General features: G+C 35.9%; 1 protein-coding gene across 1 annotated transcript; it reads right to left on the bottom strand.

Moving 5' to 3' along the window:
* Positions 1-21097: 21097 nt before the first annotated feature.
* LOC114690584 (grpE protein homolog 2, mitochondrial-like) lies at positions 21098-33326 on the bottom strand. The gene is made up of 2 exons (XM_037199567.1): positions 33153-33326; positions 21098-21777 (listed from the first exon to the last, which is right to left on the bottom strand). Exons 1-2 carry the CDS (start codon positions 33324-33326, stop codon positions 21118-21120), a joined length of 834 nt encoding a protein of 277 aa, XP_037055462.1. The 3' UTR covers positions 21098-21117.
* Between the last annotated feature and the right edge of the window lie 38763 nt (positions 33327-72089).

Here is a 72089-nt window from a genome sequence, read left to right as displayed (position 1 = left end):
CACACACATTTTTAAAACTCTGCATTGATAGTATGCTTTTCTGATTCAAATAGTAAGATTTCATTGAAACTATTCTTGTCCTCAATTTGTCTATGTTGGACAAACAGACTGTAACTTGGGCATACTTATAGGCATGAAATGTTTTATTGACTTATTCTTCTCATAATTCTTTTAGGAACAAATATTCATTGTTCTATTTGGTGTCCCAGGGGATGCTATGGATCTATGATTCCTCTTTATGCCTCTCAGTAGTATAGTCCTAAATCATTCCTTATGATGATATTACATTTGTCAGGTTATTCTCTAGAACACCTTTAATTTTTTTCTCTTGTAGCAAGTATTTTTTTAGTCAATTCAGTGAACAATACATGTGAGAGAAGAACTGGGTGGCCTTTCAAATGGATACTCACATGGTACAAAGATGCCACAGTAACCTTTTGACACACAGTACTCAGTGGTTAAAGATCTTTAATACTTTTGATAAAATTTCTGAGAACCATCACTTTTGAAAAATGCTGAATTCAAACCTATAGTGGCAGGTCAAAAGTAGGAAGTCATTACTACAAAGGCTAAAAAAGAAAATTCCCCAAGAATAAATAAAATAATGGCCTCTCTAGGAAACCTCCTGGATTTTCAAAAAAATAGTATCTGCTATCTGCACCAATGATTTCATTTTTCCTCTCATAAAGAATTCCACATATGAAATCTCATCCATGCTGAGGTTTATAGTACACCAATCATTAATTCCAGGTCTCTCTCTGTAAATGGTAAAGAGGAGAAAGAAATGAGATGTACATCTGTTGAGTGATAAAACTTTTCCTGTAGAAATGCAACATATATTCACTCACCACACAACAATCCAATGTACAGATATCATCAAAGCCAAACTTAGCAAACCACTGAGTTTGATTAGTGACAATGTGGGTGAGGGCTTACTTACAGGAGCAAAAATGATTCAAGGATAGCTGCATCAAAAAAGCACACCCCAGCATAAATGACAACCATAGAGCTGGCAACCTCATCCCAGAGCACACTGTATATAGTCTGTAGGCAGCACAAGTTAAAGAATGTTCTTTCCACATGACTTAAGTGGTCTAATCCTCTTCCAGGCAACTCAACCAGTTGTTTTTTTTTTTTTTTTTCTTTTTTTAATCTTCCAGGCAGTTGTCTGGTCAGAGCATCTTCTTTGAAGTTTTGCTTGTCTGAAAATCTTTTTTGTAGCTTTTTCTTCTGAGGGAGGAACCTTGGCTTTCTTTGCCTATGCTCACAAGAAGGAGGCTAGTGAATCTGTCCAGTTTCAGGGACTTCCTGAAGATAGTTTGATTTGTTTACCGTTATGCTTAAATAGCTTCATGTTGGATGGAATGTTTTAATATCCAAGGTAACGGTTACACAACAATGCCACTATTTCATAGGCTATTTCTCACTAAAGTAGTTTCATGCTGCCTTGTACACAGAGAGTAAGTAATTTTAAGAAAAAACACTTAATTCTCAAAATGAGTAATCTAGAGAAAAAAATTAAATGGTTTCTTTCTAATTATGAATTAAATGTGTGCCCCAAATAATTTTAATGACATTGATATTCTGAGGGCCTTGCAAATAACTATATGTTGTCCTCCCATTCTGAGTGAGACAGGGATTTAAAACTTATTTTCCTGGACTGTTCTGCCCTCTCTCTCTAAGTGGGTTTGGGAGAGAGAAGGCATAAACAGGAGATAGAAAGTGATAGAGAAACCAGCTGTCTCTTGTCCGTGACCCTTCTTTCTGCACAATGAGCAGTATGCAGCATCTTTCTGGGTTTCCTGTGTGGTTTCTTTTTTTCTTTTTTTTCTTTTTCATACCTGTTTGTAGGACAATAGTTTCTGTCCATTGATGCCAGTCCTAGCTTGGGTTAATCTTTCATTTGTTTCTTCCCTCCTATTTAATATTGATGTTGAGTATCTTTGTCATTATCTATTTAATCAAATCTGCATTAAAACCCTTGGGTGTTTGGTTGAAAATACTTGAAGTGATTTCTCATTTGTTTGCTAGTAGATAATCAGTAAAGTATATTTATCATAAATCCATGCTCATGATTCACCTAACTAGGTTAATATTAATATATAGGACTGCAATTACATTCAAATGATTTCTACCAAGAAAAAGATAGATAACAACTAGGTGGCTTCTTTTCTGCACTGGTAGGCAAAATTTCAATATTCTCTTCTGGATGTCTTTCAACTTGTGAGTCCCTCTTTCCAATGACCTGTATTTGAATCTAGATTGTCTATTAAATTATTTATGCTTATTAATTTTCTAAACACTGAGAGTGTGCTTTAGTAGTACTAACTATCTCTAAGCATGAAACTAGTTCTTTTTGTGATTTGCTCACATCTTAGACTAATCAAGAATTGATGTGCACAAACCATCCACTTCTACTTCCTTCATTTTTCCTGGGGATATTTTCATACTCTCATTCCTTCTCTATCTGCAACCCTCTGTCCTCCTTATTAAACATATTTTCTCCAGTTTTCTCAACAGATACATAATTCTTTTCCTTTTTTTTCACAAAAAATTTAATTTTGAAAGTCAACTACAAAATTACTTCTGCACCCACAGCTCAGTCCAAGTGTTCAAAGAGCAAAGAAAATTTCATTTCCTAGGATTTCACACATTACAACTTTTGTTTGCAGAAAGCACATTTCTTTCATTTCACATGAATCAGATTTTTTCATTGCATTCTTATTTTCTTTCCTCCAGCTATTCTAGCATCTCTCTAGTTTAAACCTTTTATAGTTCTTTTACTTTGTAATGCTTTGATTTTTTCCCCCTTCCTTCTCTTCTTTCTTCTCTTTGTTTGGCACCTCTTTTTTCCTTCTTTTCTATTCTCCCCATTTCACTCTCTCTCATAATTAAACAGTATTTAGTTTAAGTAATCTATTATTTTTGTTACACAACAAATTGTTTAAACCCATAATCTCAGAGTTTACCCTATTTTATTGATAGCGTTTTTTAACTCAGAAATCTGGGTCCAGCTGTCTAGCTCTGTCATCAAAGGGTCTTTTATAAAAATTTAATCATTTCAAAGCTGTTGGACAAAGATCTGACTCACATTCACTGGATTCACAGCCTCATAGAAGTCCAGACTGCAGCCTTGCCTGGTATCTCATTGATGGCTGAAGGGGACCTGGTTGGTTTGGGGCTTGAGACATCCCTCACATCCCTCATCTAATTCCTTCACAAATGGGTGTCTGTGGAGGACATTCCACAGCACAGCAGCTTCTTTTTCCAGAGGGGAGGGGGGGACTTGAGGGGAAAGAATATCAACAAAGTGAAACTCAGTTTATTCTATCTTAAAAGGGGCATCCCACTGTTCCTAGCAGACCCTTCAATAGGAGGATGAGCACTACACCCAACACACAGCTGAAAGTGTAAGAGTGACCCTGAGGATGCTGGGATCCATAGGACCCTTCTAGGGGCTGGAGAGATGGCTCAGTGGTTAAGAGCACGTAACTAAGACTACTCTTCCAGAGGTCCTGAGTTCAATTCCCAGCAACCACATGGTGGCTCACAACCACTTGTAATGAGATATGGTGCCCTCTTCTGGCCTGCAGGGACACATGCAGGCAGAACACTGTGTACATAATAAATAAATAAATCTTTAAAAAAAATAAAAAAAAATAGGACCCTTCTAAAAGTTCTCAGGGCTTTGCAATTCTACAGGAAACACCAAGCTGCTGTTAGTTTTCAGTAGAGGAAGTTAAGGTATCAGGTAAGCTAGACACTGACCTGATTGGGGGAAAAGGGTAGGTGGTGTGGCTACAGTAAAAAATTTTAGTTCACATTTTACAAATGTTTTTGAGTTTGCATGCTCACACATGCAAACATTGTTTAATCAATATTTCATGGAAACAAGGAAATACAGATGATGGCATACACTGTGTTTTGTTCTTATGACTCTTATTAAAAAATATTTTGGCTTGGGGAGGTTTTAGTCAATAAAGTACTTACTGAGAAAGAATTATAAATTGTGTTTGGTCCTCGGAGCCCATGTGAAAACACCAGGCCATAGAGGCATATGTTTATGCACAGCACTGGGGAGGCAGAGACCTGTGGATCCCTGGAGCTCACTGGATAGCAAGCCTTGCATCCATGGTGAGCTTCCAATTCAATGATAGATCTTCTGTCAAGCTGCGTCTGAGGATTTACACCCAGTGTTGACCTCTGGCCTCCACACACACACACAGGCACACACATGTAGTCACGTGAAAAACACTCACACAAAAGTAAACATTTATGTACAGAATCACTCATACTAAGTGTTTTATTTCCTCAGTTTAACCCTGTATGTGACTGACAACAGACCTTGAGTAAATGGGAGTGTGGCTCAAGGACGGCAGGAGTCTTGCCTGCAGAAATAATGGTGGTGTGATATTAGCAAACTAGAACTTTGGTAAATTTTACAATAAAGAAGCAAAATGGATTCAAATGTAAACTATAGAATAAGGGCAAGAAATGAAAGGAGAGACAAATGAGAACACAAGATTGTAGTTTGTCTCTTCTAGTGGTTGCTAAACAATTTATTAATTTATAGCTAAAGCAATGATGTCTGTTTAGAAACGAATATGGAAAATACTGCAATATACTTTTGGAAATCTAAGTTTGAAATATCCAAAGTTCACACAGTTGGAGGTATACATGAAAACACTGCATATAGATCTGGGCCTTGGAAGAAATGAGATGGGGAGGAGGACAGGAGGCGATACACATATGTACAGAAATATTGTGGTATGAACACGATCTATAAAGGATATTGTATTGAAATCCAATATTTCTCAGATGCCACATTTTTTTTCAGTAATTAGATAGAATTTAAAAATGTCATTTTAGTCCTCTGCTGTTTGTATGCTTGCTAATTTTTAGGAGATAAAGATCTAAATGTTTCCTTTAGTGAGAAAATTCTAGGCCACTTCCCAGAAGATGATGACAATTTCCAGTTTCCAACTTGCTCAGAGTAAGCCTCTCTAGGATAATTCATAAGTTATAATTGCTCTTTTTATATTATTCCCAAATTCTCAAAAGATGTTTGCTATTATGTGTTTCAACAGACACACAGATATATACTTTTATATTAGTGAGATATTTGTATTTAAATTTGTTAGGATCTCTGTTATCATGCTGTCTAGTCTTTTCATTTTCAAAACATAACTGTACTTAATCTGCTTCCCTTAGAGCCCAATCCAATGAAGCAAATTAAGGTGACAAAACCATCCCTGCTGAAGTGTTAATGAATGGTAATGAAGTCAGTGACACACCCAATTTGCATATTTTATTTGCATTTTAAAAGAATCCTTCTCATGCCATCATTATAAAAAGATAAAATAAAAACAATAACTAAAGCTGGTGGATTGCCAAATGTGAGAACTTATATGGGCTCTACAGAGGCAAAGCTGTTTAGCTCTGTACTTAGATAAATACTTCTGATACTGTCTCTTCAGTAGAGAACAGTCTCTCAAATGCCTTGTAATTGAACTTCAATAAGCATTGACTCAAAACTCAAAAACAGAGAGATAAATGTTGTTTACTCATGTTTGCATTTCAAAGTCAGGGCTCAGAGGATGATTTTTTATCACAGCATACACTGAAACTCAAGCCAAATAAAGTTGTTTTATATAATCCCTGAGATATTCCTAGGACACTCAGGTTCCAGCATACCCTTCCAGTCTAAGATCACAGTGTAATGAAGTAACTATATAGCTAGTGCCATTCAGACTAGACTGCCATGATAATAGGATAGGTCTTTCAAAGTCTATGTTGTAGTTTAGCTTTAGGGCTGAGCATCTTTTAAGAATATCCAACTAAATGCTTAAATAGAAGAGGTATCATTTTTGTGCTAAGTGAGAAGCAGAGCATTTGGGGTTCTCTCCTCCTTAGAAATATGTTACAAAGACTATATTCCTCAATATAAAATACTGTGTGTAATATGCAATGTCAGTTGTTCCTCTATATTTTGCTAATTTGCATGCAGAGAAAGGTATGTAGGCAAAACAACTAGATAGAATTTGTTTTTATTTAACTTCAAAAACTGATACTGGCCAAACAGTATTTAAATAAAGTCATGAGAATACAACCATTTCCAAATATTTAATTATTTTCAGTTAGTTTTACATCCTTCAATATTTTATTCCTTTACTTTCTATTAAGAGTCTTTTAATCAGAATTTATTGAATTTTTATACTGTCCATATTCTATGAAAATTAAAATGTATGGTATGGTAGAAATTGTTGTATTGAAGTGGCTTTTGAGCATTCCTCCTTGTCTTGGACATCCCCTCTTGATGGAAATGATGTAACTTAAATGTAATATTTAGTCTATCAAGTCTTCTTACGACCACACATTAAGAACAGCAAATTCTTCCTCTTTAATTATTAAAATCACACAAGGAAAAGCTCAAACATTGGTTTTAGGAGAAAGACCAAGATACATCAATAGTCTATTCAAAATGAAATCACAAATGGAGATAATTTACAAATACCAACATTTCATGGATAAAACCAGTCTTGTGAAGGAAACAATCCTTAAATCTGATGTGAAATCCATTTTATTTATAATTTAAGTGGGTATCTAATGATAATGATATGTTTGATAAAGAGTAATCAAGAAGATTCTCAGTATTCCAATTCATGAGCATCTTTTTCTGTTAGTCATTTTAAGACATGAAGATTTCTCATTGCATGTGTTTGTGTGTGTATAGATGTAGGGGTATTTGAACGCAGTTTTTAGGCTTCACATGGTTGAAAAAGAAAATTTATTCCCACTAGCTATTCCTCTTACCCCACACATATGCTATAGGAGGAGCATGTTCACACCAAAAAGATAATAAATAAATAGATAAATAAATAAATAAATAAATAAAGTTTTAGATAAAAAGTAATTGATGGATAAACTTGTGGAGTGTTATTCTTTCTGCATCCGAGGTGAACCTATGGTAACAATATCAAAGACAACTTTGGCAACTTTGATTAAGAGTAGTAAAACTTATGAATTGATTAGAATCTGTTTCTTTATTGTGGTTATTACAAACTGAAACCATAGCAATCAGCAGAGATAGTGGCTACTGCTTTCTTTCCATGTTGTATAGATACTTTTGGTGTATGTTCATTAAAACAGGGAAACATACTTGATAGGTGTGGAAAAATGTGTTTCTAGCTAAGCCAAATTTAGGTAGTCAATAATCACCATAAGCAAAAATATTTTACAAACATGATGACAAAAATCTACACACTTGGGGATCCCAAAATGATTTCAACCAAAAGAAACAAAGAGCCACCATTGGACCAAAATTAAATTCATAATAAGGTCATTACCATGAACCTTAAGTATATAAAACACTCAGACAAAATTTCTTAAACTGGTCCATGGGAAAACATTAAATTGAAATGTATTTCAACACATCAATAAAAGATCATATACAATGAAATGGTTTTCTCAAGATGCAAATACAGCACAATAACCCACAAAGAATGACAAGAGGTAAATTCCTCTGACTTCAATTCTCTAGACATTGAAAATATTCCTTTAATTAAAGCAAATAAAAGAAATTTCTGATATAGGCATAACTGATCCTACTTTTATAATGGAGATATCAGTTCTATAAGTATTTAATGATATTATTAAAAATTTGATAATGGGAAAGGGAATCATTATTTAGTTTTAATATAGGTAATAGAATCCAACCCAAGTTGGATTTGCTTTGAAGTGCCTCACTCTGTTAAAGATCTAACATGGAACTACTAGGCTGCTTCAGAACCCTCATTACACATTTTTTTGAAAACATGGCATCAAATTTATATTTTAAATATAAGGAGAAGGAAATTAAGTCTTCTTTAAATAGTAACAGACCCCTTTACTATGCACCTTCATGGTTATTGTCAGTGTTTAATGTTTCATATTAGCTTTTCTTTCGAAATTTTCTTAATTTACAGATGGAAAAGATACAAAAAGATTTTAAAGTTTTCCTGGCCATTATAAAAAAGAGTTTTATTATCAGTTTTTCAGTTATTTATCTCATTTATACCAGAGATAAAAATTGTAAAACTGTAGTTAAAGACATGACTCTGGCTACTTTATTAGAAGGAGTTCTAACATTCTGAAAAATGTAATAACAGAAAGGGGAGAGAAAAGGAAGAAAATTTGAGCAAGATAAACAGTTTGCTACATCTTCTGCTGACCTACTGTTCTTTTCAATTCTTCTCAGTTATGAGGATTGAGTAGTCTTTGAGTTTTCACAACCACAGCTCATACACCCCCTTTCTGTGAAGACTGCTCAGAACCTTTCACAGTTCATTAGCATCCCACTTGAAGCATCCTAGGTTTCATCTGTGCATCTTCTATTGACTATCACCTCTTTACTCATTTTGGATTCCTTAGAAAATTATGTGTTAAAATGCCTCATTCTCTGTTTTAACAACTCTCAGTTTCCACCTTATTTATACAGCTTTGCTGTAACATAGCTAGGATACCCAGGGGAAATAAAATGTATTTAATCAAAACGTATTCTTTAAAATATATTCCACTCTCCTATAATATATCCAGACCACAGTCTCCCCTCCCTCCAGTCCCCCATCCACACCTCCTCTCTATCCCAGATACACTGCTCTTCTGTTTCACTTCAGGAAAGAGCAGAATTCCCAGTGATATCAACTGAACACAGCATAAAAGATGCAATAAGAGTAGGCACAAATCTTCATATTGAAACTCCTTTTTAATGCTCAGGACTTGAACAAGTGTTTTCAATTTTCTTTCCTCTCTCTGTGTGTCTCTGTGTCTCTATGTCTCTCTGTGTCTCTGTGTCTCTCTGTGTCTTTCTGCCTCTCTGTCTCTCTTTGTATCTCTCTGTCTCTGTCTCTGTCTCTCTCTCTCTCTTTCTTGTGTGTGGTTCCATCTATATACATGATATGGCTTACATTAGAAGTCAGAAGACAACTTGTAGGAATTGATTCTCTCCTATCACATGGATACTGGGGTTCAAACTCAGGTTGTCAGGTTTGACAGCAAACACCTTTAAGCACTGATCTAATTTCCAGGTCTTTATTCTTTCCTTCCTTCTTTCCTTCCTTCCTTCTTTCCTTCTTTCCTTCTTTCTTTATTTCATTCTTTCTTATTTTTCTCCAATGAACACATATTTGAAGATGTTATGTGCTCTAGAAATGGTGATATAGTACTTTTTTAAAGAACATCCTGTCTTTCCAAACTAAAATATCTACCTGAAATAACTCATGATAAAGTTACTCTTTCTTTTTCTATTAATTTTTAAATTAATAAGAGATTTCATTTAAATTATGTTATCATATCTCTTTCAAAATTATTCTAGTGATTACCTTGTCTGTTAGAGTGTCATAATGAAGAGAGACTTCTGTGAATTTTCAATTCCTAGTGACCACCGTGGCAATAGTTCTGATTATTTTTGTTTGAGTAACAGCAAATAATTTAAGTTTAATAATCTTAAGCCTATTCTTTTATCATAAGAAACATTGCCTATTTACTTCATTAGTGTGATGATTAAGTGAGAAATACATATTAAATTCTTTACCAGGCTCTTAGTCATAAATTTAAAGGCTATATATTAATTCATCAACCAAAAACCTCTGCTTTCATTTATCTTAATTCCAATTAGGGGAGGTATATAGCAGACATATAATACAAATATTTGAATTATGTAACATTATAATTTATAATGTTAAAAAATAAAACAAGTACTTAGAAGTTGGTTGTTTCATATGTGAAATATATAATTCACCTTCAAAACATGAAAATATAAATGCAGCAAGAAATGGAAATAGACACTATAGTTGAGTATTGATGTGGAGGGGAATGATTAATAGCCTTCAATTTTATTAAGGAATAGTCAAGAAGGACCTCACTCAAAACATTAGATGAACCAAAACCAAAAGGTACATGGATGGGTACCATGTGATTATTTATTTGAATGAAGAACAATGCCAACAAGGAGAGCTAGACATAGGTTCTGATGAGAGAAAATGCATGACAAGTTCTTGAGGATGTGCCAGCAAGGCAATGTGTCCAAAGAGCCCTGAATCAAAAAGGGTATAAAATGATAAGCTCAGACAGGTAGCCAGGTACTTTGGGAGCGGATAGAAGGACATACAGTGAGAAGCTTTGTATATCAATAGTAAAGATCAAGCCTGTGGCTTTTAGTTCTGAAGGAGTACAAGTCCCTGGGTACTTTATACATTGTAATGGTTTCTTTCTATTTTCATATATACATTCTTGCTTGAGCATGGAGAACAGACGAACTGAAAAATTGGTAGAAAGAGAGAAAAGAGGGCAATAATCCAGACCAAAGTCTCAGAGCCTTGGATGATGGATTTTGATGGAGGAGTTGTTGAGATTTTGCATTTCTTCTGAAGAAAATAGAACTATGTTTCATATAGTACAATGGTAAGAAGGATGTGAGGCATCTCCCACATTGTTGTCTCGCTTAACTGGAAACATTAAATCACTATTAATTAGCATATGAAAAGTTTGAACAGGTTCAAATCAAGGATTTCTGCATGTCAGGGGCTGGTTGCTTTGAAACTTCCTTGCAACATCATTGAATAGCAAGTTGTTTGTGTGATTTGCCTTGTGATATATTCAAGATTAATCATCACATAAATGCAACATACATCCATGAGACTATGTAAGCTTGTCAAGAGCATAGATGTAGCTAGAATGGCAAGATGATAAACTACAATGTATTTTGTATTAAATGGTCTTGGCATTAGCTAGCAAATATGTCTTAGTAATTGTTAGTTCACCCATTTGAATTGATTTCTTTAATAGAAAGGAACAACCCTACCAATAACATACTTAAAATCTGTTCTCTGATGTTTCCAGGGGATATGAAGAAATATCTATGTATTCTAGATTAGGCTACCAGGACAAAAAAAGGCACTTTTCTACTTATCTAGCTTGATGAACCAATGAATTCTTGTATCATTACCTACATAATTTATGAGTGGCTCAGTAACCCTAAAATAAAGAAAATTTCTGTATCTTCCAGAAACCATTAGTTGTCATGTATCATCAGAGAATGGCAAGACCTTGTAGAGTCCTCTCTCCCACAAACCTTAGCTATCTATATAACTTCATTCATAGCCATAGCTTTGAGACACCTTCTTCCTTGGTGCCCTTATGTATAAGTTCTCAGGGAGCAATGGGGCAACCCAAGGCACTTACCTCCATTGCAGACATTAATGGGCACAATATTGCACAGTTCTTCTGGGGCAATCACAGCTGTTGAGAGTTGAGGAGGGAAAGAGCCTTGTCACATCCAGAAGATGACATTTTATGTCAAAGACGTTGAAACACTTCAGAGATTCCCCATGGTCTGCACTGGTGAAGGTTTGCGTGTGTGTGTGTGTGTGTGTGTGTGTGTGTGTGTGTGTGTGTGTGTATATATATATATATATATATATATATAGAGAGAGAGAGAGAGAGAGAGAGAGAGAAAGAGAGAGAGGATGTTGTGTACTTTTTTGCCCAATATCATTTGTACTTAGATTTGTTTCGTCATGTACATAAAGTGAACTCTGCATCTCTAGGTGTTGTCCACAACACAGTTAGTAAGAAGAACATGAAGCAAATGAGTAAGAGGTGGGGATTCGAGCCCTCTTAGAGACTTCTTTTAAAATCATTGCCTATAAATGTCATCCAGAGACTTCAGGAGCGCCTTAGAGAATTATTTGCAAGAATCAGGAAAGCTATTTTTTTGCCTTTGCATATTCTGTAGCGGGAATACCAAAAAAGTTTTACTTTAAAGAGCCAGTAAATGAGTACAAATTTAGGACTATGTAGTTTTGTCCCAACTGCATAATTCTGTCACGTATGTTGAAAATCAACATAGACAATATGTAAAGAAACACGTTGGCTCTGCTTCAATACACTTTTTATTTTTTTAAAGTAATAAACCTCATTTTTCTCTTTCAGTGGATTTTGGTTTGCCGATCCATGCTCTATAGGAATGTAAAAAATGGGAATAGGGCCTCTGGGCAGCTTGGAGGGTCGCTATTTTGTGCTGTGTTTTCCAGTCATCTACTATTAAGATTGATGACCTTAGCACGTATTAGTGGGAGAAGTACTGAAAAATAAAAAGGTAGGTTCATGTCAAGCTTCAACACTCAATACAAATCTAACCTTGGGCAAGTCACTTAGGCTCCCAGTGCCAAGCTTTCTCATCTATGAAACAGATAATAAAACCCGCCTTGCCTTTTTCTACAGATTAGAGGGGAAATTCAACAAAATAATGAGAATAGAATGAGCATGCTTTGAGAACTCTCTAGTATTCACAAGCACATGGTATTCACAGGTTTCACACAAAGCTCATTCTGTCAAGTACACTGAGCTTTTTTGCTAAAGCTTTTTTTAAAAATACGTTTTCCAAATGAAGTATAATATAGTGCAGGAAAGTGAATGGATAGCGTGCAAGAGTAATCCTTTTGGCAGAACTGAGTGAAGGAGAATGGACTCAAGTGCCTATCATTGGAAGCCTAATACAAGAAATGAATAGATGTATAAAGACCAAAATTATAACATACAGTATTTATAGATTGGGCAAAAAGTGACCCTAATAATGGTATCATTACATTTCACTTTATGAAACTTAAAATACATTGTACAGTATGTTTAGAGGATATTATTGATTTTTTCCTTCACTATTTAAATTTGCTGCTTGGTGAATATATGAAAAACTACATAATTTTCTACATCACTGTAAGGTTTTCTATTTGATTAATTATACCTTTCTTATGCATTGGCCCTTCCTGCTGCAATTCTTTCTATTTCTACAGTAGGTGCATTTCTTTCTTGCAGTAGCCCTAAAGAAGAACTTGGTTATACTTCTTGCAACTCATAAAAACTTAACCCAAATCTGCCATTTAGCTGAAGATTACTTTTATGAATCTACAAACACTTAGAACAATACTGAGCATCATTTAGAACTGCACTGAGGGTCACATAGTCAGTCTGTCTCTATGGTCAGAATTAACATTATTCATACTGTTATTGTGAATATGACTTGCAGCAGACATGTTTGTGACTTTGTTTATATCTGTAGTTTTCTGTAATAGTCTTTATTTTTGTTTTTTACTAACCTTAACCTTATTACCTCTTTTTTGCTGTCTCTTTTCATCTGTTATGGCTATAGACAAGCAATTGATTTATATGTTCAAAGGAGCTGAAATAAAACAAATCAGGAGTTCTTATAAGCATTGACTCAACTTCAGAGTAGATTATGGTGTGTTTAAGCATTTAGTCTTCCTATGTAGAATGTCACTCTTATCTAAGGAGTATATCTGAATTCCAAAACACATGAATGGTTTAGACTTCAAGTGATGTAAGATTAGGAAGTTCAATTAGGAATAGAAAATGAACAAAAAAGATTATGTTTGGGGCCTCAGAATAGTGCCTTTACATTAGCTTGTGAATTGTAGTCTGAAGTAGAGATCTAAAAACAGTAAGAAAGGTACTTACTATATGACTTAATGAAGGATAGTAGCAGAGTTTAATACAGTAAAAGAGATCTGGGAGTGATTTGATACTAGCAGACCCTCCTCAGCCTTGCATCATTTTATATTTATACTGTGTCTAAAAACTATCTGGTTTCTACTTTTGACAAATCTCTAACAGTGGTGACTGATACGATCATTTTAAATCCTACTCAAGAAGTTCAATGATTGTGAGGTAGTTTACTAAAAAGCATTACATTTGCAAATGATTGATCTAGTATAGAATCCCACTAGCAATTTCATTTTTTTGAAGGAGGGAGAGTTTATTTCATGTCTCAATTTAAGTGTATAGGCTCTACTATGACAGCAAGGCTTGCAAGCTGGGGCACAAGGCAGCTGAACATGTTGGGTGCCTAGTCAGAATACAAAGAGCCATAACTGCTTGGCCTCATCTTCCTTTTATTCAGTACATGGGATGGTACTTCCCATATACAAGATGGGCCTGCCCTGCTCAGTTATACTTTTCTGGAAATATACATACAGACTTACCAAGATATGAATCTAAATCTTCTGAAGTTGACAACGATGAACCATCATAACCTTTAAAAATATGTCAAGCTTAACATTGTTGAGAAATACAGAGCTCCTGTATATCCTTCCATCAGATCCAGCAATGTGTCATATTTTGTTTCATTTTCAGTCTCTCTTTCTTTTACATTTCTCTCTGACCATCTCTGTGTCTATGTATTTGACACTCTACACACACATACATTAATTAGATTTGTTTGGCACGCAGTCCCATAAAAGCTAAGTACACAGACCACATAAACACACTTATCAACTATATAAAATATAATTTATTCCTATATATTACTTAGAAATATATCATATTTACTTAACATTTTAATATAATTTATTTTTTACTTTCTTTTTTATTTATTCTATTTAATTTAAATAACATTTTTTCAGTTATTTTATATACAGACCACAGTTTCCTCTCCTTCCTCTCTTCCACTCCTCCATCTCCATTCAGGGAGGGGCAGGCCTCCCATGGGCTTGAACAAAGCATGGCACATCAAGTTGAGACAGGACTGAGCTCCTCCCCTTTGCATCAAGGCTGGGCAAGGTAATCCAGCATGGGCAACAGGTTTCCAAAAGCCAACTGAGCAGTAGGGACAGGTCCTGATCTCACTTACAAAAAGACCAAGCTACACAACTGTCACACACATGTAGAGGGCCTATGTTGGTCTCATGGAGGCTCCATGGAGGATGTGGAGTAAGCAAAACACTCCTCCACTGCTGATGGGAGTGCAAACTTGTATAGACACTTTGTAAATCAATATGAAGGTTTCTCAGAAAATTGGGAATCAATCTATTTCAAGATTCAGTACTACCACTCTTCGGCATAAACCCAAAGGATGCTCAATCATACCACAAGGACACTTGCTCAGTTATGTTCATACCATCATTATTCATAATAACCAGACTTGGAAACAACCTGGATGCCCCTCAACTAAAGAGTGAATAAAAAAAAATGTGCTCACATTTACACAATGGATTATTACTCAGCTGTAAAAACAATGACCTCATGAATGGATGAAACTGGAAAAAATCATTTTGAGTGAGATAACCCTGACCCAGCAAGACAAACATGGTATCTACTTATTCATAAGTAGATTTCAGAATAATCAACATGCAATAAAGCCTCAGAGAGGCTAGATAATAAGGAAGACCCAAATAGGAGTGCATGGATTTCCCTAGGAAAGGGAAATAGAAGAGACCTCTTGGGTAAACTGGGGGAGTGGGGGCTGGAGGAATGGGAACTTGAGAGAGAGGGTTGAGGGCAGGAAAGAAGGGGAGTATAACGAAAGAGATGTATTGATGGGGGCCTTTTGGGGGCTAGGGAGAAATCTGGTGCCAGGGAAACACCAAGAAATCCACAAGGATGACCCCAGCTAAGAATCATGGCAATAGTGGAGAGGGTACCTGAACTGGCTTTCTCCTATAATCAGATTGGTGATTACTTTAATCACCATCAGAGATACTCTATCCAGTAACTGATGGAAGCAGATACAGAGTACCACAACCAAGCACTGGGCTGAGCTCCTGGAGTCTTGTTGAAGAAAGGGAAGAGAGATTGTAAGAGCAGGGGGTCATGATGGGGAAATCCACAGTGACAGCTGACCTGAGCTCATGGGAGCTCATGGTCTCTAAACCCTTAACAACTTTAAGTAGACTGTTATTATCACATTTTCTTCCGAGGACAACATATATAAGTAAGATAAAATCACTAATTCTTAGAAGTCATGTACAGGAAAGCCAATTCTACTAGGTCTTAGTTTATTCCAGAGGAAAAAAGAATGCCAGATTTATTGCTTGGTCAATGTCTACTATATGTCAGAAATATTCTAGGAGATTCACATGTAGTAAGTTAATTCCAAACATTGTTTAACATTTGGTCTGCCGGGCAGTGGTGATGTATGACTTTAATCCCAGCACTCAGAAGACAGAGTCAGGCAGATCTTTGTGAGTTCAAGGCTAGCCTGGTCTACAGAGCGAGATCCAGGAAAGGTGCAAAGCTACACAGAGAAACCTTGTCTCGAAAAACAAACAAAACAAAACAAAACAAAACAAAACAAAACAAAACAAAACAAAACAAAAAAACCTTGGTCAACAATGAAACAAATGTAGATTTAAAAGGTTGAATTAAACAATATCTCTATTGGCCACCCAACCCATTCTCCTTCATTTTTCTTTCAAAAATATTTATTAAGTGGATGTTTTTGCTAGACTCTTGTAGCATCAACAATACTTTAGTAGATACGCAAAGCTATGAGTTCATAGCTATCATTACTGTCTATCCTAAATCTTTTTTTTAAAAAACCTAAAATATTAACAGATTGTTTTTGAACTGTGGACCAAATCTTCACTTTTAGTTTGAAAAGTTCATCCATGTATATAATACATTCTGATCAAATACATCCTGCCTATCTTTCTCTACCAATCCTCTTCTGTTTCCTCCATTACTTTTCCTACAACCTAATTTGCTGTTTTTTATTTACTTTTAAGTCACAGAGTGTAGATAGTGCTATTGGCACACACCTTTAATCCCAGCACTCAGGAGACAGAGTCGGTCAGATCTCTGTGAGTTCAAGGCCAGCCTGGTCTACAGAGCGAGTTCGGGGACAGGCATGAAAACTGCACAGAGAAACCCTGTCTCAAAAAAAAAAAAAAAAAAAAAAAAAAAAAAAGAAGCTACATTGGAATCATTACTGAGTTTCTCATAGATTCTAACATGACGAATCAGCTGCACTTAAAGGGAATGGAATGTCTAATTGTCCTTTGTAAGGCAGTTTTCTACAGCTATCATTCTAACTGATGTTTTAGAAGCTGGGATCCGCATTGGAACCAGTTGTGGAGCAATGAACTGTCTGGACTACACAGCAACATTCTAGGACCATTAAGTCAGAATTAGTAGACCTAAAAAAAATACGGGTTTTTAAAGCTACTTGTTGTTGTGGAATAATCTTTTTGTACATTGTGAAGATATGACTTTGCATCTTCTGATTGGTGTAATAAAAAGCTAAATGACTGGGTGGTGATGGAAAAGGCCTTTAATCTCAGAACTCAGGAGGCAGAGGCTGGCAGATCTCTGTGAATGCAAGGCCAGCCTGGTCTACAGAGGGAGTTTCAGGACAGTCTCCAAAGCTACACAGAGAAACCATATATTGAAAAACAAAAACAAAATGAAACAACAACAAAAAAGAAAAATAAAAAATCCAACCAAACAAAAGCAAAATGGCCATTAGTATGAGGTATTAGTGAGAGAGACAAAGGGAATTCTGAGAAGAAAGGTGAAGTCACCAGAGGATGAGAGGGAACAGACATGCAAGAAAAAAGGTAAAAGCCATGAGTCACATGGCAACACATAGATGAATAAAAATGGATTAATTTAAGTTATAAAAACTAGCTAGAAACAAGCCCATGCTACCAACCAAGCTGTCATAATTAACATGAAGTCTTTGTGCATTTATTAGGGAGCAGGCTGACAGGAGAGAATTATCCACCTACAAATGGTGCCCAATATATGGCCATATAGAGCCACATAAGGCCTAAGAAAGCTTTAAAAAAAGTTCTAGTCACACCAAAACAGAGTCAAATGCAGCTACCTAGTCTCCTGTCTCTAGTGCCAGTCTTAGTACAGAGACACGTCTCCTGACAGCTGCCTGCATGCTTGAGCCACCAGTGCACCATGAGCTAATTTGCTTTGTGGGTTTAAAGTTTTTCTCATGCAGATAAAAGAGGGTTTAGACTGAAAAAAAAAAATCTAAACAGGTTACAGTGTGTTTAACAATGTCTGTAGGCTTAAGAAAAACAAATGGGTATAGATAGTCATATGAAAAATAGTTCAAAAACAATAAAGTAAGGTCTTTAAAGAGAGAGTAATCAAAAAAGATAAGCCATGCAAGCATGGGAAATACATAGGGAGTCTAGATCTTATATGACATCTTGCTAACTTTGAGTTTTTAAAATGCTAATGTATAAAAAAAAACAATAGATGATGAGAGACATTGGACTATGGTAACTGCTAAATTAAACCAAGCTATATATTTTTAAAATGTCATAACTTCATACAGGAACTCAAAAATCCATTGCATTGGAGGAGAGGTTATACTTTTGTTTCTACTGTTAGCTTACAGGTATCTGTACTAGTCAGCTCAGGGTCCTATGGCCACGAATTTGTTGTCAGTATGAAGGCAGATCCCTAGACAGCCCAGGGTTCTAAGGCAATAGTCACTATGTAATCTATATGCATGCTCTGCATGGCTGTGTAGTCTCTATACACATGTGCTAAATCCCCTTATTAAAAGCAAACTCCCTCTCTATCCCTCCCTACCCCTCTCTCTCATCACTTCTTTGCTTTTGTGCCCCCTTCTCTCTCCTTATCCCATCTCTTCTCTTTCTCTCTTATCTCCAGAGGTGCACTCTGTCTCCCTTCTCTTCCCCCAATAAAATCCACTATATGAGAGCTGTCTGCATGGTGTGTCTCTCTCTCCAACTTGCCAAGATCTCTCTCTCTCACACACAGTTTAACATTCACAGGAAACAAAAGGCTGAAGATTCCTTCCAGATTAATAGAGATCAGATTTGACCATGGGAGACTTCCTGAGTATTTTGGCTAAGTAGTGGAGGAAGCCAAAATAGACTACAAGAGATGTGACGTGCAAGCTGATTCCTTGACATGGGGACAGCTTTAAAATGAGATGAGATATGATAAATCTTGTTGGCTACAGAGTCCTCCTGACTTAATATTAACATGTCATCCTTTCATATTACATGGATAGAGATTTATTTTACAGTTTGATTATATAATGCAAATAGATTTATAAAGTTGACAGATGTCTTTTACCTGCTCAAACATAAAACAAAAAATCATCTTTAACTGACTTGTGCACACTTCAAATTCAATACTTGTGTTAATGCAGATATGTTACCATTGAAAGTTTATGTGTTTTCAGAGAAGGGGACCAGGCACCAATGAAAACAGGTGTCCCAGGTGATCCATCATCTCAGAGTCCCTCTGTGGCAGTTTCCTCAGAGCTCTGCATCCAAAACAGATTCAACACTGCTGGATGATATGGTCCAGCCTCACAGAGTACTCCAGCCAGTACTTCAGATGAGCTGCACACTTTCTGTTGCACAGAGACTATACAACAAATGATACATCTAACTCTCTCAGGACTTGATGATTATTCTAATTTTTCTAGGGTCCTCTAAAGATGCCAGTGCCTGCAGACAACTGGAAGCAGTCTGGAAAATACAGAGTCCATATTTCCAAGAGGTGAAATGGGTGGTTTTTGTCATTCAGTTGGATATAGATGTTTATTGTTATTTACGAGATTGGTCACAAGCTGTTATTGATAATACTCAGAAAAAAAGCTAAACAAAGAGATTAGATTCAGGGATCATTTTGTAAAGGGAAAAGAGAGACTATAGTATAGAAGTGATGGGATAAAAGGGTGGAATATTGAGTCTAATTTTTTAAAGGAATTTTTATTAGAGTAAACCAAGAATACAAATTCTGGATACACTACCAAGAGATTGAATGACCCACCTTAGTAGGAATATACTCAAAGGCCGTGGGTGTTCAAATTGACCTTAGAAAAACCTTGACAAGGTGGAAGATTGACTGGGTCTTCATTCCTGTACATTTGGTGCAAGAATAATCTCGATTTAGTTAACACACTTGATTGGCAGCACTGTAGTCTACCTTTCCTTCTTAGAAAATGCTGTATTTTTAATTTAACTTTTTTCAACATATGAAACTGGCAGAAAATATTACCAGACAGAAAGTATAAGATTGAGCATGATGTACTGAAATGTGTATGTATGATATGGTGATAGAGCAAATTTTAAATAACCATTAGTCTCAAATATTTTATATAGTATGGATTTTTGTATATTGATATAAATTTAATATGATTTTCTTTAGAAAAATACTCTACATATGTTTCTTTTTTTTTTCTTTTTGTCAATTATAAATATATATAATTTGGGGGGGGTGCTTTTGACTCAGGATTTAAAAACTGGAATGGCGAAGGTGACAGCAGCTGATTGGGGTAAGCATCCCCCAAGTTTTACAATGTGACAATGTGGCTGAGGACTTGGAGTGCATTTTTGTTGTTGCTACAGGAAGTCCCTTGTCCTCTGCAGAGCAGCACCACACCCTACGGAAAGGATGGCCCAGTTCACTCTGAGTGCATGCAAGGGAGGAAGCAGCACCGCTTTTGTGTAAATTATGTACTCCAAAAAGTCATCCACCCTAATCCTCTGCTTTTCATTTTGAATGGTCAGCCACTATGCCTGGCCCCCCATGCCTGACTCTCTAACTTGAGATGTAAGGAGGCTTTTGGTCTCCCTGGGAGTGGGTTGTGTTGTCAAGGCAGCCAGAGCTTACCTGTTCATAGACTTGAGACCAGTTTAATAAACGAGTACACCTTACCAACAAGAAAAAAAAAAAAAAAAAAAAAAAAAAAAGGAAGACTGGTCCGACTCTTTAGCCCTTCCAAATGGGACCAGAAAGGGGTGGCTATGGAACAATTTAAGTGTGCCCCTAGCAGGGAATACAAGTACAAAAGATGACTAAATGAAAAATGAAATACAAAAGCAGCCTTGAAAAATCTCTGCAGAAGTCAACCCAACTGATCTAAATTTATACAAGGTAAAGCTTTGTCATCTAAGTACTAAATGTCAAACCAATCCCTACCATCTCCCTTTCCCATAAGATACAAGACCCAAGATGCTGCTACACTAATTCCAGTCATTAGTTGAAAACACAGTTAAGGGATTTTGGATTCAGTCATCAGAGTACCAATTTAAATGATTTTTGTAAACATTTTGATAAAGGCCACAGGACACTCATCACATTGTTCAGATGCCCAGTGGCAGGACTTCCAGATGAGACCAAATAGGTCACATAAAACCAATAAGATACTGTAGAGATAAAGCCAATATGACTAAATCCAAAGCAGAGCACACGAAGGACCTCATGTATAATACAAACCAGCTTAATAAATAAGGGGACAGAGGGGTCAGGACCCTGGGAGAGTTTTAGTTCCCGGTGGCTCGTTCATAGCCTTCTCTGAGACTCCACGGCCACTTCCACTTGGGCAAGTCTAATGGTGCGGCCATGAAGTTTGTAGCCATCTTGTCGTACTAATGCCACAGTGCCAGGCTGTACCTCAACACCTGCTGGCATGTGACAGATGAGTTCATGCTCATGAGGGTCGTATTTGTCACCAATGGGCGTCATTTTCTCTAGGCCATGCTTGGCAAACACACTTTTCAGCTTTGCTTCTAAAAGAGACAGTCCTTGAAAGACTTTTTCCAGAGTAAGCTTGTGGTCCTCAGGTTTGGCTCCTTCTGAAAAGCACTCAGCAGTCTTCTCCAAAATGTCTGCCACCTCCAAGTCCTTACAGAAGCTTTGGATTCCAAATATCTTGGCGTCTTCCACACATCTTTGGGTTCGTCTCCTTATGTTTTCAGAATCAGCAACAGCTCTCTGGTATCTTAGTGTTAAATCTTGGACTTCTTTTTCCAGTTTAACAGCTTTTAGCCTTAAGGCTTGTTCAGCAAGGGAGGGACCAAGTACATCAGGAGGGTCCTCAGAACTGCAGTCTTCCCCAGCCGTTCTTGGGGTGGCAGTGCTGAATGGGTGGAGCCATCCCCGGCTCTGCGACACGGTCCCGGAGGCCAGGAGGCGCTGCAGCCGCTGCACCGCCCACAACCTCTACATATGTTTCTATTCTCATTTAATGTATTGTACCTATGTAGCTCCTTTAAAAATATAATGTAAAGTTCTAATCCTTAAAAGCTATTATTACAAACTCTTTAGGATAATTAACAAAAGCAAGTTAGTAGTTAGTCATATGTAAAAATCAAACCAGTGGTCATTTTAGGTATGTTTTGAAGGTTAAGCATATATATTTTAAACAGATAGATAGTCTTCAAATACTTCAAAGACCTATAGAATATGCCATTTTAAATGTTTTAATAATATAAAAACTGTTCATGACAGTGAGACATGTCTGCTCCTGCAGCACCAATCTACTTTAGAGAAGATGATGGGCATTAAAGAACCTTCATATGGAGTTTTCTTTCTCTGTGGCACAGGTTAGCCACTGAGCAAGAAACTGCCCTTTCTTCGATTGCTGACATTATGCTATCCAAATTGGACAAGCAGGACACAAAAGAAGGCAACGTTCAAACTTTACCAAGACAGGGTAGGACTGTCTTTCAAAAATTCCTGCATCACATACACACACACACACACACACACACAAAAAAAAAAAAAAAAAAAAAAAAAAAACCTCTCAGATTTTCCAGGCCTATGGGCCAAAGATGGATGCCCCAATGTTGCAGAGGAACAATGAGTGACTATCCAAGCAGCCAGCTGTCTCTATTATTCTTTATAGTTTTGGAAGTTGTTTGCAATGCACTTCCTGTTTATTAACATAATATTATATCCTCCAGGGTCTTGACGGAATTGAAAACTAGATAGTCTTGGTTATAGTTTTCTTTATTTATGGTAGTAGGTAAATTAGATACAGAACTTTGGACTTACCAAGATAGGATTAAAAAATGGAGTATTTTCTAGGAAATTGCCAAATACAAATGGATTTAACATTGTAAATGTAATTCTTTTTTTTGTAAATGTAATTCTTATCTGATAATCATTATTGTTGCGTTATGGTTTTACTGTGTTCAAATAAATCCTTTTCTTTTTATTTAGATAAAAAGGGGAAATGTTGTGGAATAATCTTTTTATACACTGGGAAGATATGTTTTTTCTAAGGCAACTTTTGCTTGGTTTCATAAAAAGGTAACAGCCATTAGCTAGGCAGGAGGTATAGGCAAGAAGTCTGGAAGGAAGGGCAGAGTCACCAGTGGATGAAAGGGTACAGAGATGCAACAAAAGAGGTAAAAATCATAAGTTATTTGGCAACAAATAGATGAATAGAAATGGAGTAATTTAAGTCATAAAAGCTAGTTTGAAACAGGCCTAAGATATTGTTCAAGCTTTCATAATTAATAAGAAGTCTCTGTGGATTAATTTTGGAGCAGGATATGTGGACAGAAATATCAACCTACAACATGTAAAGTTTCTCTATGTTCCCAATATGAAAACTGTTCTAAAAGGGTAGGGATTAGAAGGTAAATTGAATTTTCTTACACTCAAGACTTAAAGTGTATTAATTTGAAGTTAGTCATATTTTATGAGTACCTACTCAATGTTATGATTAATCAATAAAACCTTAAAAAAAACACTTCTTTCTTAGAGTCCTTTAGAATGTTTACCTACTTATGTTTACATAAGGTTTTACCCACAGGAAGAATACTGAATATAAAAATCAGAAAGCTAAGATGCATGAGAAAGGCTTATTATAATACCATAGTTGATATGTGAAGATAAATTACAATTAGCTTTGATTTATCAAATAATCTACTTAGTCTATTATGTTCAACAGCATATAACCAAAGCTGGATGGAAGCATGCTGTCTACTGCTTTAAATTGTAATCATGCAGAAAATAAATGGAATTTGAATTTTTCAGTTTTTATAACAATAACTAAAGAGAATATGTACAGAGAAAGAAGAGTCAAAATAAAAAACAATCTTTATTTGCTGTCACTATTCTAATTATACCCATATGACTGTTTGCTCAAAGTAGAGCAGAGAAAACTTTGTAATGAAAGTGTGCATTATTCCTTGCACATTAATATAATAAATTATCAGGTCAGGGAGTTAGAGTGCCCTTTGGGTCAATAGGCCACTTAAGCATCTAGTTAAATTTATATGAGTACATTGCTGGAAAGATAATTGTAATCATATAAAATGACTCAGTTCAATGATTCCAATGTGGCTTAAAGATAATGAATCTTTTGTATCATTCATCTTGGGAATATTAACATTATTGAGTCTTATGACTGCTAATGAGCTTTTTGCAAGGAAAAAGCATAAATTACAGACATGATATTTTGATTGTTATAAGGATGATGCTTTAAAAAGCAATTAGTATGCCTGTGAGTAAATAGCAGATTTGAAATTGACTTTGATCACAAGGAAACTGAATATTTCAAGCATCATAACCATTTTATGAAAATTAATCCCTTAGTAAAGCTAGAAAAGTTGCAGAAGTTTTAAATAAAATACAACTAAGAAGATTGTCATGTATCAGTAGCAGAAGAGTTCTGGAAAGATAAGGGGAAGGATCTATTAGTATATGGATAATCAACTTCTATTAGAAAGTGAGAAGTAAAAGGTCTACTATGTAGAATCCCAGAAACCTTATAGGAAAATATAAACATGACATTTATGGAATTAATTGAACTGTATATATGAGGTGTGTGAATGTGTGCATGCCTCTGTGTGCTCTGTGTGTGTGTGTGTGTGTGTGTGTGTGTGTGTGTGTGTGTGTGTGTGTGTACTCACTTTTTGTGCCTTCACTTGATGGGTGGATATTCTTAGGAGTTAATAGCTAACATAGGAAAACAATCTCTGCTTCTTTGGTTTTGGAAAATTAGTTCACTCTAATAAAAAATGCAAGAGTGAGATGTATTAGAATAGTTTAATGGATGATAAACGTCTTGGAATTTCAAAAGGGGGTCTATTTCACTGATGCTAAGACTGCAGGTTTATCACAGACTCTGGCATAGAAGCGATATTTGATCCCAGCATTTTTGAATCAGGATTTTTTTTGTGTGTGTGAACTCCAGGCCAGTCTGGGCTACATAGCAAGTTTTTGGGAAGCCAAAGCTATATAGTAAGATCCTGTTTCATGCAAACAAACAAACAAAAATAGGATTGTATTTTATCTTATGTAGCAGCAATAACAGAAAGAATAATTGTATTTTGTGCCTCAGATAAAATTTATAAAATGTGGACCAAAAGTTTTACTGACAAAAGGACTAAAATGGGTAGAATATAGATATAAAATTGGATATAATTTGTCATTTCTTTCTTCCATATTTTCTCTCCATTTTTCTTCTAGTCATTCACATTAAACTAGATGCAACCCTGCCTCATTGTCAGGGACCAAACATGGACCATGGCAAAGTACTAGCTAGGCCAGAGAACAAGCCCCTGCCCTAAACCAGATACCCCCAAAGATAAAGAACAGGTCAGGCAGGTCAGGTAGCATAGCAACAGAACAATGGGCCCTGTCCAGTGACCTTACCACCTAGCAGCCTCACAACTTGCACGTAGTCCTTCACCTGCACGTCCCCCTTCACCTGCACATATGGCACATCATAGTGCACCCCTTCCCTCCTTCCTGCCCCCTCTCATGCTATATAAGCCTTGCTGAGGAGAATAAAATTTGTAGCATGATCAGAACACTTGTCTTGCTGTCTTTTCTTGTGTTTCCCCCATCCCTTTCATTCTCTCCCGCAGGTGGGTCGCCCCTGTTGACACCCCGCTGGCCAGGGCACCTCATCACAAGTGTTCTTTGTGTCTAGTCGAAGGACATAATGCAGAAACATCATTGGAACTCCAAATTTCTCCTGCCTGAAGAAGCCCACCTTCTCTTCAGCATTCAGAAAACAGATTTGGCTTGGGCCCGGGATTCTATTTTATACATGCAGTTTTAAGAAAGTCATTTGTTATTTCAGAAGATATCATCACATGGAGCCCATAAAACGGAATTGTGGAGACTAAATCAGGGTATTTTGTAAGACATTACTGAGGTACTGCAAAAATACTCAATAAAATATTGGCAAACCGACTCCCAGAACACATAAAAAAAATTGTCCACCATGATCAAGTAGGCTACATCCCAGAGATGCAAGGATGGTTCAACATATGAAAATTTGTCAATGTAATATACCATATAAAAACAAACTGAAGGAAAAAAAAACACATGATCATTTCATTAGGTGCTGGAAAGGCCTTTGACAAAATTCAACACCCCTTCATGATAAAGGTCTTGGAGAGACCAGGAATACAAGGAACATACCTAAACATAATAAAGGCAATTTACAGCAAGTCAACAGCCAACATGAAATTAAATGGAGAGAAACTCAAAGTGATTCCATTAAAATCAGGGGTGGGAAATGGAGGGTAGGGGGTGGGGGATGAGAACAAAAGGGAATGGGATGGTTGAGCTGGAACAGGGATGGAGTTCGAAAGCAATGAAAGATATACCATGATGGATGGGGACATCATGGAGACAGAGAGAAACCCAGTGCTAGGGAATTTCCAGGAAGCCCCAAGGATGACTCCAGCTTGGACTACTAGAAATATTGGAGAGGGTGCCTGAACTTAACTGGCTTGCTCCAGTGATCATATTGGTGAATACCCTAACTGTCATCAAAGAGCTTTTCTCAAAATACTGATGGAGGCAGATGCAGAGATCCACAGCCAAAGACCAGGCAGAGCTCCAGGAGTCCAGTAGGAGAGAAAGAGGAGGAATTCTATGAGCAAGTGCATGGATCATGATGGGGAAACCTGCAGAGAGGAATAAACCAAACTAGTGGGAACTCATGAAAGTTGGATCAGTGGCTGTGGAGCCTGCATGGGACTGGACTAGGCCCTCTGCAAGGCAAAGTAATTGTGTAGCTTGATCTGCTTGGGGGGCACCCTGGCGGTAGGATCAGAATCCATCCCTGGTGCATGAGTGGGCTTGTTGGAGTCCACTACCTAGCCTTCCATACATTTACTATGAATTATTATATTAATTATGTTTGTATAAAATATTTATGTTAAAATACATTGTACAAATTTTAAAGTCAATATACTTATTCTAAAAATGCAAGTTTTGAATTATTTCTTTTGTTTTTTTTTTGTTTTTTTTTTATATTATACATGTTTTCAAAGCTAACCATTTGGTATTGGATACCCAGTTGGTGTGCTTTTTGTTGAGTAAGACTATTTCTCCTTTTTACAGCATTCTCTCATTGCCAGTCATTTTTTTGTGTAGGACTGAAATTTCTTTGGACTTCTCTCCATTCACATAAGCATGTCTATTGTTGTCCTTGTTCAGTCTTATTGGTGAGACTTATGGGTGTAGCTCCTGAAATTCTTAGTAGGAACAATCTCAGAGTAAACTCACTGATTGTCTGACTCTTTTCAGCCCCCAACTCATACCCCACTTCTTCTCTCCATCCCAACACTCTGCTTCTGCAATGATCCCCGAGCCTTTAGGTGTCAGCATAGTTTTGTAGTTGTATATACTAGGACTGGGTTCTACAATTCTAATTTTTAATTAGTTGTGGCTTTCTATATTGGTCTCTATCTGTTGCAAAAACCAAACAAGTTTCTTTGATGAGGTTGCTGACTACACTTATATGTGCCTATGAAACAGATATTTAGAATATAGATAGGCATTATGCTAGTTTAGTAAAGTGGTGGTCATAGGATGTTCTCCAAGATCTGTGACTTTACTAGCCCCGGGCAGTTGGCTGACTTTAAAGTACTAGGTGTAATTTTCCTCTTGTTGAGATGATCTTAATGATCAGCATGGCAGGATAACCCTAAGGATGCAGCATTAGTACACATGTCCTAATGGTAAAAAACAGCTCTTTAATTGTATTCAATTATTTCTGCAACATAAAGTATAATGTCAAAGATCATTATCTTTATCATTATTTTAAAATTAATTATATTAATACTGGGGGATATTTTAATTTAGTCATAAAAAATTGGATACACAAAACTATCATAAAATGTACTAAGGTAATTTGACATTAACATGCATTGTTTTTAAATAAACTTTTTTTTTTAATTTGAGGAATTCATTCATGAAAAGTGTACTTGCATCCTTTCTATTACAACTCTCCCACATGTTCCCTCAACCACAATCACCTATTCTCAAATTTATATGACCTCTTTTCTATATTTTATGTTTGTATTTGTTAGTTTTTTTTTTTGTTGTTGTTGCTGTGATTAAACATCATGTCCAGAGCAACTTATAGAAGGTAGAGTGTATTTTGGCTTAGGCTTCCAGAGGAACAAGAGTCCAATCGGTGGGAAATCATGACAGTACAGAGAAAGCAGGTCTGCTGGAGCAGGAAGTTCATTGTGGACAACTTCAGTGACAAGCAGGAGGCACAGAGAGAAAAGGAAAAGCTGGGAAGGCATTTTACTCTCCATGTCTGCTCCCAGTAACATCCTTTTTCAGCCAGTTGGCACCACTTATATATCCATAACCATTGCTACCAAATGAGAACCAAATGTTCAAATGCACAAGACTATGTGGCCTTTTAGAGTTGGATTAAATGCATTATGATGTAGTCATGTGGCCTATGGAGGCCACATAAAATGTTTATCATTAGCTTCAGTATTGGAAGCTACTCTTTTCCAGTAAGAAGTACTTCTTGGGGAGTTTTGTGTGAAGCAGTCTTGCTGTGTAAGAAGTATGTCACTGGATGCAACTGTTAAGTTTAAAAATGCTACTTGCAGTTTATTCTTTCTTCTTCATGATTTCAGTTCAGGTTGGGAGCGCTCAGCTTCCCGTTCCCACCACCATCCATGCCTGCTGCTTGCTATTATGACTTTATTTGGCCGTGATGCATCATGGGCTCCTATTCCTCTAGCAGAATAAGCCAAAATAAATCCACTCTTCCTTAAGTTGCCTTGATAATGATGTTTTATTACAGAAAGATAACTAATTATGTTTGATTGCTGTAAAGAGACACTATGAAAGTATCACCATTAAGAGACACCTCATAAAAGGAAACATCTAATTGGGGCTTCCTTACAGGTTCAGAGGTTTAGTCTATTATCACCATGCCTAGAAGCATGGCAGCACACAGGCAGAAATGGTGCTTGAGAAGTAGGTGAGAGCTACATCCAGATGGGCTGACCCAAGAAGAGACTCTGGGCTTGGCATGGGCTTTTGAAGACTAGGAGTCCACTCCCAATGACACTCTTCCTCCACACCCACTAATCCTTTCAAATAGTGCCACTCCCTTGTGACAAAGCACTCAAATCTATAATCTTATAGGTGGACATTCTTAGTCAAATCATATATATATGTGGACATATTTTGCTTTATTTTCATTTTTTTTATGTTTGATCCCTCAGGATTGTGATCTCATCCTGATTAAAAAAGAAAAAAATAATTAAATAAATTAATTCTCTCTCCCTCAATAGCCATTGACTCAGGTAGCTCTTCATCTGGCAATAGCTTTTTTTAAACATACAAAATTCAAATCATGGTAAATGAAGACCACATGAGAAAAGAAAGAAACAAAGAGCTAAAGAGGCCCACAGAAATCCACAAAGATACCCCCACAAAAGACTGCTGGCAATGGTCGAGAGACAGCCAGGACTGACCTACTCTGGTGATGGGATGGCCAAACACCCTAATAGCTGTGCCATAAACCCCATCCAAGGACTGAGGAATCTGGATGCAGACATCCATGGCTAGGCCCCGGGTGGAGCGCTGGGAATCTGATTAGTGAGAAAGAGGAGGGTTTATATGAGCGAGAATTGTTGAAACCAAGGTTGGATAAAGCACAGGGACAAATAACCAAACAAATGGAAATACATGAACTATGAACCAAATCCTGAGGGGCCCCCAACTGGATCAGGCCCTCTGAATAGGTGAGACAGTTGATTGGCTTGTTCTGTTTGGGAGGCATCTAGGCAGTGGTACCAGGTCCTGGGCTCGTTGCATGAGTTAGCTATTTGAAACCTGGGACTTATGCAGCGACGCTTGACTCAATCTGGGAGGAGGGGACTGGACCTGCCTGGACTGAGTCTATCAGGTCAATCCCAGTCCTCGGGGGAGACCTTGATCTGGAGGAGGTGGGAATGGGAGGTGTGCTGGGGCGAAGGGGAGGGGGGCTGGAAGGGAGAGAACAAGGGAATCTGTGGCTATTATGTAGAACCAAATAGTAGTGTAAAATAAATAATAATAATAAAAAAAAGAAAAAAGAAAAAAATTCAAATCATTGTAAATGTATTAATATTATTCCTATAATATATTTTATTGACTTTGGATTTCAAGATCTTAAAAATTTTGTTTTTCAAAGTATAGTTTATAATGCTTTATATATAATTTGTAGCCCATCTGGCTAAATTGAAATTAACTATAAACAAATCTGTAGGTAGATATGATTTATGGCTGATGAATTTTATTGGCATAGAAATTTAAATAAATATAATTACTTATTAAAATAATACCTAGTTTGAGTGTGCATTTCATTCAAATGATTAAATGTTTTTAGAATATACTTAGAAAAATTGATCCATTTGAGAGGTTTTTAAGACTAATTTTGAATGGAAAGAAATATGAACTTGAATTGTATTGTAAAATATCTGATAAAGATGAAACTTAAATATGATATTATAACCAACTGTTCGGTGGCAATTTAAACCTTTCCAAAAGTGTGGGATAATGGGGTTTCTGAAAAGATAGGCTATATTCAATATAATTGAAGTGATGTTAGAACAGATGAGACTCTCCTGTTGAAGCAATGTGAAACTGTCATTGCAATTTTTTCATATTGCAAAAGAAACCCAGCTAGCATATTAAAAAGAGTGAGATGGTTCATATAATTTAAGATTAAATTTTAAACAGTTCTTAAGCACTAATATTATTCTTACTTCCTTTGTATACCTTTCTATCATTTACATTATCAAATGTGTTTACTTCCACCAAAGCAAGAGACTTTGAGAATATTGAGATTTATTCCTTAGAAAAACAAATATGCAATTGAAAACATGGATGTGAAAATATAATTACAAAGTGATTTCTACTGCTGCCTTCTCAATCTACAGAAAGTTAATTTGCTTTTTTATTTAGAGTTTAGTACCAAAGGAGAAGTATAAATTTGCAACAACTGTATTTTTTAATTAAACCATGAAAGTGGTGATTTTTTCATCTGTTCATCAAATATAAGATTATAAATTCTGAGTATTAGACTTATGTTTTTAAATAATATGATTTTTGTTGTACTACTTGTCCTGACATTATAAGAATTAAATATATAAATTATACTTTATTGAATTTCAAGTAGATTATCTCAGAGAACTATAACAAATTAATTTATTTTCAAAATATGGGAAAAAAGGAGATAGAGTATCATGATAAAAATTCTGTAATAGAAAATGTTTTAATAAAGATAAAGATATTCAGGGTAGACTGCAGAAAAGTTAGGTAAGGTGTTTTAGTTGTTGTATTGGATCTGTTAGGATGAATTTTGCAGAGTTGTCAAGAGCATAAAGGGCATAAAAGTTAAAAAAAAGAATAAGTTTAGAAAGAAGTAACTATGGCTTCTGTCAGCTCCAACAGTGTTTTAAAATTTAATAGGAAAGAAAAGCATCAGAAAGCAACTGCTTGGCCTTAACAAGTCTGTACATAATGTCAGTGCTCACAAGAAACTGTGTGTTGAATTCTGCAAGGTCTCGCAGTACTATTCTAATGCGAAATTTGAACAGTTGCTAATTTATATAAAATTAATTAAATTTACTCCCTGAGAATAAAATTCAGTTCCCCCAAAATTGTAACATCAAATGTTACAGAAGAAATTCAATCATATATTAAGCATATATAAATATACATTAAACATATATAAACTTATATTAAAATATAAGCTAAGAACATTTTGATACCATTTTATTAAAAATCCACACAGCTACATCTCCCCGTATATGAGTATCAATTGTTTTTGGTTAATAAAATATAACTCATTATTATCTTAATAAGGACAAAGCCTTGAAAAAAAATCATATGACCCCGATTGTACTCAGAAATTAGAAGATAGTCTTTCAATAAATAAACCTGTGCATTTTGTTTGAATGGATATGCTTCTAGCTCTAGGTTTAATTTATGTGTGGTTGAAAGGAAATCATCAATTTTAGTTGACCCTCCCTACCTATCTCCTTTTTACCTTTCCCGTTTGTTTTGGTTGCTTTCCTCTGTGATTGGCCAGGTTGGTCTGTGTGCCCGTGAGATTGAAACTATTTGTTGCCGCATTATAGGTTGCAGTCGTATACAACTAAAGATAATAGCTTCTCCCCTCATACAGTCCATCGGAGACAAATTATTTAGCAATGAAGTGTATTATCCCCTGATAAACTTCCTGCCCTATGGTTAAATGCTGGTTGACAGTGTCTGTCTGGTACAAACCCAGGGTAAGTAATCACGGCTGCTTTGAGTGCATGGTTTCATTGGCTGACTAGATGGAATTTCACTGCTCTTCTTCCCGTTCTTTTGACTGTATTCATTCCTTCTGTCTTCACTTCTGCAATGTTCCCATATCTTCTTGCTAGCCTCCTGACTTCTGTGGGCACTCCAATTTAAACATACATGTGAGCAATCGAACTTAGTACACACATATGAGAGAAAGCATGTGGTATTTGTCTGTCTGGGTCTGAGTTATCTCACTCCAAATGACTATTTTCACTTCCACCCATGAATCTGATGATTTCATAATTGCATCTTTCTTTATAACCAAAAAATTAATTTTTAAAAATATATCACATTTTCACGATCCATTCACAAGCTGATAGACAACTAGGCTGATCCTATTTACTGGTTGTTGTGAATGGGGCAGCAGTAAATATGTTCATGCAATTTCTCTCTGTTAGGCTAGAGATTGACTGGGTATATGCTCAGGACGAGTACAGCTGGATCATTTATTATTTCTAGGTTTTCTAGTACCCTCAAGATTGATTTCCAACCTAACTACATTAGTTTACACTTCCAACAGCAATGCAAAATGGTACCCCATTACCCAGAATACGCAGCATTCACTCCTATTTGTATGCCTGATGATGGACATTCTGACTAGGGTAACATGAAACCTTAATGTAATTTTATGACCTGCATTTCTACAATGGCCAAGGATGTTAAATATCTTTAAAAATGTTTGTTATCCACTTGTATTTTCTCTTTTAAGAACTCTCGTGGCATCTTCCCAGCAGGCAAGAAAAGAGCCAGCCCGGGTCCTTGGGTCTGGCATGTGGGCCTCCTCATTTTAAGAAAATAAGGGGCGGGGAATTGGGAGAGTTAGAGAAGCGGAATGGTTCTTACGCCATGGAAAGACACAAAAAGGAAGAATTTAGATGAAGGGAACTGGGCAGATGTTGGAGGCTAGCTTTCCCCCTGGGTCTATGGCGACGATGATGAGTAGATTGAGGAGGGAGGTCTGTTTTTACCTGGGACCACTGCCATGTTTGGATCAGGCTGCTCCCAAGGGCCATGTGTGGGTCTCGGGTCCTACAGTAGCCAGTAGCCAGGGTCTGTATTGATATCCATGGCTCCTGTTGCAGTGGAGTGCCATGCTCACTCCGGTGGGCTGGGCCACCTCCTGGGTCTGAGTTCGGGTCCATGAGCCATGCTGCCACTGGGGCCCTACTGCTCTGGGGGGGCTTTTGCCATCCCCTGGGCCCATGGTGACAACCAGGCCTAGGCTGCTGCCAAGGACCGTGTCTGTGGCCGTGTGTCTACCTCACCTGAGGTCTGTGCTGATGCCCATGTCCACACGGTGCCACCAAAGGCCAAATGAAGCCTTGGGTCTGGCCTGCATCCTGTGGCCTTATTGGTCCCCAGAGGCCATGCTGCCGTCAGAGCCATCCTGATCTGAGTGCCTGGAACTACCACCCAGAACAAGGATGTCAGAACCAGGCTAAGCTGATGCATGAGGCCATGTCTCTGTCCGTGGCCCAACTGCAGCTGTGGGCTGCATTGAACTCTGTGGCACAGGTTGCCACTAGGGCCTATAGAAAGGTCTGGGATCTGGTCCGGAGCCTGCGGCTTTGGTGGAGTCGGGGGGGGGGGAGCATGTCACAGCAGGGGCCATACAGATATGGGTGACCTGTGCTACTACCCAGGGCTAGCATGTCATCTGGGCCCAGGCTGCTGCCAAGGGCCAAATATGGGTCTGTGGCCTTATAGTGTCCAGGGTTAGGATTGATACACATGGCTCTCTGGTTACCACCAAGAGTCATGAAGAAGCCCAAGGTTAAACCAGCCACCTGAGTCGAAGTTGATATTCGAGGACCAGAATGCATCCATGTCTGAGTGGCCTGTGCTGCTGCTCATTAGCATGGCAATGTCTGGGCCCGAGCTGCAGCTGAGGGCCATGTCAGGGTCTGTGGTCCCACTGAAGCCAGGGTCTGTACTGGTATCCCATGCTCCTGTTGCCATGGAAGGCTATGCAGACACCCAAGATCAAGGGCCAAGTTAGTATCTCAGGGCTATGTTGCCTTGGGGGCAGTGGTGACCTCCAGTTCCAGATGCTGCTAAGGCTCATGAGCAGGCTTTGTGGAACCAACTACCCATGATGGGACACCTCTTGCAGCCTGAGGCAGGGGGAAGCCTTGGATTTGCCTCTACTGAATGTGCCTCCCCATGGGAGGCGTTGCCTTCTTGTGGGTGGGAGTAGGGGGGTTGGGAGGGGGAGGCTGGGGGCGCAGAAGGAGGGAAGAGGGGGAAATTTTGTGTATAATATGAATGAAAACATTTTCTTAATAAAAAATGTTTAGTCTTATAACTCCTTTAAAATCCTTTATAAGACTGTCTTTCATGTAAAATGAATGAAAAAAATTTCTTGAAAAAAAAAGACCGTCTTTCTAGTTAGATAACAATAACCAGTTCTTTCTTTGCAGCTGCAGTTACAGCCATCAATTAGGAAATTGAGATTTATTGCAGGTGTGTTGTTGGAATGACTCTGTTTCTTATTACTTAAGAAAAAGAATGTGATCTTCAAATATAACTCCTACATTCAACATAAAACATTCTGTTGTGTATATATAGCTATAAGAACAAAGATATGCAGAGGAACCAAGATGAGAGAATAAAAAGAATTCAACATGAGAGAATAAAGAAAAGTAGCTACCAAGAAAAAAGGTGTGAATGTGTATTTTTTTTCCTAAAACCCCTCAGATAAAAGTCTTAAGTTTTGGGACACTGTGGACTTTTCCTTTGAGCTCTGTCTGCATCTAGAAGCTGGTTTCCCAGGCTGCAATAACATATTAATTATTATTTTAGCTCAGTAAATGTAAGGTAATCTCATTGATTCGTTTGACAAGCTTCAGGAAGGACAGTCTTAAATTTGTAATTGCTTCAGCTTTTGTGGATCTTATGAAAGATAATCAATAAAATATTCTTTTAATTTTTTATTTTATGATAATGAATTTATACATTTTCTTTTACTTTTTATGCATGGTCATGTATCTTCAAATTCTCTGCTGGTGACCTTCAAAACATTGTAGTTTTGATTGGTATCTCAATGTACTACAGTATGTAGAAAACAATTATTTAGAAAAATTTCCCTTTTCATAATTAAAATGACTATTTTAACATTAAGATATTTTTCTCTTTATAAATTACTGTTAATTTTTATACAATAAATTTTGGTCAAGTTCCTTCCCTACTCTATAAATATTTCAATAATTTATTGTGAATATTTCAAATGTATCAAAGATAAAAATATTTTTGCTATGAATAGATCTCCCCATTGATGGATTTTTATATTTATATAAATCTATATATACATGGTACACTTTATTTATATGTTAATCAGTTTTGTTTTCAGACAACTTTAAATACATTATAGACATTACTTTATCTTTTTTAAATACTTCATTATAAATATCACTAGAAAGTATTCCAGTTTATTAATTGCTCTTACTTTCCATGTGCATTATCCAGAACTTAAGTTCTGCATAGAAAACTGAAAAAATAATATTATTCTTGTGTTTTTCAAGTGCTGCTTCTTTTTGAACTTTAAATTGTATTATTTTGTGATCATAAACGTTTTTCACAGTATTGAAATAAAGAAATCTAACAAAAATATTTATGTCTCATTTGGAAGATTTTTAATAATGCTCAATAAAAACAATCAAACAAAGAAAAAAAAACCTTGGAGTTTTACCACAAATAGACGAAAACAAATCTTTGGGTTAATTAAAATCAACAGTGTAGTCTTCAGTGTGATGTGTTTTAAAAATTGTTACAGCTTAACCATGAAATCTACTTTACTGTCATTTTTGCAGCAATTATATTCTCAGGTGGAATATATTTTGAAAGGTATATTAACAGGTGATAACGTGAAAATCACTTTCAACAACAATTTACTCTAAGAAAAAATTTAAGAAAAATTATATTCTCTTTTGCCTAGTGTTGAAAACTTGAATCTTCTTGATACTGCCCTATGTGTTAAAAGATTGTCATTTGTGTCTAGTGGAGGACTGCAAGTCACTGACCTGTAAATAACTTCACATTCTTCACAGGTATAGAGGGTTTTTCTTTTCTCTGTGGTTCATATTCTGGTCGGAACGCCATCATTCATGTAATCCTAAATTGTAGGCACATGTTTGGACTTCTCTTCTCTTCTTAAAGATCCAAACTTCCTGAAGCAGAAGGCATGATAGCTTTTTCTTGCTGCCAGCTGAGCTGATTTGAATGAGAATGTTCCTCATGGTCTCATATGTTTGAGTATTTGGTCCTTAGGTGGTGGAATTGGGGAAGTGTTGTTGGTTTTTGTTCTTTTTTGGGTGGCCTGACACCCGGCTCCTCAATAAATGACACACAGAGGCTTCTTCTTAATTATGAATGCCCAGCTTTAGCTTGGCTTAGTTTCTAGCCAGATTTCCTTAACTTAACTTATCCCATTGGTCTTTTATCTCTGGGCAAACCATTCTCTTACTTCTGCAAATCTTACTCTTACTCCATGGCTTGCTGTGTAGCTGGGTGGCCGGCCCCTGTAGACCTCCTTCTTCTCTGGCTCCTCAATTTTATCACTCCTCCATCTCTTCTTCTCTCCTTCTTCCCAGATTTCTCCCTCTATATAGTCTCTCTGCCTGCTGGCTCTGCCTATCCTTTCCCCTGCCTTGCTATTGGCTAGTTCTTTTATAGACTATCAGGTGTGTTACACAGGCACAGTAACACAGCTTCACAGAGATAAACAAATGCCATAAACAAAAGTAACACACCTTAAAATAATATTCTACATCAAGGAAGGATTAGGAGGATGTGGTGTTGTTAGAGAAGCTGTGTCATGGGGAGATGAGAGGTAGGCCTCTGAGTTTCAATGGACTCATGCCATTTCCAGGTAGATCTTTGTTCCCTGTTTGCTTTTCAATAGAGGATCTCTCAGCTGTTCCTCCAGTTGCCTGACACCTCTACTCCTCCATCATGAATTCTAACTTCTGAAACCTGTAAAAATCAAATAAATGCAAACTCCTATAACTTGCCTAAGTCATGGTATCTTATCAAAGCAAAAGAATAATCACTAGTACAGCATCTCTAAATGGTAAATGTGACTCAATTAGGTCTGGATGGATGGGAGTCTGACACACATGGCCGGTCAAATTTTTCAGTGGATTCTAATCAATCCTTTGATAGTCCTTAATCTTCATTGTTCTCATTACAGGATGATTCAGTGCTTGCAGACAGTTCGTATTTTAGACATTCTCCTTATTATCTGAATGGGACAAAGACAACCAAGTAAATGTCATAATATAAAATAATATTGTCCTTGAAAAAACTGTCAGCCCTACAGTTTTCAATTTTGTTATTCCACTACAAAGGCTCTGTACTTAATCTGTGACACACATTTATGTTTTCTGAAACCATCATAACTAGTGCTTGCCCTCTTAACTACATGTTGACCAGCTAATGGACTAAATATGGACATAACTTTATTATAGAGGTTTTGCCTTTCTTAGTTGTATGTGAACTAATAATGCCAACAGTGTAGTATATTTTCCATTTCCTCCAAGTATCTGATGCATAATAGGACCTTAATAAATATATGCTAATGAATAAGCAAATCACTTTTCTTAGCATAGATTATTCAATGTGTATGGGTAGTATTTGATGGGTTATGAATTATTTGACTTAACAGGTTATTAATAAAGACAATTTTAACATTTAGTAGATAAATATCATGGGAAAAGTATATATATTTTAGTTGTAACTTATGTGTTACTCTCCATGTTTCATACATACTATGTTTCTATTCTATTCCAGTACTGTACAGTAACACAATTAAAACACATAGTACATTTCAGAAAATCATAGTGGTAAGAACACTCCAAACTTTAGTAGTACTTCTATGATTTTAGGTTAGTAGAAATCATTTTGTATGAACTTTTTGAATCAGTGCCTTTCTACTTAACTTTACATTTTAAAAGGAATGGAAATAAACAAAGCTCTAGCAAGATGTTTTTAATGTCAAACTTCCACTACAAACACGTAATTATATCCTTTAGTGTACATCTATTTTGATACAAAACTGATGCACCCACACTGCTACTGATTCAGACCAATCAGAAGCCAGAAGTTCTTGTCATTTTTTTTACTTATGTTGTAACAACAGAGCTATTATTTTTTTCCTCCATATCAAGATTATATATACTGCTATGGGATAAAAACAACCCCCAAACAGCATATAAACAGGTGCTGGTGTTTAATTAACAGTTTTTGAAAGTAATTACATGTTTAGTTATTTCTATACATGGAAGTTTGAAATCTTCATTATATCCTGTGGTCTTTTCTCCAACATTGGCATGTTGCTACTAATTGGTCAAGAAAGGGAAAAAAAGCCTCCCATTTGACATTTAACCACATGTTCATTTGGTGAAGCAGCTGCAATTTTATAAACTTTCATTTCAGGAAAGATTAACACACAGTTCCATTTTATTTTATGGAAAAAGTCATTTTAAGCTATTAGTGCATGTTAGCTCTCAAGTATTTGATAATCTCACAGTGAAATAAAGGTTAACAATGTCTCCTGGATAGAATTAGCATCCATCAAAAGCATTGGCAGGGCCCATTTCTTATTATCAAAAAAACACAGCATGAGACAGAGAACAAATTGTACTCTTACTGGTATTGGAGTTTTCTGAAAAACAAGCAAAATTGAATGCAGCCTCAGGGATTCAGACAATTATATGCAGTCTTACTGCAGGATTTTTATAGCATTTTATACTGCTGAATTCATAAACCAAGATGCAGAAATTATTAGGATTGCTGGTACTGATATTGTTACTTATTTTGTCAAGTCATAATGTGAGATTCATCTATAATGTGGGAACACATCTATGTTTAAGCTACTCACGTTAATCTTGGGTGTGGTTCCATAGCTTCTGGATAAATTAATATCAAGATTTGTGATTTATGAAAGACATTTAGATATTTTGTACCATCATATAAAATGATAAAAATCTAAGAAATAATTATAAATTATCATCTACTGGCCAACGTTGAAATTTTCCAAATATGTCTTGGGTTAAAATCTACTATTATTGTTTTTCTTGTTTATACTTTTTAAATATATTTGAAAAAGAAAAGCTTGTAGAAAAGGTCCTATATCATTGCCTGTTTTGTGACTAGACATCACTTTAAGGAAGTAACAAGAAAGAAGGGTGGTAAAAATCTAAATCTTTTAACCAGTAGGTGATAAACATGTAGAGATAATTTTTCCGATAAATGGACATTTACAGTTGTTGATGCAAAGCAATGAATAGAACTTTTAAAGTTTGATAGAACCAAATAAATCATGAGTTTATGCTTTTCTGAATATCAAATTATATAAGACAATGTTGTGAAACTGATATTAAAAGGGGGAGTTTGAATTACTGACTCATAGAGATACATTTACTGCAAGTACAAGGGCATCTATAAGTCTGTTACAAAGACAGATAATATAATATTCTGGAACTGATAGATGTGGAGAAAGGATAAAGAATACAAATGCTTTAGTTATATAAAGCATCATAAAGAAAACTACCTGTGTCCATGTGCATGTGTGTGTAGGTGTGTGCATGCATGTATGTGTGTGAACTTTTGTTTTTGTGTAAAATTGTCTGAGTATGTGTCTAGACTAAAACATAAATTAAAATTGAAGTAAAGAACGTTCGTGCTTCCCACTGTTGAATTTGATGTGTGTGTGTGTGTGTGTGTGTGTGTGTGTGTGTTATTCACTTAACCCTAAGAAATAACCCTCAAATGGTTACTTTCCCTCCTACACTGAGTTTATGAAGATATTCAAGGTGAAAATGAGTGAATGAAGGAGTTAAAAATTGAGCAATTCAGGGAAACTGATATCATGTCAAAACTACCTTACATTTTTTGTCCTATCTCATCCTTTGACAATGTCCTGAGAAGTATGCTATGTTCTTAACTGTGCAGCAAAAGCTTGGCTAGAATTTGCAAAGAAATCTCTGATGAACAGCTAATATATTATTGAAGTTTTCCTTGGATTAGATGCACATGCATTTGCAATATTGGAAGTGTGATAATTCAATGTATTATCATTTATACTCACTTTATGATGCTATAGAATATATTCATTTATTCCTCCTAACAATTTCTAATTAGTATTTATTATTATCTCACAAGGAATACATTAAAGGGTTAATTTTTAATAGGATCAAATTCTTGAAAAATGGTTGCCATTACCATATGACAGAACAATTCATTTCATAAGGATCCATCCATATCAAATGGTAGCCCACAATGGGAGGGCATTGATGAGGCATGTGTTTATTCTGCATCTGAAGTACTTAGGAATAAAGAAATGGTACTCTCAGGCATGAATTGGAAGTGCATAGACACCAGCCTTCAAGGAACATAGGGAAACTCATCTATAATACTGATGTTGTTAATATGCACCAGAATTATTGAAAAAAAATACAAACTGTGTCTGCAAAGACTGGATGACAGATTAGAATTGCAGTAATGTGGAAAAGTTTGAGTGTTGCAGTTACAGAGGCTAATTACATTATCTGACATTTGGTGACTAACAGTCTTGTAACCTCTCAGCTCAGGTAGCCAATAATATATTCTAAAATTGGCTTTCTTTGTCCTGTTACTCTAAATCGTCATAAAGCTGCTTCCACACTGGAACATGGAACCTGTGGCAACCAACTTCAAGTTTTCTATATATTGGGCACACAGTTTTGGCTCCAGAACGAACTGTCTCTTACTCTCTTTGATATGAAAACTATGATTTGCATAGGCAGTAGCCCTCAAGCCAGATCTTTATTACATACCCTCCCTCATTTCTTCATGCTATGACATAAGCTATACACTGATGGAGTGGCATGGTGTTTGAGAATGTGAGAGGAAAGTGGTTAGAGAAGATTGGAGTCCTTAATGTAGGGCTCAAGAAAGTGTGGGTCCTGGAGAGTAGGCAGATAGGATACAGTCAAGTTGTATTGAAATACTCCACATATAAATTTACTGCCTAGGAGATCAGGGAAGGACATCTCACATGCTTTGCGTATTACTTCTGTGAGTGTGCTCTGAAGATCCATAGACATGAGCCTTCCAGCATGGAATCTCTTTTCATGTCAAGAGTTAGCAAACATTATGGTCTGTGGGCCCACAATCACCTTCCAGCTGTACATTCAAGTTTTTAGATGTGTGTACTTCCCCTGGTTTTTTCCTGTGCTCTGCTCATTAGGCAAATTCAGAACCCAAGTTCATCACTCTTACATTGTTGCCTCATTTGATTATACTGTACCAATCTCATATAACGTCTACCCTCTGGTGGATTAAAGACTGATTGTATGGATTATTTATTTAAAGCTGTTTATTCCAGAGGTAGGTCTGTTCTTTATTTACATTTTTTTCTTTTTATCTTTTTTTTTTTTTTCGGGACAGGGTTTCTCTCTGTAGCTTTGCACTTTTCCTGGATCTTGCTCTGTAGACTAGGCTGGCCTCAAACTCAGAAAGATACTCCTGGCTCTGCCTCCCAAGTGCTGAAATTAAAGGCGTGTGCCACCACCATCTGGCTTATTTACATTTTCACACCGCCTTCTGACAATGAAATAATTACATAATACACAATGGACACTGCACTCAAAACTATTTAACATGATTAAAATGTAGATGGTATTTAACAAAAACATATTTCTTTTTACAATTTGCTATGCTACTTTTGTGTTTCAATGGTCTTTAAGCATCTATATAGGGTCTAGAAAGCCCATATATTTGTCGCTATCAAATTAAATTTAAATGATACTTTAGTAATTTTCTTCATCACCTAGAATAATTCTTGAAATCTTAAAAATAGTTTATAAATACTATATAATATACTCATGCATTTTTGGGGCAAGTAGATGGAACTAGAAAAAAATCAACTTATGTAAGGTAACCCATACTCAGAATGGCAAATATGATATGTATTTGATTACATATGGATATTATGTAAATCAAACCATAGAGTCCACAGGGCCTACACTGCTCAGATTCCTAGAGGATTTAACTGAATTCAAGAACCTTTAGTCAACAGTTGACAATATTTCTGAAAACCACATACTGTGCTGGCAAGGCCACATGACAAAGCATGTTTGGGAGAAAAGTGCAAGTACTTAAGGGAAATGCTGGGAATTGCTCTCACAGTTGCTCAGTTCAATTAAAAAAAATGTCGTGCAGGCACTAAGTCTGCTGCAGCTAGTTCTGCTGCCTGAAAACACAGGTGAGAACTCAGAATCCACATTTAAGTAAACAAAGATGCTCATCGTCACTGCCAAACATCAGGATTCAGAGCAATCTAAAATTCAACGTCTTGAACATCCCTACCAAAAGTTAACTAAGAAGATAAAAGCACTGAGTTAGGAAGAACCAACTTGTATTCCAGGAATAAAAATTATTTTGCTCAATATGAACATTGGGAATTATAAAAAGGATAAAGCTGAAGAGAACAAGCTTTTCATGTTCAGCTCTTGAATTTTTTTTTTTCATGGAATAAAGCAAGTAATGAAGATTCTTAACTAGGAAGCAGATTAGTACCAGGCATTCATTCTTCAATTTATGTTACAGTCTGTGGTCATAACTGTATACACTGATTCAGATAGATTATCATCAACATAAATAAGTAACCAACCATGCTGGCTTTTAATACCATGACTGTGATAGAGGTTAAGCATAAGTTACAGGTTCAGTTTAGATTTAGAAAATATGCTTGACAAGATTAAAGACAGAAAAAGAATATTGTGCAATGTGTAGTTGTATAAACCGGGATAACACCTGAGAGGGTTGAGGAAAGGACAAAGATTGCTTGATGATTTGTAATTATCTAAGTCGGCATAGGCTAAGTTTACCTGGGTGGAAATACAACAGAGGACTTCATGCTGACATGTTTATGCTCATTATTAGCAACAGGGGACTCTGCTTCAGGTTGACAGAGGAGGTACCATCTGCAACACTCTGCTTCGTGACTGTTGTCACAGAAAACATAATTAGAGGTGCTAGGTGCCCACTTATTTACATCACCTGCAGTTCATGCTCATCTTCATAGTTGTCTCAGGTGCCTGTAGATGTAACCAACCATCTTATTAAATAAGAAACACAGAACCGGGCTGGAGAGATGGCTCAGCGGTTAAGAGCACTGGCTGTTCTTCCAAAGGTCCTGAGTTCAATACCCAGCAACCACATGGTGGCTCACAACCACCTGTAATGAGATCTGGTGCCCTCTTCTGGCCTGCAGGTGTATATGCTGGCAGAACACTGTATACATAATAAATAAATAAATTTATTAAAAAAAAGAAATAAACACAGAACCAATGCAAAGAAGAAAGCAAAGAGATCAGAGCTAAGAGCCTTATCCGACTGCTGCAACTAGCCAAGAGACCTCTCTGAAAAGGGACCTACTTCCTGTGTGTTTGTCTTTATATAGTCTTTCTGTTCTGCCTTCTCATTGGTTATAAACCCAAACACATCACTGCCTCGTCACTGTCTATTTGTACAGCCCTCCAGGTCTTCTATGGTGTCTCCAATGCTGGCTGTATCCTAGAACACACAGAGATCTACCTAGCTCTTCCACCAAGTGCTGGGATTAAAGGCATGCGCCACGAATGCCCAGCTCTGCTATGGCTTGCTATTAGCTCTGACCCCCAAGCAACTTTAGTTCAGATTAAATAGCAATTTTATAAATGCATATCTATATATCTATGATGCAATCAAGGCAGGTATCTGAGAAAACATACAAGGACACAGAGCTTGACAGAGCATATGCATAGAAAAAATTTCCTTAGCTGAGAATAGTGGCACAGGAGTGTAACCCCAGTGCTTGGGACACTCAGGCAGGAGGATTGCTGCAAGTTTGAGGACAGTGTAAGTCACGCAGCAAGTATAAGGCCATCTGGGGCTACATGACCAAACACTGTCGTAACCAAATAAGGAATCAATATGTAATAATACAAGAAAACTTCAATAGTGGAAATTTACATGGTAATTGGGAGGGAGACACAATTTCATGGAAAACAATTCCTGCATAATATATATTTATCCTAACACTTGAAAAACTTTTGGAAAGTCTTAACGGCTTTAGAACTAATGATATTCATGATTCAAGCCATCAACTGTTGATAGTAGACATTATTTGAATGCTCTTATTGATAAATAGTCATCAATAGAAAAAGACACTGAGAAAAGAGCAGAAGAAAGACAAGGAAAGAGGCAGAGGCAGAGAGACAGACAGATACACAAGAGAGAGAAAGAGATAGTTATAATCTGTAAAGCTTACTAACACACATACACAACATATGTATCCACAAAACCTCCATGCATATATTTGTTATTCATATATTTACATAATAGACACTTATGCACATATGTATGTAATACATGTATCACAGGCAAACAGTGAACATGCCAAAGTCCACACGAATAGATAGATACACATAGAGTGATTTCATGAATTAACAAATAAGAATACAAACAAATTAAAAAATTAGCTATTTCCATCTTACGGTTCCCACAAATATTTTGTGTGTATGGATTAGGGTATGTTAGAAGAAGGAACTTAGAAATTGAAATTCAGAAATGGGATTGAAAGGTAGTAATGGAAAAATAAAAAGTGTGACTGCATATAAGCAAGTGACTAAGATATAAAACCGAGAAAAGACCAAAGCATGAGAAGGACATAGATGAAGAATAAAAGCATCACTGTGGCCAATATGCTCTATGGGACAGGGCTTAGCAACTCCAGGTGTAGTAGAATATTATTTTAAGTTGTGTTACTTTTGTTTATGATGCATTTGTTAAGTCTGTGAAGCTATATTACGGTGCTTGTCTAAAACACCTGATGGTTTGATAAAGCTCTGAAAGGCCAATTGCAAGGCAGGAGAAAGGATAGTCAGGGCTAGCAGGCAGAGAGAATATATAGGAGAAATCTGGGAAGAAGAGATATCTAGGAGCCAGAAAAGGAGGAGGATTCCTGGGGCCAGCCATCCAGCTACACAGCAAGCCACAGAGTAAGAGTAAGGTTTACAGAATTAAGAGAACAAGAAAACCAGAAGCAAAGGACAGTCAGGTTAAGTTAAGAAAAGCTGGCAAGAAACTAAGCCAAGCGAAGGCCAGGACTTATAAGCAAGAATAAACCTCCATGTGTGATTTATTTGGGAGCTAGGTGGCAGCCCCCTGCCAAATAGCAAAAGAGTAAAAGACAAACAACAACTCCCAGGTCCAGTTTGCAGAAGAGTATGTTGTGCCTAGGGATCCTTGTTTAAGACATAGACTCACAGGTAATAGTTTCAGTGCAGGTGTATTCAGTTGAATGAATTCTTCTGGAAGGTCAGAAGGCCGGGGCAACAAAAAAAAAATCTGTTCTAAATGACTTTTAGGACATTACTAGTCATCTAATTAGTATGATATGGGATAAAATGAACTTGACATAATGTAAGAAAAGTAGCAACCTTTATAAATGATGACTGCATAAGGTAGTAGGTCTACATGTTCAAACAAAAGTTAGTTTAGACTTTTTAGCATACAAATATACACTCTTTGCAAGCAAGATCCTGTTTGCTTACTTAAAAATAAAACAGTGTATAATCATCTTTAATAAATCATAGTTCTATAAAGTCTTTCCTCAAGGTGGGTGTTGGCACACACTCATAATACCAGCTCATATGATTCATAGGTAGGATGATCACTACAAGTATGTGACTAACCAGGTGAACAAAATCAATTCCAAACTAGCTGTGGCTACTTAGCAATGTCCTTTTTCATAAAGCACAAACAACTCTCAATAAAATTTTGATGTTGTTTGTAGTTTGTTAGATTTGGGGTTACTAAATCTATTAGGTAATCACACATCACATTTCATAACTTTTCATACAATGTGTCAATGTAGTTTCCTGTTCATATCAGAGGGGCTCTTGCCCTGTCAAAACTCTAGGAATATTCTTTTATGAAATAAGTAGAATTATCTTATAGTAAGTTGATTTGTTTAGGACCAATACTGTGTCTAAATATATATATATATTTGGTTTTTCAAGACAGGCATACATTTAAATGTCAAGACACAATGTGGACAGAAGGGAAGCTTCAAAATAGCTTAGAAGAAATCCGCAATGAACTAGACAGGTAAGTGTGATTTTGTAAATTTGGTACATCTCTAGAGACAAAAAAAGAAAAAAAAAAGATATTCCCCACACACAACCTTGAGAGGGTTGGCAGATGCTCACAAATGGTAGGCTCAATCTGGAGGTATCCCTAAGGGCTGAATGACAACTCTTTTTTATGTTAGTCGTGTGGATTTTATGCTATTTGTCACACTATGATTAATGGTTTGTGGGAGAAAAATGTCAGTAAAATTGTTAAGTGAATGAGTAGAAGGTATGTCATAGTGATAAGACAATAGACAAGATTTGCATCAAGCAAGATTCTCCAGTGGACATCAGTTGATACCTTGCAAAAAATTTCAGCATCTAGTTTTATGCCTTTAATTCCACTTTGGATTAGAGACTTCAGAATTTAATCATTACCAAAAATTGTTTTCCTAAATGTCATTTTAACAGTGATTTTTAACACTGTTTTTTACCAACCCTGTCCCCAGTGAAAAGTAAACAATTGGCTAGGCACCAATTCCTGAATGACTCGTGCTTCAAACCAAAATAATTAAGTCATTAGTCTGCTTTCTTTAGCTATAATCGTGAAAGATGAGAAATTTCAAAACTTGCGATTCTCGTTGCATGTCATAATTAGTTAGACAGCAAATATAATGAGCTATTTGTTTGGCAAAACTTACACAATCAAGTATCTTACAACATAATTGGATGTGTAACTCTAAAATATTACAATTGAACATTTGAATGAAATTTTATAGAAACCGTTTTAGAGTCTACTTTGTAACTCATAGTACCAAAGGTGTCATTCAATAGAAACTTATTCATTGTGAATCTTTAGAACAGTCATGTTTGGATCTGTGTACTCTGTAGGAATGTCTATTGAGAGGTAAATTTAGCCCACAGTTTTGGTGCTTAGGTGGCCTATTACAACAGCGCAGAGCATAGCATTCAGAATGACTCCTGTATTGTATCCAATGTGGTCTCTGACTAGTCCTCATCAGAGCGTCTTCCCCTTCTGTAGTGTGCAGTATTTGCTACTCAAATTTCACATATTTTCATTTTATACTTTAGAAAGTAAAAGTATGTGTTTAGAATTCAGTAATATCCATTGTGAACTTTTAGAGAAAATAGAAAAGACCAAGGTAGGTTAGGTATGTATATATATATATATATATATATATATATATATATATATATATATAATTGTAAATAAATATGCCTATGCTACTTAAGGAAAAATTGGAAATTAGAATTAGAATCAATCTAGCTTTAAGTGTATCCATAGTAAAAATTTTCAGTGGTTCATCTTTTATTGTCAAGGATTCTTCTAATAGTAAATGATTTTCTGTCAAATCTATACTAATTTTTTAAATTCACTTCCTATCTAGTGGAGATAATTAGTGCAATCTTCTATGCATTTACTTCTTCACATTTTAAGTTTTTGGTATTCGAGTGTACTACATTTCCAATAAAGCCTATTTTATACATAATTGTGAAGACCACAGTGAAAAAAGGCAAGTAGGTTCTATGCTAAATGTCCCTTAATGCCTCTGTGACTATATTGTTTATGACATTTCTAATGTTTTCATCTGTAATTATGAAAAACTTAACTTACTGAATAGTATTTTAATTTTAGCATTCATTTTTATTTAAAATCACTAATAGAACATTATCACAGCAGGACATAGATTACAGTAATTCTAATTTTCTACCTTTTTGTCCTTGTTCTCAAACTTGTCTGTTCAGCCAACATATTCTTCAGAAGTCAGTATGTGTAATTCTAATAAAAGCTATTTTGATTAGAGTGGGATTGAGATTGTAATACAGCCAAATGCCCACTCTACTAGGCCTTTCAAATTTAAACCTTCCTGAAGATTCAAGAAACACTGGAACTTTTGAAACAGGATCTGGAAACTTATCAAATCATACCTATGCAGCAGAACACTAATTTTTAATTAAATTATGATTTATTTTCTAAAAGAATATTTTTAAATGAGAAAAATTCATATTGAGTGGTTGTTAAATTTGTTACCATGTATCAAGAACTAACAAACTAAAAATTTGTTGTTTTTTTGGAGCTAGAGTTTTCCTGCCTGGCCTACAGTCAGGACAAATCTCTGTCACCTGCCAGTTCCACAGCCACTCAGACCCAACCAAGTAAACACAGAGACTTATATTGTTTAAACTGTTTGGGCTAATGGCTCAGGCTTCTAGCTATGTAGATTTTACATCTTAAATTAATCCATTTCTATAAATCTATACCTTGCCACGTGGTTCGTGGCTTATGGGCATCTTCACATGCTGCTTGTCATGGCGACAGTAGGCAGTTTCGTGTCCCCGCTTCCCTGTTCTCTCAATTCTCCTTTCTGTTAGTCCCACCTATACTTCCTACCTGGTCACTGGCCAATCAGTGTTTTATTTATTGACAAATCAGAGCAATTTGACATACAGACCATCCCACAGAATTTCTTTTCAGACAGGAGTTAGAATAAGATGATCATGCACTTTAGTTTTTTAAAATGCTCCTTTACTGAAGTAGTTTCTCATTCATCACTGAGATATGCCATCATGTAAATATACACAATTGTCAGATGTCAATATTCTCAAAAAATGTTAAGAATGTCTCTTCTGTTGTAAAATTTCTGCTTCCAAGAAAGTAACAACTCTCACCAAAATGATACTTAATATATTATATATATATTTTTGACATTCATTTTTATCATAGTAATTTTGTGCGTGAAGAGAATTGTCCTGACATTATAAATATTTCATGTGGAATTGATTAAAGTCATGTTTTTAATTTTGTCAACTTAAAATTTTTAAGTAAGGATTTTGCCAGTAGGATTACCGAAGGAAGCATTACATAGTCTTTTAGCCATTCATATTTGAAAATGAGAAGTGCTGATTATTTCTTTTGTTCAGTTGTTAAAACAAGTGATTGTCCTTTTGTAAAGATGAACTGATTAATACTAGCCATTCAAAAGACCTCTACCCTTGGCAAACACTGGAATGGTAAAGTGTCTCTTGTACTTTTACAAATCCTTCCTTCTCTCTGACATTTCATTTGGTGTTCTTGAATATTGAAAGTAAGGCTTTATCTTACATAAATACTGAAAAATTAGACCCCATTTTTCCTCTTTAAGATAAAACTAAAACTATTCAAAAATTTTAGTACTTAGGAAAATGCATAGAGATATACTGTATTTCTATCATGAAAAATATCATATCAGAATTATCAACAGAAGGAATAAATATATCTTGATTAAACTAGAATTTTATTGAAAATTACAAAACTGTATATTTTGAGAACAAATAGAGACAAATTATATATATGTTATCTATATAAAGAAATTATATAAATGTAATTTCTACATATATAATATATATTCCTAGCAAATACATATATATTGTTCATTCTTAATATAAAAATAGGGGTGCTATTTTTGTATGTATTTGTATTTAAAAGACATGAGTATCATTCAGTTTTTAAGAAATAATTTAATCTGATTACCTGAGTAGACCAGTTCAGGCACCCGCACCACTATTGCTAGTAGTATAATCTGGGGTCATCCTTGTGGATTCCTGGGAATTTCCAGAGCACCAGATTTCTTCCCTTACCCCATAATGTCTATCTCATCAAGATATCTCTTTCATTGCTTTCCTACTCCTTCCCTCCTCCAGCTTGACCATCTCCTTCCCTCATGTTCCCATCTATTGCCCTCCTCATTCCCAGTTTACTCATGGAGATCTCTTCTGTTTCCCCTTCCCAAGGTGATCCACGTGTCCATCTTAGGGTCCTCCTTGTTTCCTAGCATCTCTGGAGCTGTGGGTTGTAGCCTGATTATCCTTTGCTTTACATCTAATATCCACTGATATGAGTGAGTACATACTGTGTTTGTCTTTCTGAGTCTGGGTTACCTCACTCAGGATGATTTTTTTTCCAGTTTGATCCATTTGCCTGCAAATTTCATGATGTCATTGTTTTTTGTACAGCTGAGTAAATACTCAGTCGTGTATATGTACCACATTTCCTTTATCCATTCTTTGGATGAGCAGCATCTAGGTTGTTTCCAGATTCTGACTATTACGAATAATGTTGCTATGAACATAGTTGAGCATGTATCGTTATGGTATGATTGAGCATCCCTTGGGTATATGCCCAACGGTGATAAAATTGGGTCTTGAAGTAGATTGATTCCCAATTTTCTGAGAAGTTTTCACACAGATTTCCAGAGTGGCTGTACAAGTTTGTACTCCCACGAACAGTGGAGGAGTGTTTCCCTTGTTCTGCATCTTCTTCAGCATAAGCTGTCAGTGTTTTTGATCATAGACATTCCGACAGGTATAAGATAGTGTTGTGGATATCACTCTATATAAATAAAACACTGATGGCCAGTGACCAGGCAGGAAGTATAGGCGGGACAAAGAGAGAGGAGAATTGGGGAAACAGGAAGAAGAAGGAGACACTGCAGCCACGGCCAGGATAAGCAGCATGTAAAGACGCCGGTAAGCCACCAGCCACGTGGCAAAGTATAGATTTATAGAAATGGGTTAATTTAAGATATAAAAACAGTTAGCAAGAAGCCTGCCACGGCCATACAGTTTATAAGTAATATAAGCATCTGAGTGATTATTTTATAAGTGGATTATGGGACTGTGGGGCTTGGGGAACCTGGAGAGAAGTCCTCCAGCTACAAGAGAGTGTCTCAGAGTCATTTTGATTTGAAGTTGTTTTGATGGAAGCAGATGCAGAGCTCCTCAACCAAGCACCAGGCCAGGTCCGGGAGTCCAGTCAAAGAGTGGGAAGAGGCACTATGTGAGAGACAACAGCACCAAGTTCATAGGAACTCACAAACTTTAGACCAGCAGCTGTGGAACACATATGGATCAGACTAGTCGCTCTGCATATGGTAGACAGTTGTGTAGTTGGTTCTGTTTGAGGGGACCCTGGCAGTGTGATCAGGATCTATCCCTGGTGCAAGAGCTGGCTTCCTGGATCCCAGTACCTATGGTCAGACACCTTGCTCACCCTTGAGGCAGTGGGGAGGGGCTGGTTTCTTCCTCTCCTGAAAGTACCAGGCTTTGCTGTCCAGGAGTGGGAGAACTTACCATTTTGGAGGAGGGGATGAGGAGTGGGTAGGGTGGGGAGCCTAACTGAGAGTGGGGGTAGCAGGAGGAGGGATCTGTGGTTGATATGTAAAAATGAATAAAAATTTTTTAAAAAAAGCTAGTTGGGAAAAAACCTTTGCTAAGGCCAAGCTTTCATCATCATCATCATCATCATAATAATAATAATAAAGAAATAATTTAATATTGGCCATAGTGGCACATACCCACAATCCTAGCATCCCAGAGGCTGAGACAGGAGCAACAGAAGTTCAAGGCCAGCCTCAACTACATATTGAGCTGAGGACATCCTGAGTGTCATGAGACTTGTATCAAAAAAAAAATAATAATCAACAACCAATCAAAAAAATTTAAAAAACAAATCTGAAAGATTCAAAAAGAAAAGTCATTGTAAACAACGTTTTTATCCTATTTCTTTTAAATGTTTTTGTTGTAAAATTATATCTAAGGAATACATCCTCATAGAAATACAGACTACAACATCTGCTCCACACTCTTCTTTTGAGACAATTTTCAGTTTGTATGAGGTAATTCTTTGTTGTTTGCGACTGTGCTATGCATGATGAGCTATTTTGTACACCCACTTTTTCTTTTTATCTGCTAGATGTGAGTGTCAAATAAGTGAATACTCTCATAGGCTTTTCAGATTAAAAACATGACTTTACTTATTGCCAAATGTTCTATGGAGGGCCAGAGCTTCCTGTCAGGTCATCGTTGGTCTACGACAAGCCCTCTCTCACGGCAGTTTCCTGACTCAGTGTCCTCTCTCTACTCGGCGCAGCTGGCCGACACACAACTCTTTTACCCTCTGTTTTCAGCAGAGGTTGATGAGACTTTTGTTCCCATTTCCTTTCTGTACATGGAAACTTAGGTTTTAATCTGTGTAGCATATGTTCCAATCAACAGAGCGTTGAAATAGTCATTGAAAACATAAAGCCATGTAAAATTTCATTTTAATTATTGACCTTATGAACAGAAACTGACTTATGTTTTTAAAAATTCAAATAGTTGGCCGGGCAGTGGTGGTGCACACCTTTAATCCCAGCACTTGGGAGGCAGAGCCAGGTGGATCTCTGTGAGTTTGAGGCCAGCCTGGGCTACCAAGTGAGCTTCAGGAAAGGCGCAAAGCTACACAGAGAAACCCTGTCTCGAAAAACCAAAAAAAAAAAAAAAAAAAAAAAAAATTCAAATAGTTATTTCCAAACAAATATATTTGTGAGTTTCACTTACAGACCATAGTGAATATTAAATATAGCTATTTTGAGAATGTATTAGTTGTTGACTCACAGCAGTTAAATTTTTCTCTATTTATCTATAGTTATTTATTTTAGAATGTGAGAGAATTAGGATAAATGGGACTCCACAAATTCAAGTAAAGTAATTCTCAGACAGTGGAAACTCTATGTAGGTGAATGCTGGCTCATACTTGCTCTGTTTTCTTATTTATTTATTTATTTATTTATTTATTTATTTATTTATTTAAATTCTATATAATTTGGGCAAATGCAACACTATACCTGAGACTTTGGAAATTCATTTGAAAACACCATCTATAAAGGCAAAATGCTGTAATTCTCTCACTGAAAATGTAACTTAAATATATCCTTCATGTAAGAGACCTGCCCTGCCTTTTAGAGTTTAAATTTGTTTCACAGTACTGTTCTCCTGGGGAATTAGAGTATCTAACACAATGCTAGTATAAAATGGACTTGAAACTGAAGATGATATCTGCAGTAGTTTAATCTATTTTTTCTTTCTCCATGGAGATGTAGAAAAAAGAGAATAAGAAAGACTGTGAGAAAGTGTAGAGTAAAAACAGGCAAGGGAGAGTTCCTGTATGCAATTTGTTTTTGTGTATCAAATATACAAATTTGATTAAAGTTGAACTCTAGCATTTACAATTGTTGTATGGGATCAATAATAAAATCTGCTGTCTATTGCCATACTTAATTGATATAATGCAATATGTTAACATTATCAGTATATGAGTAACTGTGCTGGTAGCTGTTATTGCTAATATTAAATTATTATAGTTAGTGGGGAAGGTGTGCAGTTCACTGTCAAAGAGAAAGTCCTTTGCTATCATAAGGCTCTGGCTTCAGTCTCAAGTTCAAAACTCATGTCCCTGATAAATAAGTTGGCAGAGAGAAAAAAAGATAGACTGGTAGGTAGTTAGGTACATATATTACAACTGCCACTCTCTTTACATAATAGTGACAAATATTTTTGCACAATTATGTAAAATGTTGTAACAGATTTTTGAAGGCGTGTTCATTGTTAAACTCATTTAAATACTGGTTAGTGGTGGAAAAATATTTTTTCAGTAATAAATAATTTTGTTTGTATTCCATGAGTCAAAAGTAGTAATTCATTTAACCAATTACCATGATTTGAGTTGGTATGCCAAAAGCTAAAGAGCGTTCCCTTTAGTGTATATTTTAATATTTGAAAGCCAATAGGCATAAACCACTCTCAATAAGCCTGCAGAGGAGATTGAAATATTCATTAGACAGCCTACAACCTCAGCTTCCATTGAATGAATTATCTGATAATTATGTGGAGTTGTGATGTAACAGAAGATGTTTGCTACAGATATTTCACAACCACTATTACAGAAAATGTTGACAAAAGGTCAAGTATTTGGAGAAGGCCCTTTAATTTTAAAATATTTTGGAAAGGTTATGAATATGAAACACAGTATATTGAGAGATTTTTTTTTAATACAAAGTGTTGTTGGAGGGTTTCTCTCCAGGTTCCCCAAGCTCCGCAGTCCCACAATCCACTTATAAAATAATCACTCAGACGATTATATCACTTATAAACTGTATGGCCGTGGCAGGCTTCTTGTTAACTGTTCTTTTATCTTAAATTAACCCATTTTTATAAATCTATACCTTGTCACGTGGCTGGTGGCTTACCAGAGTCTTTACATGCTGCTTATCCTGGCGGTGGCTGCAGTGTCTCCCCCCTCAGCCTTCCGCTTCCCAGAATTCTCCTTGTCCCACCTACTTCTTGCCTGGCAACCTACTTCCTGCCTGGTCACTGGCCATCAGTATTTTATTTATATAGAACGATATCCACAACACAAAAGTAACAAAAGATGATGGACTTCTATTTTTAGTAAATTAATATGCTCTTTTCATTTCGGTATTTCAAATAAATGTCACAAATGTTTACAAGTAAACAATGAAATCATAATATATAAAATATAATGATTGAAATTGTTTTTGGTTATTAAAATAATTTTAATTAATAAGAAGATTCCTAATACCCTCATGTCATATAATTTACAAGCACCACTTGACCGTAATATTAAGGGGGTTCAAATTTCATGAAAGAGCATCTATTTCAATCAGCAACTGGAAAAAAATAGAATCAGAAGTGACCTGTTATGGTTCTCATCCACGTACGTTGTGTTCTAACATTATAGTTGTCCACAGAGAAGAACGATGATGTACATACACATATGTGTGTGTATGTGTTAAATACGGTATGAGGCAGCGTAGAACAAAATGAACATGACGATGCCTAATGTCTGCTGTGTTTCAAACTGAAATATTTCCTGGGTAATACATGAGAGGTACTCTTTTTATTGAGTTTCCTCTGTATCTTTTTAAATATCACAAATATTCAAAATCCATTCTGAGCTCTTCCCCTTGTCTCTTCTTCCTTTTCTCTGTTTAATGTAACGCAGGATGTATAAAAGCAATGTGTAAATGAAATATCAGTGATTATACCCATAGCGAGGTACAAAGAATTGCCCCATCAATTTACAATCCATGTGATTAAGCCATGAATAATATATATTAATTTCTAATTATGTTCTAAGATAACTCCTTAAGACATCCATTATGAAAAATCCACTTTTTAAAGAGTTGAAATGAAGTACCAAATTTACTCATTTCGATGAATTGAATAGATTAAAATATGTCAAATTATACTTAACCACAAAATTCATTAGATGACATTCTAGTGCTTACAGGTTGAAATATTATAATGTTAATATATTATTGGAGTTCAGGCTTACCTCAAGATAAAAAATAGTCTCCAATACCACTATAATGAGAGAAAGAGACTGGGAATGTTAGGGTGACATATTCAGCAGTAAAAATTTATGTGTAGGGCATGAGTGTTATTAATATGAAATAGTGGGTCTATGTTTTACAATGGAATTAAGGTTAAATTCACATTCAAGTACATGCATCCTTTTAGATGCACTATCTCCATCAGTTTGCTTTTTGGGCAGAACTATTAATAGCTATGGAATGAGTACTGAATGTCCGTCAAAGGACCCTACATCTTTTTAGTCTATGTCACCAAGTTTTGCATTGGGGAAGAGGTATAAGGTGATCTTGAAGATTTTTAAGATGTGGGGCAGTGTGGGAGTATCTAACTTTGTGCCCGTGTGCCCTTGAAGGAGGGTGTGGAGACCCACTCTGGTTTCCCTGACTCATGCTGTGGGTGGTTTGCTTTGGCATATACCATTTTACATCTTCACAAGAGGCCCGTAGCTATACGACATCCCACCGTTACACTACAACCATCAGAATCATGAGGAATGCCTTTACTCTTTAACAAATTTCTTAGGTCTGGAATCTAATTGTAGCACACAGAGTTCATGTCATGTGATAGCATATGAATTGATCATCTGACATTACTTCAAAGAATGCACTATAGAGTTTTTCAAATAAATTATATTATCTCTATCATCTATCACTGTTCAGTTCCATTTAAAAATTCAAAGAATTAACCAATTAATTTCAATAAAAAGATATTTTATATTCTTTATCCTAAATCTTATTAGTCTCTTCTTGACTTTTATAACTTGTTTCCTATAAATCCTATTGACTTCTGATTACTATAGTTATTTGGCCTATTGAATTTTGTTTGGAAATAAATCTTTAGTAAGTGCAGACTCAGCCATTATTTAAGTAACATCATTGATCATATTCTTAGTGTTTTCAGTTTGAATTTAATTAACTTAAACTTCATAATGCTCTTTTTTTCCAATAGCACACTTGGATTGTTGATAGATCCATTGCCCAGTTGCTAAGGCTGACATTAGAGTGATCCTTCAAACCAGTCATTCCTTCATGTGTATCTAGTTCCTTGTGGTTGATTTTGGATAAATTAAAAGTGCACTGTTGCACATTTGTATATGTGTGGAGTTAAGTTAATGGACAAATTGTATTCTTAAATATTTAATAAAACTTTACAGTGAAGGCTATACTTAATGTGGATAAATTTCTATACATACACCATAATCACTAATTTTATTCTTCCACATAGGCTATATTGCTTCTATGTTGAAAGATGAGAAATTCCTCCACTGCTCTTTTGTCTCCTTGTCCTGCCCATTACTTCCCTGGAAATGTGGTTCCATTGCTTGATGCACAGCTCACTCTCACAAACCACCAGTAAATTGATGTGATTGAACCTTAAGGAGACAGGCATATTTGGAAATAATCAGAGCTAAGGGGGGCAGCAAAGGTAAAAGTGTCAGCTATCAGGGTCAGTGCTCTTGAGAGAGAAGGAGGTTAAGGATGGTGAGGAGGAAAGAATGAGATTACTTTTTTGTTAATCATCATATACTTAAGAAGAATCATTTGAGAATACAATAAAAAGAAGGAAGCCATGAATATGAAAGAGAACAGGTACTGAGTAGGTGGGAAGAATTTGAAGGGAGGAATGGTAAGGAGGAAATTATAAAATTATATTGTAATCTCAAAATATTAAAAAATAATTTAAGAACTTAAAGCCTTTCAACTAATTCATTTTGAAAAAAAAAAAGTTTGTAAACCGATAAAATAATGCTCGTTTTGCAGCTTAGAGATAGGCTCTTATGTAGATCTAAGTACATTTCCTTTTTTTTTTTGGTTTTTCAAGACAGGGTTTTTCTGTGTAGCTTTGCACCTTTTCCTGGAACTCACTTGGTAGCCCAGGCTGGCCTTGAACTCACAGAGATCCTCCTGGCTCTGCCTCCCGAGTGCTGGGATTAAAGGTGTGCGCCACCACCGCCCGGCCATTTCCTTTTTTTTAAATTATGGACACTCATGATATAAGACTCCCTTTTAGAGCTGAGAGATGATGTGCATAAATTTAATCCAAACACTTGGGTGGCAGAGGTAGGAGGATCTCTGTGAGTTCCAGGCCAGCCTGGTCACCAGAGTGAGTACCTCAATAGCTAGGACTGTTGAGTTGGCTGTTTGGAGCCTGGGGCCTATGCAGGGACACTTTGCTCAGCCTGGGTGAAGGGAGGAGGGGACTGGACCTGCCTGGACTGAATCTACCAGGCTGAGCTGAATCCCCAGGGGAGTCCTTTGCCCTGGAGGAGATGGGAATGGGGGTGGTTTGGGGGAGGTCGGGGGTGGGTGGGAGGAGGTAGGACAGGGGAATCCATGGCTGATATGTAAAATTAAATTAAATTATAAAAAAAAGAAAAATAAAAAATCCCTTTTAGTAATTAAAAAAAAAGTAATCACTTACAAGACAAAGTTCCCAGAGCAAGCTGGTATCCTGATCTCAGATTTCTGGCTTATATATCTTTAAGAAAAGAATTTTTTGTTTGCTTATTTGTTATTATTATGGCAAGGACACAGGGACTTTTCAGAGAAACATAACAAATATGTTCTGCACAAATATGAGTGTATTCTCACAGTTTCTACTGTTATCTCATTAAAATGACTCTTGGAAAATATTTACACTACAATGTCTATAAAACTGCATTTTTACATATAAATTTACTTTAAAAAAGATGGATTATAATTTTTAGAAGCTCTTTAATATATTTTAGCTAAAATATAATCACATTGCTTTCCTTCTCATAGTTCTTTCCTTCAGTCCCTCCCAAGTCTCCATCATACAGCCCCTTCTATCCCCTACCACCTCTGAAACTGATAGTCTTTTTTCTTTCATTATTATTATTACACATTTTCACATATAACTCAGCATAAATAACTACCACCACTTCTGTTGTTTGCATGCATATGATTCAGGGCTAACCACTGTGTGTTGGATAACGAATTTGGGTACTCTTCCACAAAGAGGCTAATTCTCCCTTTCTCTTCAATTATTAGTTGCTTATAGCTCTTTATATACGCATGGATCCCCATGTGATTTATCCCCCTTCTGCCTTAGCATGTTTGTTTTTATTGACATGCTTGAGGTCTTGTAGCCATTCTATGAAAGACTGGTCACCTTCTTATTTCAGGTTACAATGTCTTATGTTTCTCTTATTGTAATACCCTCTTTAGGTATTGGTGACCAATACTTTTATTATTCTTTTCTATGTTTAAAATAATAAAATAAAGATAAGAAAGGAATTATACAGGGAAGTCATAGTAATCAATCACTTGACTTGTCAAGGTTGAGTTTACTATATTTGTAGCAACATTTGAAGAAAGGTCTATGAGGTATTAAATACTGGTGAAGATCCAGGTATCCAGGAGCAGGTCTACTAGTTGAATAAAGCTTAATATCTGAGTGTTAAATGCACACACAATTCTACCATTACCTCCAAAACTACTTGTTCATCTGCTTTTACCCAGAAAAGATACTGTATTCACTTTTTGACAACAACAAGAGTTAAAAAAAACCAGTCAGAGCTGGAAGGTTTTGCTGGCATAGTTATTTTGCCAAGTCAAGTGTGTATAATTGGTGTTATGTGGGTTTTAATGGGAAAAGTATGCAACATGAAGCAACAGATGGGTAACATAAGAAGACAGGAGGAAAAGCAGAGAAATAATTGAAATGTAGTACCAAGAGTAAGGCAAACTTCAACTGAAATAAAAGTATCTCCAGAGGTCCACAGGTACACCAGATGCTTTGAGAAAAGCACCTCTGAGTGTCCTGATATGATAAAGAGCTTCCAAAATCAGGAACAAACAGAAAACTGTGAATATAAAGAGAAAATACTCAAGAACCATGGGGCACCTATAAAATCTACAAATGACATAGGGGAAGCAGGAATGGAAGAAGAAAAAATACATGTTTGAAATAAAATAATAATTACACTGAAGAAAACTGTAGATTGAAGGAAAGAAAACAGAAATATGTTAGAAACAGCCAACACACGTCCAATGTCCACACTAAGACATAACATATTTAAATTCCAAAAAAAATTAAATATAAAAAATATGTATTGAAAGGAACAAGAGGAAAGAGAAATCATACCAAGAGGAAACAAATACAAAATTACATCTGACTTTCCCTTGAAAGCTATGGAAATAGGAATAAACAGAGCAAAGTATAGAACATGTAGAGGAAGAGAGAGCCTGACAATATAGACATCAGTATATTCACAATTATGTTTCAAAAAAAGAAGGAAAACAGACATTATCACAAAATTCCCATGAATTCATTTCATTAGAGCGGCCCTGTAAGTAAAATTAACTGGAAATTTGTGAAAGAAAGGCCATAATATAATTCTGAAATGTAGACCTACATAAGTAAAGAACACTGGAGTGAATAATTGAAAATAAAACAAAAGCAGTTTTCTAAATTGTGTCTAATAGTTTTATTTTAATTTACACAAGCTAACAGGATAACATCAACTCCTGAGAGTTGCCCTTTGATCCACAGACCATGGCACACATCACTGGCACACACAAACACACAATACACACACAGTATATATACATATCTATGTATACATAGTAATGTATACATATATGCCGGGCGGTGGTAGTGCATGCCTTTTATTCCAGCACTGGGGTGTAGCATGAGTCTTAAAGATACTTATTAATAAGATCAAACCTGAGGCCAGTTATTGGGGTAAAAGCTGGAAGATCAGAGAAGCAGAACAAGCCATAGCTACCTCACCTCACCAATTCCTCAGCTGATCCTGTTTCCTCAGACTAGATGCTTCTGAGTCCTCATCCAGAATGAATCTCATCTGAATTGTGCTACTCAGAGCCTAAAAGCTTAACCAGCCAATGCTTCTAGTTTCTGGTCCTCACGCCTTATATACCATTCTGCTTTCTACCACCACTCCCTGGGATTAAAGGTTCGCTTTCTGGCATTAAAGGCATGAGTCTCCATGCTTGGCTATATCCTTGAACACATGGATTTCTGCCTCTGGAATGCTAGGATTAAAAGTGTGAGTGCCACCATTTTCTAGTCTTTGTATCTAGTGGCTGTTCTGTCTCTGACCCCAGATAAGTTTATTAGGGTGCACAATATCTTGGGGAACATAATACCACCATACTCGGGAGGCAGAGCTAGGTGGATTTCTGTGAGTTCAAGGCCAGCCTGGGTTACCAAGTGAGTTCCAGGAAAGGTGCAAAGCTACTCAAAAAAACCCTGTTTTGAAAAACCAAAAAAAAAAGTATACATATATGATAATATATGCATAAAATTACAATGTACACACACATACATGATAGTATATGCACATATATTAACATGATATCCATATTATATATATATATATGATAGGAATTAAACAATTCATAAACAAACAGACTAGAACTAGACTGCTTTATCATGGTTATAAATGAGTGCTTTGAAATCTTCAAAATGTGACTCAGGATAAAGGACTTTCAATTTCATGTGTAATCCTGGGCATGTTCTTTAAGCAATAGCTAATTAGTCTGTAGAAGTCCACATTTCAAGTCTGAACTCTGACTTAGTTGGAATTGTGGCAAAACTGCATTTCTGAGAAATGAGACCATACCTGATTCTTTGTGGAGAAATCATTTTTGACATTATGGTCCTTCCTAGTTCACCTACCAGGGACAGTTTACATCAAAATATTAAATATCGTCAGTTACTAAAGCTTAATAGGCCACAGTGCCAATTATAGATAATGATGTACAAAAACTATTTATTTTTATAATCATATAGGTTTAATATTAAACAATGAAACATTTAAACTGTGATATAAACTTCATTCCATCAAAGTTTTCTTCACAAAACACTATACAATTAATTCACATATTTCTTTCAGGATAAAAATTTACACTGTTCTTTTAGATAATATTTATTATTACTATGTATCTATAATCCATACAAACTTTAAATTTATTATTCTTTCTATACTAAAATGATTGGTGATATAACTTAAATAATTTAGTAGAAAGCCAATGTGAAATGTACATATTGTTATCTAAATCAAATATATTTAAAATTATATTCTAACCAAAGATATTTTAAATAAAAGCCCTCTGTTAGAGGCTTTACTTATCTCACCTATCTATTCCAATTAGCTCCAACCCTGAGAGCTTAAGCCTTTTTCCATGAGAAAGCCAAGAATGTAAGATATTTATGCACCGTTGGACGTTTAAGATTAAGAATATTATTATCCTTAGATTATTTCGCTACTTATTAAATTGTGCACATTGGGATAATGATAAACGTAGTGATAAAATTTGCTCACTTAAGGACAAGTGAAAATCAGAAATATTGCAAATATGAAATGTAAGTTATTTGAAAGAAACCTAACAATCTTTTTTCTTTGCAAAAATTTAAAAAATAAACCCTTTATTTTTAGTGCTTAATGCATGTAAAGATAGATGACTCAATCTTGGAGGAAAGTGATACCAAAAATTTCACTGGAAACATTCTGAAGAAGATGACATCTTGTGGATGTATACAAAATTGAAAATAAGAGGCATTACTATTTGGGCCAAATTGTGGTTCAGAAGAAACATTTGGAAAAGTGAGGTAAAAGTATTTGCACAGATCAAAGGAAACTGTCTCAAGCAAAATTTAATTTCCAATCTAAAGTATAGAAGCATTTCCATTTCCTACCTGTAGATATTTCCATTAACAAAATGTTTCCATTAGCAAAGTACATATTTGCTTGAGGTATGTCAATATGTTCCCTAGAGACGTTATGTTCTTTTGATAAGTGATGCCACTGCGCTGAACTGAAATTTATTTGTACCATTTAATTCAAATAGCAAGCTGTTAAATCTTATAATATTCAGCTCTAAGGATTCTGTAACACTCAATTAATTTCTGACCTGGGGGCTGAGTTTCTTAAATGGAAGAAAACACCATAGTCATACCACATGTATGCTAGTGCAGATGTGCACAGAGTTGTGAAAATGTGCAAAACTGCTGTTTCAACAGGTATATGAGTGTCTCTCTGTGTGTATATGTATGTGTGTGTGTGTGTGTGTGTGTGTGTGTGTGTATGTGTGTGTGTGTGTGTGTGTGTGATGTGTTTAGACACTTACAGAGGCCATAAAAGTTCAACAGATGCTCTGGAGTTAGAATTGCAGGCTATTATGAGTACTAAGAGCCAATCTCAGATACTCTGGAGGAGCAATCAGCCATGTACTCTTAACTGCTGTATCATCTCAGACCCAATTGCCACCTTTTACCCACAATTTACAAGTACCACCAGCCCTTAGTCTGCAGCCCATAGTGTATTTATTCAGCATAGGAAATTACTTCCTTTATTCATTAAAGTTATCAAAGGTAAAAGCAAGAGTCTAATATTTTAGCAGTCTCTTGGACAATCTCTTTTTTTGTTGGCCACTCTTGTGCATGGAGTCTGTCTTATGTGTGACTTAACTACCTAGTTAGATCCTATTGGAGAAAAAAGATCTTTGCTTTCTCAGCAATTACCAGTTGCAAATAGCTTCTTGTTATCAGTGGGAAACCAAGTCCATTTCCATCTGTCAGTGCTGAGATCTCACTTGTCTGGAATGTATGAAGGGTTGTTCATGCTACCCAAGATTCTGAGTTCATATAGACATAGGTCTTTTTGTTTCTGGAAGAAAGATTATTTGGAATCAAGTATCACCTTTGGTTCTTACAATCATTCCACCTCTTCTTCTGTATAGATGAGGGGCCTTGAGGGGAGGTGTTTGATGAAGCAATTCCATTAAGACTGAGTCTTAGAGTATCTCCCTCTCTGTATATTGCCAATGTATGGGCCTTTGTGTTAATTTCCATCTGAGAGAATATGCTTCTATGATGTGGATTGATCAAGGCACTGTTGTCTGAGTACAGCTATATGTCATAAGGAGTCATTCTAATATCATATCATTCTTCATAGTAACAGAAAAGGAAACTATTCTGAAATTCATATGAAACCAGAAAAGATCATGGGTAGTCTTTTTAGGAGGACAAAGAAAAACATGGGAAAGGATTGCCATTATATATTTGAAGATATGTTTCATAGGCCATAACAATAAAAATGATAAAGTACTGGCACAAAAAAAAAAAAAAAAACCCAGACATGTAGACCAAAGACAGAAAATTTAATACCCAAACAGGAGTATACATAACTTCAAACATGTAATACTTCACAAAGATGCCAAAAACATACACGGGAGAAAAGAAAGTACCTTCACAAATGATTCTGGAGAAAATAGATGTCCATTTGCAGAAAAATAAAATTAAACCTGCATTTATTACCTTGAACAAAAACTAACTCCAAATGAATGAATAAACATCGAACCTTCTGGAAAAAAGAAAGAACTAGATATTTTGTAACATGATATAGGTATAGGAAAAGATTTTTGAATAGAATTCCATTTACCCAAAAATTAAGGCCATCAATTGACATGTGGGACTTCGAAAAACTAAAAATCTTCAAAACTGAAAAAGCAATCAACTAATCGATGAAACAACTCATAGAACTAGAGATTTTTTTCCATTTACACATCAAACATTTCATTAAATCCAGAATGTGAACAGAACTCATGTAAACAAGCTAAGAAATAACTTTAAAAAATGGTTTTCTCAAAAACTGGGAACTGAACAGAGTTCTTAAGAGAAGAAATAGAGCAATAGAGAGGGTAGTAACATACTACCAGTGACCTGCTAGTGGAATAGGAAATAAGGTGATCTCTTGTAGGGGAATAGAAAGGGATACACACACAGTAGATACTTTCCTGAGATCCATGACCTCAGTAAGCCTATCAAACTTGCTAGTTTCAAGTAGCAGGCATGATTTATCCCCTGTTGAGTTTTTTCTTAAGTATAAACTTTTCTTAAGTAACAATCAAACCTCTTGGTTGTGACCAACATGAGTGTCACTGATTACAGCCTTGTACATTTTTTTTGCCATGTTGCCCTTTGCCCTAGTTCCTAGATGTTGTAGTGCCATATTTTAAAGTTAGGTCAAATATTTTTCTTTCTTCCTTTGTAAGCTTGATTTAGTTACTAGGGAAATTGATGTAAATTTTCAACTATGTGTGTTTGGAGAAGAAAATTCATGTGTTTAAATATCATTTACATCTTTCTACCAAGAAGGGCCTGGAGAGATGGCTCAGTGGTTAAGAGCACTGGCTGTTCTTCCAGAAGTCCTGAGTTCAATTTCCAGCAACCACATGGTGGCTCACACCCATCTATAATTGGATCTGATCCCTCTTCTGTCATGCAGGCGTACATGCAACTTACATAAAAATACATGAGTAAACATCTTTCTACCAAGAAAACAACTCATGTGTGAGTGTGTAGGCTTAAACATGCCAGATAACAGGTTAGAATGACATTCTACCTTTAGGATACTTGTGATACTCTTCTATTCCTTAGTATTTATCTAGTTCTTTGTCCTGTAATAGTAATTTTTATTATTAGAGTTCATATATATGTCTCCCTGAATTAGAATTCATATATATGTCTATATGGGATCCCTTTCCTTCTACTGGGCCAGCTCATCATCCAGCCTTGATGTTACAGTATGTACCTAGTCTTATTGTAGCATATTTTGAACATGTTTGGGTGATGTCCCTGGGACTTTTCTGAAGGGAGATGGAGGTAGTATAGGTCTGGGTAGAAGGGAAATACGGGAGGGAGAGATTGAGGGAAGAGAGGGAGTGGAACACGCAGTCAGAATGTAATATATGAGTAAATAATAATAATAATAATAATAATAATAATAATAAACCTTAAGTAAATTTAAAAAAGAATTATATCTCTAAGTTCTTCTTTTTTTGACAAATTAATAAAAGTGTAAAAAAGGGAACATTCGCTTTGAAAAATCTTTTGTTTATTTTTGAGATTATAATTTTTGTTTGTTTGTTTTTCAAGACAGGGTTTCTCTGTGTAGCTTTGCGCCTTTCCTGGAACTCACTCTGGAGTCCAGGCTGGCCTTGAACTCATAGAATCCTCCTGCCTTTGCCTCCCGAGTGCTGGAATTAAAGGTGTGCACCACCACCGCCCAGTTTGAGATTATAATTTAATAACATTTTTCTCCCTTACCCTTTTTCCCTTAAATTCCTCAAAAAAATCACCCCCACCCTCCTCTAAACTAATGACTTCTGTTATACTCATGTGGGTATATGTAATTGTGTATACATATATATTCCGGAATATAACCTGCTCAATTCATATAATGTTACTAATATTCATAGTTTTAAGCCTGATCATTGGGTACTGGATAAATAATCACCATGCTTTCCCCTATAGTAGGCCGTGTTACTCAGTTAATGTAGTTATTTGTGTAGGGTTGAAACCTCATGGATTTTCCCCCACTCAGTTTAACATATTTGGTGGTATACACCTTGCTCAGCTCATATTTGGGCAGCTAGGTTGGTGAGATTTTATGGGTATAGCTTTGAGTGTTACTAAGAGACACAATCACATAGAAATGTCTTTGATCCTCTGATTTTACTGCCATCCCAACCCCACTCGACTCTATCCCTAAAATATTCCCTAAGCTTTAGGCTAGGTAGTGTTTGGAATGGGCTCCACATTTTTGCATTTTGAGTGCATCCTCATTTCTGTAATGGTCCTCCTCAGCTGCAAAGAGAAGTTTTCTTGATGAGGGTTGAGGGCTGTATATTTCTGTGAATATAAGAACAAATGTTTAAAGATTGTCATTAGGAAACATGCTGTCTTAGTAAAGTAGCGGTTATAGATTATCCTCCAATAACCTTGATTTCCATACCACTGAGTAGTTATCTACATTTCCAGTGCCAGGCATGATTAAACATGCCTTAAATCCAATCAGAGAGCAGTTGAGTACTAGCAAACTATAATCCCAGTATTTCAACCTCATGGTTATCATGGCATGCTCTTTATTGATATGATTATAGGCAACACAGATGGACAAGACTGTTCATTCCCTCCACACTTTGGAAACTTGCATGGTATCTTCTGTTACCATGAAGTCTAGTCCTTGTGGAAGGAGCATTCAGGTCAGTTCCAGCTTAGAGACTCCCAAAACATACAGCCTACATCTGTTGTTCTTGGTTGTCAATACCCTGGTGTGGAGCCTTATCGCTGAAGACATCATGCACCCCAGAAAAAAGACACAGAAAAATATTCATGTTTAAAAGGATTAACTATCTGTTTTCACAGTTTCTGTTACAAGAAGCATATTGAACAATAAGAGGAAAACAAGGAACTTAAACACAAAGCTCCCCTTGCTAGAAAAATGCTTCAGCTTCCATTTGTAGCTACTTAGAAGCAAGAGTCCATCTCTGTTTATCCTCAAAGTTAATGGCTATTACTTGTTGACAGTTTTAACAGATTCACTTAAAAGAATCTGACTGGATTGCTCTGACAGTATCAGTAGGTGTTCTCACCCCCTGCTCAAGCAATCTATAAACCCAGCATGAGGGATCATGACAAAATCAGTTGTGAGACTCACACAATGGGTGAAATCCGCAGCAAGTCTGCATTTTTCATGAATTTGGAGGGGGGAAAGTGGCACAGCAGTTAATCACAGCATGATAGCTTTAAAATGACTTGCTGATGAGTTCCCCAAAAAAGTCCCAGTAAATCATGCAGGAGTCAGAAAAAACTATTTACTACATGTAATTCAGCATGTTTTCTGAAAAGGCCATTTATAAAGCATGGTGCCACTACATTGCCATTCCGAAGAAAGGTCTAGATTCTCCTTTATATATTTGCAAGTTTCATTTAGTTGGTAAGGAAATTATACAAGATTATCAATCGCATAGTTTGCTTTGGAAAAGAAAGTATAGATTCTTTAATCCACCAGAGAAAAACAACCACTCTATGTGTGAGTGTGTGTGTGTGTGTGTGTGTGTGTGTGTGTGTGTGTGTTTGTGCTTGTGCACATGTGTGTATGTGCTTATGTCTTGGCAGCCTCAAGCAAGGTAGGTATTATTGAGGTTTGAATGACATTTTGTCTTTATGATATTTGTATTCTTCCTTTTCTATTTTTTCTTGTTCACCCTCATCTTATACTCATTTTAAATTATTTGAATTAATACAATTTTCTCTAATTCTTCAATTAGATATTCCTGTAACATGTCATTAGTAACCATTGTCAAGCCCAGGAAGTACCACCCCCGATTAGACACAGTGTCCTTCTTCAGCCTCTTCTTTGAATGTAAAACAAGCATGTCACTTGAAAGTCAAATGTACGTAAAATATTTGACCACATAAAGATTAGTTTGCCAAATTTGTCATTGATATATTTAACTAATTATATTTATTTTCTTTTTTGATTGAGACTATAACTTATTAAAATTTAAAGAATCAAACTTTATGGAATTGTTTTGAAATCTTAAATTAACAAGGAGATTCAAGAAGCAGGTGAAAATTCTGAGGACCCATGAATATGGGACAATTTTTATACAATATTAGCGTAAGATGAGTCTCATATAATGATATTGCCTAAAGGCTACATTCTTATACAACTCATTAATTAATATATAACTTTATTGAGTCCAAGCCATTCATTTTTATCTAATATCAAAATCAAACAGTTATGTATAATCTATCTAGAACTTGAATGATGCGGTAGAGTTTCCTAGGAAAACTTCCCCAGGATATTGGAAGACATTCAGTCATATATTTGCTTTCTCAAAACTTCATATTATTTATTGATAGTTATTATCTATCTTTTCCATCCAATTATAGAATCAGAAGAGATATCATTTGATACATACATATGTTCTTTAAAAAGCCTTGTATTATAATTAAAGTATACTTCTATTTTATTATATACAACTATCAATAGCTCTATTATTTCAATTAACCCACCAGTTTTGGAAATGTGTTTAAATCATTATTTGAATGATTTCTTTGGAATAGGAACTTACTTTGATAAAAAGAAAAGGCAGTCATTTTTTATTTCATGCTTTCTGTTCAATTCTAAACTATCTCTTGGATATGATCTTTTAAAGTATGAAATCACATAACCTTAGAGAAATGAACACCAAAGTCATTATGTATAATTCTCTTACATTGCAGATAATGAAATTTAGACACCAGAACTTTAAGTATTTCTTAGGTCATAAGGTAGCTCTGATGACACTGTCTAAAATCTGTGGGTCACTTCTAAAACATTTTTCCTTCTACTTTATCAAGCTGGAATTGGAGTCAGATATTTGGTGCCTTACATTAGGTCACTAAGTTATGGGTTTAGTCATTATATCACTGACATCAGATACAAAATATGTTCACTTTTTAAATTCTGAGATATTAAAATTTTGTTACTTATTCTAAAAGATACACAGTGCTCTGCAGTATATTGGTGAAACTGGGTTTTTCTATAACAAATGAATTTGGATCCTATATGAAAATTTTGATAAATGTTAAATTTTATGACTAATTGAAATATAATTCATAATTTTCAAATTACCCCTCTTCTATAAAGTACTCTACAACTTACCTTTATATTTAGTGAACAAACTCAGGAATAACTATTAGCATCCTGTTGAGTATTGAGAAATAAAATAATTTTCAAATGGGACTTGAAAGAACATTATTCAGATGCAATTTTCCCCATTGTTACAATTGATAATGAAGTATAGAAATGATTTTCTTGGAATTAATAACATTGTTTGTATTAGAAGTGGTAAAAACCAAGAAGTTGCAGATATAATCTCAAGGGTTTCTCTCAAGTGGGAGCTCATTATGCAAATGTTTGACAAGTTAGTCAAATTATCCAGACTGTCATTTCATTATCAATGGAATGGATGAGGGGGATAAAGTCTATCTAAATCCTTCTAGAGCTAACATTGGATAATCAGGGAAGAGACTGTAAGTTCACAAAGAAGCAGTAGCACTGAATGTACATGGTTCACTTGCATAGAATTTATTCAGGCCAAATAAAGCAGTATCATTTTATTAAACTCGATGAAGCATCACTGATCGGCGTCAACTTCAAGCCACCCACAGATATTATAATTGCCTTGGCAGTCTTAGCCAATTAATATCACATTTTTACAAAATTAAAGTATTTAAACTGTACTTCGTGTAGAGGACTGTTAAAATCTCAGCCCATTTTATTTTTAACTGTTACCAGAGGAAACTTTTAGAACTGACTATAGAAATGAGTCACTTAATTAGCATAGTATTTATTCCATCTCATTTTAGTCAAGCAGATTACATGTAAGTCATATCTATTGAGTGGACTCTCTTTGAAATTTAAAATAAAATGGTCTTAGACTTTTCTCTAAGCCTGCTGGGAACCGAACACCTAATCATCCCCAGAATCTTGTTAGGAGGTCGTGAGAGAGCATGGCAAGTGCTGTTCACAAGCTCCTTTGCAGCTCAGTTTTGAGTATTGCAAATATAGTTTGTAGTTTCCACTGTTCTGATCATCCTGTGGTGCTCTCACAATAATATGTTAAAGACTGTATGGGAACTGTTTGGGAATGCAGCCAAGTACAATGTACACTGTAATGCCCAACAACATGTATTAACCCTTCCTCTTTTCAGTCTTTCATTTTTACTGTATTGGGTGCTATTAGCTGTGCTGTGTGTTAGCGTGACACATTATAACTTAATGTTTCTTTTTCACTACTTTATTTCACATAAATGAATGGATTTAATATACTAAGAAAATGAAAAGGGAAGTTACATTGAGAAAATTAGATAGAAAAAGTATGCAAATTATGCGTTTGAATTATTTTTAATTTCTTTTTTATTTTATTACCATATGCATATACATGATACTGAGTTTCATTTAGTCATTTCCATAGATACATGAAACATATTATGATATATTAACTTTCTATTCCATTCTAGTTTTCTTATCCCATTCCACACCTGCTGATTTCTTCCTTTCTTAACTTTCACATTGCTCTCCCGCCCCCATGCCTGTGATCCACTGGGTTTAATTAGGTTTGTGCTCATAAACATTATAGGAGGAGCTTAAAGAAAGCATGTAGCTGTCTCTAAAGCTGAGTTGTGATAACTGTCACATGGACACCTCTTTCTAAAGTTAGTCTGTGCTTAAGTGTGTAAAAGAAACAAACCACAATGTCAGACTCTGGGAGCGTTGACCCAGCACTTGAAAAGGTGGTGCTAACTCAGTTTCATTCTTCATCTTATGTGGATTGTCTCCCTGCCAGCCATGAGACTTGCAGGGTCCCAGGCAAAGCATAAATAGGGATTAATTACAGGAGTATGAGTAATATAACGTTAGCTACATCACTGAAGAAAATGACTCCTCATTCCCTAGCAACCATTAACTGCCAACACTTTCTCGGGGATGGCTTCAGCCCTGTAAGCCCTGCCCCTTAGCAGCCATTAATGATGCTCTTTCTACCCCAGCAGCCTATATAGCACTGATGGTACTGTGAAAGCTTGTGGTGATATTGTGTTCCCCAAAATATTGTGTACCTTAATAAACTTATCTGGGGTCAGAGAACAGAAAAGCCACTAGTTAGGCAGTGATAGCACATGCCTTTAATCCTAGCATTCCAGAGGCAGAAATCCATCTGGGATCTCTGTGAGTTCAAGGCCACACTGGAAACAGCCAGGCATGGTGACTCACGCCTTTAATCCCAGGAAGCAAGCCTTTAATCCTAGGGAGTGATGGTAGAAAGCAGAAAGGTATATAAGGTGTGAGGACCAGAAACTAGAAGCATTTGGCTGGTTAAGCATTCAGGCTTCTAGCAGCAGTTCAGCTGAGAGCAATTGGGATGAGGACACAGAAGCTTCCAGTCTGAGTAAACAGGACCAGCTGAGGAACTGGCAAGGTGAGATAGCTGTGGCTTGTTCTGTCTCTCTGATCTACCAGCATTGACCCCAATAACTGGCCTCGGGTTTGATTTTATTAATAAGAACTTTTAAGATTCCTGCTACAAAAGCTAGCAAGCAAAAAGACAGCTTCTAACTCAGTTTCAACTTAATTTTCCTATGTCCTAAAACCAAAGAGTGTGGTGAACAGACAAGAGCAACGACAATATCCTGTATTGTTTCAGGGGTGTTCAGGGACTCCCTGAAGAACAACTTCTCAACCCTTCAATAACTTGGGTTGTTAAATTCTGATGAAAATACAACATATGTTATATTGACTTTTCTTCATTTAGTGAAGTAATGTTTATGATGTGATTCAACACTTCAAAATTATAAATATATACATTTTAGTATGTTTATAATTGGAGTCATGATTCTTAGTTTGACATTTAATCAGCTCAGAAGTATTTTGAAAAATATTTTTAGCTCCACACAATTTTAACATACCATCTAAAGTTTTATATTAATTAAAAAATGGAAGGCAGTAATTAAAGTGACATTATAAATATTGACTCTTTAGAATAAAATTATTGCATTATTTTTAATATATTTAAAAGACATTTAATACAAACCAACATTTGAATAGAGAAAAACACAAGGCTCACAAGTTAGACATGAGTCTACAATAGGAGCCAACAATTTATTCAATTAGCATATATAGGATAATTGGAGTCTAAACCCAGAAATAATAATGAAATGTACAAAAGGAAATTCATAAGGTCTATTTTATGAAAAGAAATAATCAAGGGGACCTGC

Source organism: Peromyscus leucopus, chromosome 16_21, assembly GCF_004664715.2.
Source record: "Peromyscus leucopus breed LL Stock chromosome 16_21, UCI_PerLeu_2.1, whole genome shotgun sequence".
In the NCBI taxonomy this organism is placed as follows: domain Eukaryota; kingdom Metazoa; phylum Chordata; class Mammalia; order Rodentia; family Cricetidae; genus Peromyscus; species Peromyscus leucopus.
The sequence above is the reverse complement of the archived record's forward strand: the minus strand, read 5'-3'. Positions and strand labels throughout refer to the sequence as shown.

Excerpts from the sequence above, each read along its gene's own strand:
- LOC114690584 (XM_037199567.1), bottom strand. The coding sequence starts at position 33,326 with ATGGACCCGAACTCAGACCCAGGAGGTGGCCCAGCCCACCGGAGTGAG. Across the intron at positions 21,778-33,152 it reads AAACATGGCAGTGGTCCCAG|AGGTTGTGGGCGGTGCAGCG; the intron begins GTAAAAACAGAC and ends AAACATATGTAG.